This window comes from Leiobunum rupestre, chromosome 11, assembly GCF_980474605.1.
Source record: "Leiobunum rupestre chromosome 11, qqLeiRupe1.1.hap1, whole genome shotgun sequence".
Lineage (NCBI taxonomy): Eukaryota > Metazoa > Arthropoda > Arachnida > Opiliones > Sclerosomatidae > Leiobunum > Leiobunum rupestre.
Window position 1 is genome coordinate 49,949,730 of NC_143394.1, and position 71,926 is coordinate 50,021,655.

General features: G+C 39.8%; 5 protein-coding genes across 6 annotated transcripts in view; 1 reads left to right on the forward strand and 4 right to left on the reverse strand.

The window, feature by feature from the left end:
• The first annotated feature begins 5,509 nt into the window (after nucleotides 1–5,509).
• On the forward strand, nucleotides 5,510–6,375 carry RpL24-like (ribosomal protein L24-like). Its single transcript, XM_090162601.1, has 4 exons — nucleotides 5,510–5,708; nucleotides 5,815–6,001; nucleotides 6,065–6,211; nucleotides 6,267–6,375. Exons 1-4 carry the CDS (start codon nucleotides 5,628–5,630, stop codon nucleotides 6,353–6,355), a joined length of 504 nt encoding a protein of 167 aa, XP_090018727.1. The 5' UTR covers nucleotides 5,510–5,627; the 3' UTR covers nucleotides 6,356–6,375.
• On the reverse strand, nucleotides 6,368–7,502 carry LOC149923167 (mitochondrial mRNA pseudouridine synthase RPUSD3-like). Its single transcript, XM_090162600.1, has 5 exons — nucleotides 7,322–7,502; nucleotides 7,153–7,260; nucleotides 6,868–7,082; nucleotides 6,675–6,808; nucleotides 6,368–6,613 (listed from the first exon to the last, which is right to left on the reverse strand). The coding sequence occupies exons 1-5, from the start codon at nucleotides 7,366–7,368 to the stop codon at nucleotides 6,419–6,421; spliced, it is 699 nt and encodes a 232-aa protein (XP_090018726.1). The 5' UTR covers nucleotides 7,369–7,502; the 3' UTR covers nucleotides 6,368–6,418.
• A 4,525-nt stretch (nucleotides 7,503–12,027) lies between these two features.
• LOC149923168 (uncharacterized) lies at nucleotides 12,028–12,717 on the reverse strand. The gene has a single exon (XM_090162361.1). The coding sequence runs from the start codon at nucleotides 12,715–12,717 to the stop codon at nucleotides 12,028–12,030; it is 690 nt and encodes a 229-aa protein (XP_090018487.1).
• Nucleotides 12,718–22,576: 9,859 nt separating this feature from the next.
• Nucleotides 22,577–25,330, reverse strand: Cdk7 (Cyclin-dependent kinase 7). The gene is made up of 9 exons (XM_090162735.1): nucleotides 25,228–25,330; nucleotides 25,113–25,172; nucleotides 23,808–23,909; nucleotides 23,675–23,743; nucleotides 23,390–23,619; nucleotides 23,146–23,332; nucleotides 22,933–23,082; nucleotides 22,707–22,863; nucleotides 22,577–22,648 (listed from the first exon to the last, which is right to left on the reverse strand). Exons 1-9 carry the CDS (start codon nucleotides 25,285–25,287, stop codon nucleotides 22,617–22,619), a joined length of 1,047 nt encoding a protein of 348 aa, XP_090018861.1. The 5' UTR covers nucleotides 25,288–25,330; the 3' UTR covers nucleotides 22,577–22,616.
• Nucleotides 25,331–71,613: 46,283 nt separating this feature from the next.
• Nucleotides 71,614–71,926, reverse strand: part of LOC149923170 (tyrosine-protein kinase transmembrane receptor Ror2-like) — a 5,115-nt gene continuing 4,802 nt past the window's right edge. For both annotated transcript variants that reach the window (XM_090163160.1, XM_090163161.1), the window contains exon 11: nucleotides 71,614–71,926. This exon is cut by the window's right edge and continues 1,400 nt beyond it. The gene's annotated coding sequence lies outside the window, so the exon portion shown is untranslated.

Consider the following 71,926-nt stretch of genomic DNA (forward strand, 5'->3'; position numbering starts at 1 on the left):
TATCGTTCATATTGATCGCCTTAGTGGTTGCTGGGAAATCAAGGGCCCACAGTTACGGGCCCCGAGGGCCTCGACGGGTATCGAGCCTGAGAAAGTTTTTCATAACCCGTTCATTTTTGTCGCCTGAAATCCAGGCACAAAGTTACGGACCCCCAAGGGGTATGGCGATCGATATAAATATCTCATGAATCGTGGTATCGTTTTTGTCTACTGTAACGAAACGAGATTGCGAACCGCTTTAAATTAAAAAAAATATTTTTGGCCTCAAAATTATGTTTTAGGTATCTGGTTTTAGAAGTAAGGTAACAAAACTCGAAGGCGTGACCGATTCGTGAGGACTTTTACGTCAGATTTCCAAATCGGGGGCTGAAAACCTCCTTCGATCAACAACAAACGATCGGCACTGGTATAGTTAGATAGAGGACAGTAATACCGATCGAAAGCCTCATCAATTAAATCGTTAGCATACGCTATTGATAAGCAATGGTTGTTTCACGGGGAGCCATGTTGAGCTAGCGCAGCGGAGTATTCACCACCAACATTGATAACTAGCTAGTTGTATGTTTCGAGGCCAATTAATTAAGTATATAAAGTTATTTTACTAACCCCAGTAGGCCCCCTCCCCCTTAGCTAGTTGTGTGTTTCGAGGTACTTTAATTAATCATATTAAGGTATTTGTGGAATGCCCCCCTTCCCCCTTTTTCCCATGCTAGAATTGCCTGGGAACCCTTTTCTCCGTAGTCGAACCACCCTAGTAAGCACCCCCACCCCCTTTTTTCCATGCGAGAATTTCCGTGGTACCCTTTTCCCCATAGTCGAACCACCCTAGTAAGCCCCCTTCCCCCTTTTTCACATGCGAGAATTTCCGTGGTTCTCTTTTACCCTCACCTTTCTCGATCTCGTCCCAAACCCCCCCCCGTACCCCTTTAAACCCCCTGTATCCAATGGCTGATTTGCTCAACCCTTATGACGAACAGAAAAAAATACGCTCGTCCTCGATTCCCGATAAAAATTAAAAACTATTAAAAGTAAACTTCTGTCAGTTGTTATAATTTATAATTAAAAGATGATTCTATTAATAACAATCCCAAATAAAAGTATACATACACGAGGTTATACGAACACGAGGTTAATTCGTCGGCAGATCGTACAGAAGCGTCGTAGCAGACGCTACTAACAGCTTTTTCCTTCACCCTCTCCCATCCACCCCCCATTTTACCTTCCGCAATAGAAACTATCAATCATGATTTCGGTCGCTTTCCCCGCCGTTTTCCTTCATCGCGGGCCGCGCTGCGTATAGTCGAGCTCCGATTTCCCTCTGTTCCGCGGGCCCCGCTGCGTATAGTCAAAAGTAAATAGGGGGAGAAAGTCTATTACTGCCATCAGATTTTACCTTCCACCATGCTTGACACCCTTTTTAAAGAGCTAGTGATAACGTGATATTTCTGCCTAATAAGGATAGCACATTACGCGCTAAGTAGTGCATTTCATCGCCTGAAAGCAAAATCCACGTAACTATATACACAAGTCTTAAGAAGTTACGTGGATTTTGCTTTCATGCAACGATTTATGCGTATAGTCCGAGGTATAGTCAAGCCTCGATTTCCCTCTGTCCCGCCGGCCGCGCTGCGTATAGTCCGAGGTATAGTCTTGGAGTAGAAAAGTTGACTGGAGGGGAAATTCCCATATCGGTAGCATTGAGTCTCTTCCCCCATCAATTCGGCCTAAGCCCTCCCAGCATGCACTGCGTTTTTAGTATTAAGGCGAAGCGCAAGGACGACAGGTTATAGACGGACACATTACCTCGGCGATGTCACGTTAGACCGCCATGAAAATCCTTTCGCCTTGGGCCAACGTTACCTACTATTAAGGCGTGGCAAAAAGTGGCGAGCCGAGGCTTGTAAAAACTGCGTTTGATTTGGTGGAAGAAAAAAATTATTTTTAAATGCACGGTATAAAACCTTAGGCTTGTGTCTAACTTGTCCCAAAACAATACTCCCTCTTTTATAATAGTCATATTTAGCTCTCACCATTTAACTTTAACTTTATTAATTCTGAGAGCTCCTGCCAAATCCAAAAATTAATTTAAAGTTCTAATATAATGTTTTGATAGAATAAACACAAATATAACCCCAAATTTATTGTGCCACAATCATTATCTAACAATTTGTGATAAAGTCCAGTTTATGAGACAATTTCGGGCTGCGTTGCTTTTTATAATCACACTGTTTTACCAAGAAGGAAGTTTCTCAAAATGTATTTATGGCTTAATCATACTCCTACCTAGAATGCTCCAGTCTACAGGATAACCTGACGCCAGGACATTTTGTAGCAACGACTAATGATTATTTAGTCTTTGCTTAAGCTTCAGTCAATCAGCGGCCATTCATGGATTACGGCAAGCCGCTAGCGCAATAACATAGCGGTTAAAAATAGTAAAAGCTCAGACGATTATTACAGCTTGGATGAATGAAGCGAAGAGTATGGAGGAAATAGACATAAAACAACCGGGAGAGGTCCGCAACGAAACGTTCACCACCGAGGGGATTGACAATGGGGAAAACCATAGAGATAGAAAGAAATAGAGGCACTATTGTATCTGGCGACCCCCTTTTCGCCCATGTAGGAAGCCATGAGATGGGCAGATTACGTGGCGCCATCGACGCGCGGTGAAATGAAATACATTATGCCTTTTGGAAAGTCAACTGTCATTTGATGTAAACCAAAGAAGGATAGATGGCATTGAAAATTCTGCCCATCTCCACTTTCATACATGCGTGGGGGGGGGGGGGGATGAATTTTGCTGGTCAAAAACAGGGGTGCCTTAACGCGGTAATCTTCCCTCTATTTCTTTTCTATCTCTATGGGGAAAACCTCTGTAAACCAAGCTTCAAAATAGCTACCGCAGTGCCATTTCGGGATTCTTCGTAATCGAAAAGGCACAAATTTAATTGCAGCAATAGCGCTAAAGAGAATTCTTCGATAGCGCTTGGTATTTTCTTAGAGCATCTTTTAATTTTGAAAATTAATTTAGATCATAAATATGGCAAAGTTAAATCTACCAAAAGTTTCAAAACGAAAAGCAGGACAAGAGTCCCGAAATGGCGCTGCGGTAGCTATTTTGAAGCTCGGTTTACAGCTGCAAGGTTCGTAGAGAAAAATACACTATTGGGTTTACAGAGGTTTTCCCCCATGGTCAACCCCCTCGGTGGTGAACGTTTCGTTGCGGACCTCTCCCGGTTGTTTTATCTTTATTTCCTCCATACTCTTTGAATGAAGTATATGGATATATCACTAGTACCTTTCCCAACGTTAAACCAGGCGGCCCCAAAGTTCCGAGCAAAGTTCTCTCGATTTTTTTTCAAATTGATGGTACAAATTGGTTGCGCATGCGCTGCATACTCCTTACGCATAATCTTTGGCCGCGACGCGCGCTTAAATGGGTCATGACCTATCATTTTTATGTTTTGATTTTATCTATAAGTTGAGTTTTAGCATATTATTTAGTGAAATTAGTGGTAAATGCAATGGGGAGAACCAAGCGCTGAATAATAAATTTCCTTTAATATTTTGTTAGAATTGCTTGACTGAGGAGCGGGTATCCCCAAAATACTCCAACTCATTTCAATATAATACAATTTATAACATCACAAAGATCTTTTACGTTAAAAAATTTATCTAATTTAGTAACTTTATTTTATTAATTAAAAACAATTTTTAAAGAATGCAATGTAAATCACTAACCTGAAAATTGTCCTGTTACTTCCGAACCTTCAGCACCGTAACCAGGATTTGATTTCAGGGGGGGCACGCAATGGAAACAAATAAAAAATAAATAAAAAATTGTACATACAACCATACGTTTCAGGGTGGGCACGGCCCGACCGCCCCCCCCCTGGTTACGGCCCTGTGAACCTTACAACGTAAGCCTAATTTAGCGAGATTTTTTAAAATCCTCCCACGTGCTTTTGTTCTTATCACCAAAACAGGAGTTTTAGCCGTTAGGTGGCACGTAACTCAGTGGAATAATGTGGAGTTTATGGACCGCGTTTCCGAAGAGCAAAGATAATTTAAACTCGTACCCTAGATTCGAATACTGAGAGCTTTCCCATTGACGGTTTTGTTACAAAGCGTTTACCCTTTTCCGGCTCCATCGATTGCGAATCTAGGGTACGTACTACGTAGTTATATTATCTTTGTCTTCACTCAACGGGTTATTAAATTTGGAATGATCTCCCAGCTGCGGCCGTTAAGACCAAATCCTCCGCATCGGCATTCAAGTGTCGATTAGATAAATATAAAAACTGGGGCTGGGCTGACCTGTTGTTCACTTCAGCATTACTTACTATTTACCTTTTTTTTAATTTTATTAATGTCGCTTCATATGTATCTTTTTTTGTGAAATTCTGTTTTTTTATTTTCGATTTTCGGGCACTATCATTGTATGAATATTAATGTAAATAGTTTCTTTTGTTTCGAGCGTTATAGTATCCTTTGTATCGGCTATCAGGGCCCAATAAGTGTAAAGATTCTTTTTTATTCTGAATTAAAACATTATTATAAATCGAGCGCCAATTTACATGGCCACTTGCGTTGCCCTTTAAGCAAAAATCTTAATGTACATTTAAAACTATGTTTGCGGAGTTTAACCAAGCTCAAAGATAATCCCCCCTCGCCGTGGCTTCTTGAGCGGGTCTTAACTAAATAAATAAAAAAAATACTGCTCCGAATAGCAAAGCGTTTCTCATACGAGTCAAATCTCTGATTTCTATTAACACGTAAAATTTACTTTACTCGGGCATCGATAAAAAATATCCCTTATGCCAGGATTGACGAGTCCATAATGTGTGTGTGTGCCGGGAGTAGTGGCTCACTCCTGTAATCCCAGGAGTCTGGGAGGCAGAGTTTGTGGATGGCCGTGTGAGGACGACCATGTGAGGACGACCACGTGAGGACGACCACGTGAGGACGACCACGTGAGGACGACCACGTAGGGACGACCACGTGAGGACGACCACGTGAGGACGACCACGTGAGGACGACCACGTGAGGACGACCACGTGAGGACGACCACGTGAGGACGACCTTGTGAGGACGACCTTGTGAGGACGACCTTGTGAGGACGACCTTGTGAGGACGACCTTGTGAGGACGACCTTGTGAGGACGACCTTGTGAGGACGACCTTGTGAGGACGACCTTGTGAGGACGACCTTGTGAGGACGACCACGTGAGGACGACCACGTGAGGACGACCACGTGAGGACGACCACGTGAGGACGACCACGTGAGGACGACCACGTGAGGACGACCACCAATCCCCCAACGGGTGGTCGGAATACTTCCGACACGGGTGTCCCCACCCCTGTTCCCACGTATCCCCCCGTTTTCGTGGCCGTTACACATATCTCGCCCTGATTAATCAGTTATTGTGTGCTGGTGTCTAAGGCCCTGGGCCGACACCGATGTGTGGATGTCAAAAAAAGTCCATAATGTGTCGGGAAATTATCCATTTTGGGAGACACATGTTACCTCAAAGAGGGCAAGTCCCAAATTACTACTCATTTTGGTTTTAAACTTTTAAAACAATTTGAACTTTCGAAAGGAAGTCAGGTTTTATTTAAAGCGAGATGAGGGTAGAAAAATGTTACTTTTGTTCATCACCATTATACCCAGGTCATGGAATAATGTTCGTGAGAAATGATTGCAAGGTGCGAAAGAATTTGAAATGTTTTAATAGCTAAGCCTTAGCTTTCTCTCGAAAATGTACCCTAATTAATCCAAGATGTACCTAACTGATGACTTTTTTTTTATCAGGTATTTAGATTTTGCAGATCCAAATGTCATAAACTTTTCAAGCGCAAGCGCAATCCTAGAAAAACTAGATGGACCAAAGCGTTTCGTAAATCAGCTGGAAAAGAACTAACGATAGACCCAGCATTTGAATTTGAAAAGAGGAGAAATACACCAGTGAAATATGACAGAGAGCTATGGGGATCTACAGGTTTAATATATATAATAAAGAAACATTCGATAGTCAAAATTATGAACTCTTCTTGCATTTTAGTGGAAGCTATTAAAAAAATTGAAGAAATTAAAACACGCAGACAAGCAAGGTTCATAGAAAACAGATTAAAGAAAGGGAAGGAGCTTGAGAAGCAGAAAGATATTAAGGAAGTTCAACGTGATCTTAGCCTTATTAAATCCCCAGCTGGTAATACTAAAAAAAAGTTTATTTGTTACATTTTTATTAACTTTTTTTTCATTAGCTGGTATGCTCAAAAAACAAGTGGGCATTGTGGAAGTGGTGGAAGAAATGTCGGATACAGAAGACAATATGGAAGCTGAAACTTTTTAATAAAATATTTCTAGAACAAAGATTCACATTATTTTTGCTTAAGGGAATCGGTTTAAAGTTATTCTAGGGTAACAAATCTAATTTGTCACAAGTCCATTTAAAATGTTCTGGTAACGGACATGTAATAAATAAATCTTGTTTGCTTTGGAGAAAATTAGGAAGGTAAAATTCTCTTAAATGTAATGAAACTGGAATAGATGAAAATCCTCTCCCGTCCAAAGGCACATTCAATTTTTTACACACTTCTATAGCTAAACTCTAAAAGAAAGGTAGAAATAAATAGGCTGTTATCATCAAATTATGTATTTAATATATTTACAGGTTGAGCATCTGAAGGGTGGGTTAAAACAACAGTTTTTTGAAGAACTGTAGTTAAACGGTTTGAAAATAATGTGTCTCCCAGTATACAAGCACCTCTTTGTATCATATAGATTCGAGGGAAATGCCACTTTGCTAATAAGTAAAAATTTTTAATTCATATTAATAAATGGTGATAAAAATAAACAAATTACCAGATGTACTGCTAAGTTCTACTAAAGCAACTGAGAGATCTTTGTTGCAATTCAATGTTCTAAAATTAACATTAACAGAATGCATTTCTCCCTTTTTAGTCTTAGATTTTGAATATTCACAAATTTGTGCCACTTTATTTTCATCCATTTGAACAATCTTAAATCCCAAGTGTTCTGAACCAATTGCAGGTTTAGGATATCCTTTTGTAATGCACCTTCATATAATAATAATAAGTTGGTAAAAAAATATTATAAAAGAATAAATTATCAAATAGTATTAGTTACCAATATGTCATATGGGATTTCTTCATACATTTAGCATTTTGTACAGATTTTTGAACTCTTTCAGCGATACCATTTCGCTCTGCCAATAACATAACTCCTGTAGAATACCTAAAACAAAATTAAACCTTTATAAAAACCTTGAAGTAAAGTTTGTAAAAAAAGCATTTACCTTTCGGGACACTTAAGAATAACTAGTTCTGGCATATTAAGCTTCATTTTGAGATAGTTTATAGCATCTTGTAAACAGAAATGTTTTTCTGGCACAAAAGACAACAATGCGGTTTTTTTAACTTTTCTTTGCAAGAGTGTGTCATAATTTGGCTTAGTCAACGCAACTCCATATGGCTTATTGATAGCAACTAGGCCATTTTCATTATACACGATGTTATTAAATAAATAATTAGAAAACTCGACAACATTTTCCCATGGTTGTACATTTAAATACACATGCTTTTTAGCTTCAAAAGACTTTGGTTTGGATTTATCACTTATTTCAGGTTGAATATTATGATAACCCAAACTACGTTTAATAAATAATTCTTTCTTCGGTAATTTGCATACACTCAATGAAATAATAAAACTTTTGTAACTTTTCATTTTTAAAATATTACTGAAAATTCAACAAACTTAAAAGCAGACGGACGGGTATGTCCATAGAAATCTCATAGGTAACTAGAATGCTGCCGTGTAACTGGCAAATGGGCCAAACGCCGTGGCAGACGATAGCCAGATCCCAGCCAATCAGAGCTCAAAGAGTGGTTCTGCCCAGAATTTAATGTCACCAGAGAGAATGACGTCACCTATCTCCCGCTATAGTAGCGGATCCAAGGAGGATTATTATCCTCCTTGGCGCAACCTTTCTACGGCCTCTCATTGGCTGAAGGTTCAAGGCGAACTGGGGTCAAGCTCGGCCGTAGGCGGCAGCATTCTAGTTACCTATGAGATTTCTATGGGTATGTCAATTGATAAAGGTTGCGTTCAGAAACTATACAGAGCTCTACCTGAATTCCAAACCCGCTTAAGTCGATTTGTGTGTTATTTTTTTTATTCGATTTTTCGAAAGCACTATCAAACCTTTATACCTGGGGTTAATTTTAAAAAAAGTTATCGGAAAAATAAAAAGTTATTCAACTTTTCCAAAACCGCATAATCAGACTTATGCCTTTTTGCACCATGCAGCGCTGCGGCTTCTTAAATTTTATCTCTAGTCTCTGCTAGGAGGATAAAAGTGTATTTTCCTAGGTCTCTGGTAGTCGCGCCGTAGGTTGCTGCTGACCTAGGAGCAACAAACAACACCCCACACAAGGAGAACGCAACCCGTCAAAAGTCGTGGAATTTTTTGTGTACATTTTTCATTGGTTAGACGCTTTAGCGCTTGCAGCCGTCAGAAGGGGAAAATTTGGAAATTGTCTTCCCCCCGCCCGTAAAGGCTCGTGACACTCGTCCAATGAAATTCGTACACAAACCTTCGTTAGCGTGTTTAAAGGCTAGCTGCGTTCTCCTTGTGTTTGTTTCTCCTAGCTGCTGACAAATTTCTGATTAACGGTCCGCTAGCCAATTGTAATAAATTTCTGCAATACAGGTTGCTGATCCCTTTAAGATTTTCTCGGAATTTGCGCAGGATCTAGTAAAATTTTAATGCCAAAGTGGCCTTTTAAATACAAAACACAACAAGAATAAAATATGTTTTAAGAACCGATATTTCATCTCCCGCCAAATTATTCAACATTTTTAGTATTGAATTGCGGGCCCACGGGCCTATACTCGAAATCACTGTTACCTGGGTACACTACCAAAGGCAGGGATTTTTCTACGTCCTCCGGAAATATAATCCACCAAAGAACGCGATTGCTCTTTAGAAATTTTTGCTGAGAGTAAAGTTTAATATATTGATTGACGAAAATAAACTACAAACGTAAAAGAGCTTGTAAAATCGCGACACATTCAAATCATGATTTAATTTGTAATGATCACTTTTTAGAACGGGATATACAAATTGTAAATGGCAAAAGGTGGGTCACACCAAAAGCCATTCCAACTCTGGTTTGGTTTCCATCGAACATCATCATTAAGAAAGTTATTAATTTATATTGCAAGCTCAGACTCCACAAATTAGCGAAGGACAAAAATCTAGAAATGATTCAATGAAGGGTCAAGCCATCAGACTTAAATTGTCAAAGCTAATTTTATTTCAAGGACAATAGCTACATACCTTTAGTAGAATCATTATTAATCCAAGGTAGAATCATCCTTTTCATCAAAATTCCATTTACTTTTGTTTACAATTTAGAATCTCAGAATATTCCCATAACAAGACATAACCACAACAAACCGGATAGATACTTAAGCCTTTGACAAAATATCATTTCGCAATTAGAATGTTTTTGTTTTTAATTATAAGATCATCTGCTGCTTTTTATTTGGGTTTTGAAAGAATTAATTGACTTATTTAAAAATTATAATAAAAATTTACCTTATTTTAAATTCTCACAGCCAAAATATTCGCGAATCACGTCAGAGTACCTAAAAGATTACAAACACGAACATGTGTGACGTGTCACGTGATGATTTTGTATTTTCTCGCCTAATCGACAGGCGTCGCTTAAACGTGGTACCACAGGAATACGGAACAATTACCGGTTGTCTGCTAGTTATCGCTCCCGTATTTACCACCCGTAGAATCTTGGGTCTATTTCTTTATTATGTCTATGGTCTATTCGCTAAAAAGGACATGGCAACACTGTTTTAAAATTATACATAACCAAAGACTAGCGATTGGACAGAAAACTTTTGATTTTTCTATGTAAATTAACACGTTTATTTTCCTGTACGAGCTTAAGTGAAAAGTCCGTAAGTTCGTTGTTGCGTGGGTGCGATTATTTATAAGTAGCACCGCTAAAACCACTGTGGACAATTAACGCCATCTACTGATCAGTTATTGAAGTTCCGCGTATGAGGATTATTATTAAATGCCGACCAATTTACTGCCCCAGGTAACAGTGATTTCGAGTATAGGGGGCCCATTCAAAATTATGACCATACTTTTCTAAACGGTAAATTCCAAAAAAAGCCAATATTGTAAGCGAGTGATTTGTAGTTTGAAAAGCCAACGGTTTGAAATCCCTTGCTCTTAGTTTTTTTAAATGAAAGCAAAAATTAAGGTTTTATTGGTTTTTCAATCAATTTTTTTTGGTAATGGGTGTGAAACACCTAGATGTAAAAGTGATTCAGGATACGCTGACCGTGCTTATATGGAAAACGTAAAACTATTACCTTTTCCTAAGCCTTTCTCAAAACGTGTTTGTTCGCGTATGCACGTGCTCCTTGTTTGTCCTTTGTGTTTTATAAAATTCCCACTAGGCGCACTGGGGTCGCCCATTGGCTTTTGTGGGCCGCATTTTTGAGTAAGTGTCATATCCAGGAAGCGTTAGCTTCTATTATTAATCCAAGCTGCGAGGACGCAAAAAATAAGACCGCCTCCTTTCTTCCTCCCTCCCCTCCCCCTCCCTTAGCGTGACGGGGTTAGGGCCTCAACGTGTCCGTCGATAGTCTCGACATATTCATTCTCCCTGAGTATAAATAAATACATTCTTGCCCAAAACTAACACAAAAAGTGCCCACTTTGAAATATAATTCAATGCGGAACTGAAAAAGACGCCCGTTTCGACCCGACTGTCCGCACTAGGACACAAAACCACGATCAATTATAAATTGTTAAACAAAATTAGGAATTATCTCGAAAAAATTTACGCAAAATGCGTTAACCTTCGCCAAATTTGGGGGGGGGGGGTCCAATTAAAAAGGCCTCCAAATCATGACTAATTGGTTTTAACTCATGGAACTAAAGTCACAGTCGCACTAGACCTTAAATGGGCTACGAAGTTCGATGGCAAAAAAAGATGAAAATTGAGCATGCTTTTCACTCCCCCCAACCCGTCACTCGGCCTTGGCAGAGGCGGGCCGCTGGCAGAGTCAACTGTAAATTTCGCACTGTCTTTACTGAATTTACACACATTTTGCCACCGAACTTTGGAGCCCTTTTAAAACCTAGTTTAGGTCGGTTTGAATGGCAGTTTTAATCGTGCCTGATAAGTATTATAATACGACAACCTAACTATATTTCGATGTTAAACTAAAACATGGAGGAAGAGAGAGGAAGCTTTATGAATAACCTTTTTACCCCGGGAGCTTGATGACAACTCCCACAGGGTAGGAGAGTGGGGGCTGACAAAAAAGGGGATCAGCACCCGTCAACTCTCACGGCCTGGCTGCGCATTCTCTAGTTGGCTCCCTCTATTTTTGTTGAAATTGTTGTCCGTTGTGAAATTACACCGAGTACGCCTAAACACTAAAAGAGGGCGCCAAATAGGGAACGCGTGAGACGACACGAAAACCGTTGGGCTCTGATCCCCTTTTTGTCAGCCCCCACTCTCCTACCCTGTGGGAGTTGGCATCAAGCTCCCGGGGTAAAAAGCTTATTTATAAAGCCTCCTCTCTATTCCTCCATTACTAAAAAGAATATATTTATTTATTTATACCAAGAATATATTCAGGTACCTAAGAATACGGACAATAGCATTAGCCTCTGATACCACTCTCGTGAAAGTACGTCTGCATTTTTCACAAAACTTAAACATAGATGGTTCAATGGTTTTAACGAAAAATTAAAGCAGACGAACTTTCGTTACAAAGTATGCGAGTGGGGGGGGGGGGGCAGAATAACAATAGTAGCGGGGATTGGTGTATATAGCAACAAGGCCTTCACACCAGGCGCACAGGGAGAAAAGTCCGCGAACAAACGTTATTTAGAAAGAACAAACGTGCTGAAAGGGATACACATCAGAAAAATAAATACAAAAAGAAAAATAATCACAATCATCGCGGAAAAGCTTTACGAAGAAGTTTACAAGTGTCCAAAATCACATCTTGCCAACCCACGTGAACGGCGGTGAGAACACCCACCACGGAGTCCGGGAGACCCCGCGCCTGGAGCGAAAGGTAGAGGGGTCGCGAAGGAGGCACACGCGAACAGGACGTGTTCGGCGTCCTCTCGTACCGCACACCGGAGTCCGAGTTCCGAAGCCCGAAACGATGAAGAACCGCCTTTGTGGGAAGTCTGCCACAACCAAGCCGCGCGAGAAGAGTGTCCTCCAGTCTAGGAAGTTGAACGGCCAGAACGGCTCGAGAGTCAGGGTTAGGCTTCGCAGCCAGGAGAGGCCACTGGGCTGCAAGAGACCGCCAGGTGCGAGTCCACGAAGAGGTGATCGCTTTCCCACAGACACTCTTTAGCTCCGAGAGTGTCGAGGGAAGGAAGAAGTGCACCCCCTGAGGACGTTGAAGCTGGGTGACCCCGGCCAGTTTGTCCGCCGTTTTGTTGCCTGGCACTCCCACGTGAGCTGGGCACCAAAGGAAAGTGACGGAGCGGGGATAATTGTCACATAGATCATGGATTATTGAAACAACCAGATCAGAAGAGCGCGTCAGCAGTTGGGTGAGGGCACTCTGAGAGTCGGAGCAAATAACCAGCTCACCAGGCACATTTGTCACCGCGTATGAAAGAGCCATCTGGATAGCGAGGAGCTCAACCCGGTTGATAGGATGCCCGGAGTCCACGAAGGACCTCGCGCCGACGCCGAGGGCCGGAATCGCGAAAGCCGCACCAGCAACACCCGAGTCCGAGGAGAGAGAGCCGTCGGTATAGATGACCGTAGTATCTCTGGCGTAAGGTTCGAGGGTCGCGAAAAAGAGCTGCCGAAGCGCGTCAGATGGCCAGTCTCCCTTCGTAGAAGAGAGCCAGCGAGGAATGATCGTGGCCGCTGGTGGTTCCCACTCCGGTGTTCGCAGACGAGGGAGATGGGCCCTGGAGTAGTTAAAAGCCAAGTGAGATTGTACTCCTGTGCAAGGCGCCACGCTCGAAGAGGGAAAGGAAGTCGGCCCGGTGGGAAACGGTCCTCGATGAGTTCCAGAGAAGGTAGGGTAGATCGCAATAGGGAAGGATAGAAATCGGGTGTGTCAGACGCTCCGCATAGAGCGATGTTAAAGAGATCCAGGAGGTCTCTCCGAAAACGCAAAGGAGGAATGGCTGCTTCGGATTCCATGAGCCGGATGGGAGTGGACTGTGGAACTCCTAGGATGACCCTGAGAAAGCATTTTAAACCTTGTCGAGTTTGCCGAGCGTGGTAGCTGTGGCCGAGGCGTAGAGAGAACTAGTGTAGTCCAGCAGAGAGCGAAGGAGATGCGTGTAGAGATGGCGAAGGACCTTCCTTCCCGCCCCCCAACGAGTCGCGGAGATGGCTCTCAGAAGGTTAAGCCGCTTCAGCGAAGAAGCGACGAGGACCTCGATGTGTGGGGACCAGGACAGCTTGTCGTCAATCAGGGCTCCGAGATACCGATAGGACGAGACCCGAGAGAGGGCAGTGCGCCCGAGCGTGAGGTGAAGGCCGGCCTGGATCTGCTTTGATTTGATGATGATCATGAATTGGCATTTCAGTGGTTGGAAATTTAGACCCCAGGTGATGCCATAGCTCGAGATATTATAAATCCACGTGCTGATTTCATCCGCATGTTCCCCTTGGTCGACCGGCATCGGACACAGCTCAGGAATGTCGTCGAGCATGACGCAGAATAAGATTGGGCTGATTGTACTGCCCTGCGGCACGCCGCGTTTAACTGAGTACGGCTTTGAGAGTTTGCCATTAACTCGGACTCGGAAGGTACGGCCGTCCAAAAAGCTCTCCACCCAGCGGAGGAGGTTTCCCTCAAGGCCCCGGCGTTGTAGCTTATAGAGTAGCGCCTGATGGTGGACACTTCCAAAGGCGTCTTTTAAGTCGAGGAAAACTGCCAAACAGTGGTGATTAGTCGCCAGGGCCCCTTGAGCAGCGGTAACAAGCCGGAGGGCGTTATCGGTTGCCCGGCACCATTTGCGGAAGCCGGATTGCTCCGGCGGAAGCACGCGATTCACCTGCAGAAACCAAGTAAGACGGCCAAGAACAAGCCGCTCGTAAATTTTGCCAAGGTTCGGAAGGAGGGAGATGTCCCTGTAGGAAGTGGGGTCTCTGCATGGTTTGCCCGGCTTGAGTATGGGATGAAGAATCGCATGTTTCCACCGCGAGGGCATGATGCCATCGGCCCAGACACGGTTGTAGAGCCTGAGAAGATCTGCGCGAAACGCTGGGGTGGTGTTTTTAATGATGAGGTTCGAGATGTTATCGGCGCCAGGGGCCGTGTTGTGAAGTCCGGAGATGACGCCGTTGAGTTCCGGCGCCGGTGGACGTGCAAGAGAAGTCTCTGGGACGTACGCTTGAGCCGGCGAGAGTTCTGGGGGAGGATGAATATTCTCCGCAGCTTTGGATGCTAGGCACTCTGCAACTTCCCTTTGGTCTGTGAAAAGAACCGCCCCCTTCTGCAGAGTGAGAAGCTTCGGTGCGAGTACGCCAGTCTTGAACCATCTGACCTGGGACCAGATTTGCGGCAGTGGCGTATGAGCATGGAGCCGATCACAGAAGGCCCGCCAGCTGGTCTTCTTCGTCTCCCTGACCAGTTTCTTGAAGATCGCCCTTTCCCGCTTATAAAGAACCATGTCCGCAGAGAGGCCCGAGCGTTGGGCTCTGCGCCGCGCCGCAGTGACGACAGTAGCCGAGCAGTGGGTATCCCACCAAGGCGGCTGGCGAGGCGTATACCTCCTGTGGCCGCTGGTGAGAGGAATCGACGCCTTTGCCGAGTTGAAGAGAAGGGATTCCGCGGAGGAGACTGTAAGGTGTTCTTCGCCTAAAGCATTATCAAGGACAATGCGAAAATGCTCCCAGTCCGCTTCCGCGTAACGCCAGTGAGGGGTACTCTCTTCCCTGTGGGCATCGTGAGACGCTTCCCCTATGAGAATAGGTAGGTGATCGCTTGTTCCTCTCTGCAAGACACGCCATGGGAGACCTGCGGCCAGGTCGACGCTAGCGAAGGCGAGGTCAAGCGCGCTCTCAGAGCCGTGGGTAGGGTGACGGGTTGCTTCCCCCGTATTGAGGAGTACCATGTTGTCGTGGTCCTCCAGCCAAGTCTGAATGAGGCGTCCTTGTGCGTCGGTGTGGCGGCCACCCTAGAGGAAATTGTGTGCGTTGAAGTCACCAAGGATGATGAACGGCGGGTCAAGTCCGGTAAGGAGTTGGTCGAAAAAGTCTTTGGGGGTGGTGCACCGAGGGTCGTAGATGTTGAAAAGCGTGAGCCAGCCCAGCGGGAGATGAATCTTCACCACCAACATCTCGACGCCCGCACAAACGGGGGAAGGGAGACGGATCGCTGGGATAGTTTTGGCTATCAGAGTGGCCAGACCTCCTCGCGCCCTGGAGTTCGAGTTGGGGGGCAATTGCGATCGGCGCGAAATATTTCATAAAAACCAAAGTGAAAGTTACATACGTCCGTTGGAGAGAGAAACGTTTCCTGAAGAGCTAAAATAGATGGGCTGAAGTCGCCGAGAATGTCGATAATATCTGCGAGCCGAGTACGAATACCGTGAACTCCGTTTTCTAGTCACCGCTTGAGCGTAGGAATTATGGCGTACGATTGCCCGAGCTTCCCGAAAGGAAACGTCTTCCTGGCGACGAACCCGGAGGACCGTCTTCTCCCTGCGCATGGCCGGACAGTCGGTTGACTTCGAGCTGTGGGAGCCCTTGCAGTTGACGCAGAAAGCCGGAGCGGCGCATTTCTGGGTCGGATCAAAGGTGTGGTCCTTCCCACAGTTGGCGCAAATTTCGTTCGCTACGGTCGAGCGACAGGCGGATGCGATATGCCCGTAGTGTCTACATTTGTAGCACTGGAGGGGACGCTCGGTGTATTCCAAAAACGCGAAGCTCATGCTGTACAAGAAAACCTTCTTCAGAATTGTATCCTTGACGAAACCGATGAGGTAGGTGTTCGTACGGCCTCCTAGGCGCCTTACAGACCTATAAGGCACTTCCCGCTCCTTTAGTGCGTCTTCGAGATCGTGTTTACTCAGATCCATCGGAACATGAATAATGCGCCGAAGGGCTACATCCTGTGCTGTCGAAGTGTCTTCGACCATTGAAAATCTCCAAAAGCGGTGGCAGCTTTTATGCGCCCGACTTGTTCCTCCGAATCAGGGTGAATCAAAAGGCCGCCTTGGAGAAGCGTTTTATAATTGGCGCCAACGCCAAATACACTAGTGACGTACTCGTGTATTTGTTTTGTTCCCAGATCCGAGAATTTCGTTCCTCCGCGAACCGGTTTTAGGCGAAGGGGCTTGAGCCGCGGGACGGTCCCACCCCCAACAGCTTCTACTCCGCGGTCACCCGGGGGGGGGGGGACGAACGTAGGAATGTTCCCGTTCATGGGTCGACTTCTGCCTCTAACTCTTTCGCCCCCTTCCTTCCACTATTGTGAAAGAGGAGTCTTTTTCTTCGCTTTGAGGGTCCATCGGGGGAAACATTTCGCCGTACGAATCGCCGGCCGGTCCCGAAGAAGCGGCCAAGGAAAGTGAAGGGAAGCCGTCCACGGTGGCGAGAAAATCCAAAGGACGAAACGGGGCAGAAATAAAACAGGATGGGGACTAGGGAGAGACAAAGCAGCAGCGACTGACTTAAAGGGAATATAACCTCAGGTATTTGGTGTGGAACACCAACGTTTGCAGCTCTGGCCACTCATGCCTTTGGCTTTAAAAATGTTTGGCGCCACTGTACAGGATAATTTAAAAAATTGAAGGGGTCTTCCATAAAGATTGCTTTGCAGGTTATAGTCCCTTTAAGGTCAGTTAAAAAATAAAAAGGGCCCAAAGATAGGCAGCACGGAAAGAAAAAGACAAAGAAAAAGCCACGAACACGTCCTTACCGTACCGAAACCATCGAGAGAGGGGCGTGCGAGTTTGGTGTTATCATTACTCAACGCAATTAACCTAGATGGCGCTCCAGTGTAGTTACGATAAAAGAGGATACATTTTGTGGAAAGCATCCGAAGGCTCCCTTAATCTAACCCCCTACAATTAAATAACTCTGATAAGAATTTCAACTTTGATTTCCGGTATAAAAACCAAATATTGTGAAAATTAGTGAAGATAGTAAAATAAAAGCAAATAAGGCTTAGAGTAAAATTTAAAACAATAAAGTTTTACTGCTTTTATAAGCAATTCATTCAGCAGCGAGGTCTTAGCTAGATGTTTTGATTATAAAGGAAATACAACCTGAAAAGAAATCTTTATGGAAAACCCCTTAAATTTTTAAAATTTTCCTGTACAGTGGCGCCAAACATTTAAAGACAAAAGCAAGAGCGTTGGTCTGGCTATACCTGAGGTCGTATTCCCTTTAATAGCCCAAACAATCCAACGTGGAAAAAAGGATATATTTTAAAATTTCGTTGATTGGTTCACACTAACTTGTAAGTAAGGCATGGAAACATGCCATTATGTAGCCTTTATAAAATGGAGTACATAAGGAGTACCGCTTCTGGAACGTTGGGGAGCCAGCTTCTTTAACGCTATTGAGTCACCAGATTCTTGAGACGACGACGTGACATAAGTGTGGGTCAATTTACATTTCGATGCACTCGCGTGATGTTGACATCCCAATAGTACTCGATAAATGTGGCAAAGAAGAGTGCTTTTCTTTGGACTATTTCAAGCTTGTGGATTTCCGCCGCCGTGTGCGTGGACAAGACGAGCCATACTCCAAGGTCGGCGTAAAATCTTCAAAGAGAAGGAATAGCCATGGCGATGCCGGCGAAGGAAGATAAGAACGCTGAGGGCCTGGGAAACCATCCTCGAGATATGGACTTACCAGGAAAGTAAGAGTGACGCCAAGGTACTTGAACTCCGTCACATAACGAAGGAGTACCGCAGCAACTTGGTATTGGGTTTGGTCTCCAGACAATGTAGGCTCAGGAACTTGCATTTCCGCGAGTTTAGTTGAAGTTTCCGATTTGATACGACTAAAGAGAAGCATGTTCGCCTGAGCAGCATTTGGCTCGAGAGAGAGAGAGAGAGCGACACCCAGTAGCGGCGCTAAGGTTTTTTCACAGGTGGGCTTATTATTTTGTGGCCCTTAGCGGGAACCTTGGGTTGGCCATATTTCGCAAAAGTGGTGAAATCGAAAAAACCCAATATTTTCCATCAAGCGAGAAGTGCAAGGTCGTTTTATATTGTTGGGGCTCTCGTAGCGTTTACTGGACCCCTACTGACCTTGTATCCGACCTGGAGGGGACACGTAAATGCCCGGCGTATTTCCCTAAATTCCCTTAAGCCGCTTTCTTTTCTTTCTATTGGACATTCAACTTTCTCTCAATTTCCGCTCCCTTCCTCCCGAATCTGTCTGTTAATGGTCTACTATCTTCTTGAGTAAACAAATTGATTTTGAAAGATTTGTTTTCCAGAAATACGTTTCTTAGCAATAATACAAATTTCTAGAGATAAAAAAATTCATAAATTCAAATATGTGGCCCTTTTAATATAAATATGTGGCCCGTCTCAGAAATGCAGGGGGGCTAAAGCCCACTTCAGCCCACCCTTAGCGCCGCTACTGGCGACACCATCAGCGTAAATGGAGAGCTGAGAGACTACCTCAGTGAACATTGTCATTGACCTAGACGCCGAAGAGAAGGGGCCAGAGATGACCGGCTACCAATCAGACTCTGCACCTGGTGGTACATAACGTGAAATTGGCGCCCTTCCATAATATCACATTGTCAATAGCAGATTCGGACCACTTAAACTGTAGCTGCGAAGCTTAGTCAGGCGAAATTGGTGAGGTACTATATCGAAAACTTTCCTGAAATCCATGAAGATAACTTTCACCTGGATGGTGCTCTCCAGACCAGCTGTAGCAACAGTCGAAACCAATTTGAGCTGCAGTGAGTGTGTGCACGGTGACTAAAGAAGCTACCACGTGTTCAGCCACCTTTAAGGGCTGTGCCAGTATGTAGATGTCTATACTCTTCAAGATCATCCGTTGGGCAAGGAGGATTAATTTCATCGCGTCTAGGCGAATTATAAGGACTGAGCTGCTGCAACTGCTTTAAAGGGCAAGGCAAGTGAGCTGGCATTTGTGTGAATATGTATGCAAAGTGCGAAATTTACGGTAAACTCTGCATGGTCTCGCCCATAGATATAAGCAATGTATATAAAGGTCTAGATAAATTTCGGGGCGTCTAAGCCTAACATAAAATACGGAATTGACACCTAGCAGACACCGAGGAAGGCACGTGACCAAGAGCGTGAGCTCTCTTAGCATTTTAGTACTAAGTGCTTGACCTTTCCGCAGGCTGTAGTCTTTAGACACCATCTGTTGGTGACTTTTAGTAATTAGTATAATTTTTAAGCAGGAGACAATGGCTCTCGCGACGATAGCACGAGCTTTCTTACCAATAGATAGCGCTTTATAAGGATAGCCTGCAGAAATTACGCGTTTCTGCTAGCTGTCACCTCCGTATTCACTCCCTTTGAAATATTTTATCTAGACCTTTATATACTTTTTCTTTATTTTGCCACAGAGCTTGCGTTGCCCTTTAAGGCGCGAGCGGTATATACTGCATTGTTGGGAACACAGCCTTATGCTAGGGAAGATTAAACCCGGTAACTATTAGAGATATGTAATTAGAGAATGCTTATTCTTGCTACTAATTGCACTTTAAAATGAGTAGTAGTTTTTGAAGTTAATGGCGGCGCGACAAGATAATGCGTACGATCATCGTGGAGTGCGAATTTTATCACAGCACCCTGGCGACGAAATTCGGCCTAAAATGCAGGAGACGGGTATAGTTTATTACGGCTTGTCCGATGGCGTGACCCATGACTCTTTAAACCGTGAGGATATAGTACGCGACCGCGTGTGACGCGAAAACACGGCAGACAAGGTAGTTTTTGAAAACATCCCATTTGTCCCGTTGTCGGGAAGACTCAGCGACCGAATATCATTCGCTATGGAGTCAATGTCCGTATTCCCCATTGGTAACAAATGCGAGGTAGAAGTTTTGAAGGGGATGGAAAATTCTTCAGAGAGAAATGGAGAAACTCAGGGTCCCCATAGACCTGGAAGATGCATCACATTGCCGAAACTCCCGACAGCCCCCCAGAATACTACTTCAGTGAAGAGCACTTGGGCTTGTATCAAAGCCTGAAAAGTAGAAAATTCAAAGGATAAACGCGGGTGGGTGGAATTTTCTCGATGGCGGCAATAACAATACCAAGTTGTTGGACAAGTGCTTCAGTAGCCAATTCATAGACAAGGATGATAAAACGTTTTCCAGTCAGCAGCGGCCAGGCGTTGAACCAAGGGGTCAGAACTCGTGTTTGTTCCTCGTGCTCCCGAGAAGGATTGTTGCCGTGCATTGACATTGTCGTAGTATATACACAGCAATCTCGGTTATCTGCTCCAACTCCCAGAGTCCCCTCAACCAATATCTATGATCTGAGTGATCGTTACCTTGGTCACCCTCTTGTGGTGTTCCGCTCATGTTGGGGTCTCGGTTCGTGCGGTCAACAGCGTTGACTTCTTTCTTCACTCTATTCTGGCGGAAATTAAGGGTGCCTGCGTTCGGACAATCGATTCTTCGTATACTCAGCTCTGGCGGTCACTTCCAGACCCAGGGCCCTTATGTGTTGCGAAACCTTTTGCTGGCTCCTGACCTCTCTTGGACGTCAAGGTTCGGAGGCATGATGACACATTGCTGGCGAGGCTCGGATGAGGTCGTCTCCCAACTAAGGCCACTGTTGTAAGCCTAGGGATACACACTAGTGTATTCCAGGCAGAAATTTTTGCCATCTGCTCCTGTGTTGCTTACTGTTTACATCAGGGATATCATGGGAAGGTTATCCAGATTTATTCGGATAGCCAGGCCGCTCTTAAAGCTCTCAGCCAGTATAGTATTCTTTCTTAACTGGTTTTTAGCTGCTTAGATCTCCTCTGTGCTCTTGGGTTGCACAATAAAGTTCAACTTTGTTGGGTACCTGGGCATAAGGGGCATCTTGGGAACGAAAGGGCCGACGCCTTGGCCAAGGAAGGTGCGAGGGCTGGGTTCATTGGGCCGGAACCTGCTCTCCCCATCTCCCGGGGACTTGTACGCGGCTTGATCTCCAAGTTTATGTCAGATTGTCAACTTAGACAATGGTCCGAGATTGAGGGTCAAAGGGAGGCCAAAGAGTTTACTCTTGGCCCTTCTTGGGAGAGAAGAGAGCCAAAGAACTACTATCATTCTCTAGGGCTAGTATTAGAATGGTTATTGGCTTACTTACAGGCCATTGCCATCTAAACAGACATTTAACTCTTATTGGGGTCAGCGATGACCCGATTTGCAGAGCTTGTTTAGCTGAGGAGGAAACTGCCTCACATGTACTCTGTAGCTGCGATTACTATGCCGCCCAGAGGTTTGAGCATTTGGGTATGCACCGGTTGGAGATGCATGACTTCTCCAACATCACGGCCAAGCAGATTTTAAGCTTTGTGTCAGCAATAGGACTTATTTAAGTCACCCAGTTTGGGGATGCACAATGGACCTTGCCACCCCACTCAATAATAATAATAATAATAAGGCCACTGTTCACCAGTTTGTCCTAAGTCCCACAGATAGCTGCCACCACTGACAAACTTGGGAAGAGGCATCCTAAGTATTATTTGCCTGCTCTGCTCACCAGGGCCGTCGAGGTGCTCTTCAGAACCATGCAGGGAATACAATGAGTGGTTAAAATAATAGACGCTATTTCTAATTTTTAAACATAGCCACTCCTTGTGAGTGAATAAAGGAATTGGAAGAAGTGTTCTACGTTTTATTGGAGCCGAAACGTCCCTGTATTAAATAGTCCAAAATACTAATATTATTGGTACAGCTAACATTGAACTGATTGAACTTTTTTTGGTTTTTCATGCTTATCCACTTTTATTTTAGTCACGTTGCATTCCGTAATTTTGGTGACTCTGGTGTCAAGGCCTAATTGCCATATGCACCAACAACCAAAATTAAAGGTATATTGAATTGTTTGAAAAATTCCAATAGCTGCTCCACTACCCTCACAGGACTCCGCCATACTTTCCCGCATCCTAAAACAGGATGCTGTAGCCCCATCTTCAATGTTTTAGTTTCATTTAGTGAAGGCAGTCCTCATTTTGAATTGTTCTTGTTTTAAGAGCTTTTTTATCTTTAAAAGCCACACTGGCGTTTGAATTTTACTAGTTTCCCGCCTACACTCCAAAAATAAGACTAGAAAAATAGCAGATCTACCCAATCATATTCTGGCATCTCCAGATACCGAAAGCGAGGTGCTTCTTTATTTTCACCCACATTTTTCAAACAGCAGTGTGGCCCTTTACAATAAAAAAAACTTGTTAAATTGACCCAGCCCTTGTCAAATTTTCCTTTACTAATAAAAATAAAATTTCCATTCACTAATAATTTTATGCAACTTTATGAGTGTTGGCTAAACTAAAAAAATTAACTAGAAGATTATTAAAATATTTTATTTGTTATTCTAATAAATAATATCATTGAAAAACCAACCGTTTAATTAAATTACCTGAAAAATATTTTAATAATTTAAAAACAAAAAGATTTTTAGCTACACTTTTACGAACCATTATCCCCTTCTGCCAGTTTTCTTTTAAGAGATTGCGAAATTCCATCAACGTTGGAATTATTCGATGATGAAGCCTGTTGTACTGAAAGAGGTAAAGGAAGGTTTTTCCCTGGTGTAGGACCAGGTGGATTGCTAAAATAAGGCTTTTTTAATGCCTAGGTTGAAATATCCCAAAAATTAATAAATTTTTATAACACATTACAGTATTCTATTTAAGATGTTACCTGAGAGCAAGTGCAACGAGCCACAGGATTTAAACACAGCATTTTATCAAGCACATCAAGAAGATCATCCCCAGCAGCAGAAAAAATGTGTTTAAGCGGTGTACCAGGAAATTGCTTAAATTCCACAAAGTCAGGAAGTAACAACATGCCCTATCAAAAAAATTTTTTACAAGTAGAACAAAACAAACTAAGCCAAAATTGATGATATCTCACAGGCCAATCTTTTTCTTTTGGGGTACCCAAAGCTTGAAAAATTTTGCTTAGTTGATCCAGATCAGATTCACCAGGTAAAAATGGGACCCTCAGAAGAAGTTCCGCTAATATACATCCTACTGCCCACATGTCAATACCAGTACCATAAATTTTGGCTCCAAACAACAATTCAGGAGCTCTATACCACCTAGAAATTAAAATGGTTATGAAAGTTTTTATGACATAAAAACTTAATTTACATTACCTAGTAACAACTTGATGTGTATAAACACGATTTGGAGATCCAAAAAACTTGGCTAAACCAAAATCTCCAATTTTTAAAATGCCATTATGATCAATAAGCAAATTATTTGGCTTCAAGTCTCTATGCAAAATCCAATTCATGTGTAAATATTCCAGCCCTTGAAGAGTCATAAGCAAATACGCCTTTATGTGAGCTGGTGTTAAAACTATATTTAAATCCTTCACTATGACCTATAAAGGTATCTGCATTTAACTTAATTCACTCATTATATTACGAAAATCATACCTCTAAATCAGTTTCCATAAAATCAAAAACCAATGAGACATTGGACCTATGTCCAAATACATCCAACAACTATTTCAAATGATGAATGTTAATAAGAATATAGGTTGGCACAAAGTTTACAGAAATAACAAACTCCGATTATGTTGGGATGTGATATTTCTTGCAAGAGTTTAATTTCTCTTAAGGCCGTTCTATTAATTCCATCTTTAGCCTCAGCTCGACTTCCTATTTTAATCTGTCAAGAGAATGAAGAAATTTATCAGCCTTTATATCAAAAGTTTATAATATACCTCTTACAACAGAAATACACATCTAGAGTGTAAATCTGAAACATGTACCTTCTTAAGATTAGGGCAGTTTTTTTAATCAGCTTGATTTCCCCACCAAATTGTGGAAGCATACAACAAATCATGGCGTCGACATATATTACTTTGCCTAACAATGTAACATGTACATTTATTTACTGATACAGGCTGTGACGCAAGGGTAGCTTATGTACAGCCTTGGTGGGACACAAGATATAGTTGTGAATTATAAAAAAAACACAGAAAGGTTTAGAATATAATATGATATAAAGGGCCAAAGGCAATAATAAAAAATAAAAAAAATTATATAAGACAATGGGATTAGAGCTGAAAGAGGATGTATTCACGAACACTTTGGCGGAAGGCCCAACGGGTAGTGTTGGGAGAGAGTTTCAATTTTTGATGGTGCAATATGTAAAGTGCCATTGTCTTAATTTACGCTTTACTCCGGGCTTGGAGATTTTGGCCATATGGCCCCTATTTTTGTGGAGGGAGTCAAGTTTGAATAATGAGACACAGTTAGTGTCAATGTTCTCAGACCACAAGCTCCATAGATGGACAATGTCATTAACAGTGTGGCGGATGAGAGGAGAGTCTATGTTCAATTTTTGGTTCCTGAACTCAGGTGGTAGTTTTTCTGGACAAGTGTTAATTTGGGGAACCTGTTGTGCGCCTTCACTAAACAATCCTAAAGCAAAATTGATGTTATATTACCTAAGGATACTTACTTAACTATAAACCATATTTGTCAAATTGTTTTTAAGCTCTCTTGGATATTTAAGAGTTTAGAGCTAGCCTTAAAACTGCAAATATCATCTGCCAGTGAATGTAGTCAAGTTCTAGATGTACAATTTAAAATTTGAAAACAATTAGAAGACCTAATTAAGTTTAGAACAAGACCGATAATGCCGTTGATAGGGAATACGAAATGATTCAGCTTGGACATCTTCAAGCATTTTCATAAATAAATGATGAAATAACTATAATAACTTTTTTGCTTCTGAAATATACGGAAGTCAGCAAAGGTAGATGTTACAAGATACTAATAGCAGCAATATAGGGAGATTTATTCTTATTTTTAAGATATTTATTTACTTCTATGTAACAAATGAAAACAGAAACCAAGGCTTAACCTTCTTGACGGCAACAATTTCGTCAGTCTCCAGATCTTTCGCTTTGTAAACTGTGGCAAACTAAAAGAAATTTATTATAACAAATACTTTTACCATTTAACTTCATATAAGTTACCTGTCCTTCTCCTAAAAACTCAATTTTTTCGTAACGTTTAAGCTTTTCATCACTAGCCATTGCATCAATACTATCAAATCCGTATCAGAAATTTGACAGAACAGAAGTTACAGAACGCGGCTTCCCATAGACAAATAATAGTTCCTATGTCTATTGTCTATGCGGCTTCCAGAGCCAGAGCAAGGTTAGTAAATTTTAGACGATTGCCGCCAGTTCGACGCGGCAGATGGACAACTCAGAGGATGTGCGGAAAGAGTAGGTGACATCCAGGCTAGGAATATGAAAAGCCAGCCCAGAGTACATATCATTAGGACGACGGGAACCATCGGTAAACACTACACAGTGATCCAATGGATAGAGAGACAATCGGCAAGAAAATTTATCAGCCAACTCCATTGGGGGAGATGATGCTTTCGTCCCCTCAATCCAATTCCCGTCAACATAGAACGGGGAACTGGTCCAGGGGGGCAAAATACGACGCCTGGGGTACTTAGGATAGAGCGGTAAAGAGTGTCGACCTTGTGAATAAGAGAAAGGTGAGCTAGAGCCCCAGGAAGGGAAGCTGAAGTGGGATTAGTTGGGGACATCCATTCTGCAAGAAAGTGGGAAAGAGGACAGGTGAAGCAGTGAATCCCGTACTTCAAAAGTTGTATATCGCGATGTAAAGACAGAGGAGGGACAAAGCTTAGAACTTCCAGCGCACCTATAGACGCAGACTTCGGTGCACTAAGTACAGGGAGTAGTACTCCCTGCTAAGTACCACCCGTAGGCAGGCGGACTGAACGCGATCCAACAGAGCAAGGGATGTTGCAGATGCAGCGTGGTAGGCCATCGCTGAGTAATCTATACGAGACCGAATAAGACCCAGGTAAAGCGTACGGAGATATTTGCTGGGGAGACCCCAGCGAGCCCCGGCCATTGAACGGAGCAAGCCGAGTAACCGGAGGCAGCGAGTTCGCAGAGCAACAATGTGTGGACGCCAGGTAAGACGAGTGTCAAAGAGTACTCCAAGGTAACGGGCAGTGCGGGATATTGGAAGGGGATGACCATCCAAATGAAGGTGAAAAAATTAGGATACATCACGCTTCCTCGAAAAAACCATTGCTACACATTTCGCTGGGGACATGGGAAGGCCACGACAAGAGAAGTAACGGGACGCCGCGTCCAGCGCATCTTGCATATGGAGGTTGAGGAGGCTCAAAGAGTGGCCAGTGAGGAAGAGATCAATGTCGTCCGCCAACATCGCAATCTGAACACCACTGGGAAGAACCGCGGGCAGATCATCCAGGAGGAGACTGAAGAGCAGCGGGCTGAGAACAGCACCTTGAGACACACCACGAAGCAGCGGGAAAGGAAAAGAGAGCGAGTTACACACCCGCACACGAGCGACACGATCCGTGAGGTAGGACCGGAAGAAGGTTAGTATCGAAGCGTCGAAGCCCAGCGCTGTTAGTTTGCGAAGGACAAAATCATGATTGGCGTTTCCAAATGCATCCTTGATGTCGAGAAAAACGGCCACACAAGAATTTTTGTGTGGAAAGGGCATGCTTAGCAGTCTCGCTGAGATAGACAACATTATCCATACTGCGGCGGGCATGACGGAAACCCGTCTGAAAAGGCGAGCGAGTACCCAGCGATTAGAGCCACCAATCAAGGCGACGCTGAATGAGGCGCTTGAAAAGCTTCCCGAGGACAGATAAATGTGTAATGGGCCTATAAGAAGCTGGATCGTTAGGATCCTTTCCTGGCTTAAGAAAAGCCACAATGATGCCGGATTTCCAGGCGGTAGGCATATAGTGCGCTGACCAGCACACGTTAAAGATCCCAAGAAGAATGTAGAGGGCAGTCATAGGAAGATTTCGAATCAATAAAAGAGAAACCCGATCAGCTCCGGGTGCAGTATTCCTGGTACGGGACAAACCGTAAAAAAACTCATCCAACGTGGAAGGACGCGAAAGAGCGGAGGGTGCAAAGGCAGAGGCCAAGGGACGATGCCTAGTACCCGCCACTGCCGCAGAAGAGAAATGTGAGGCCAAAACGTCAGCGGCCGCTGCAGCCGAGGACACGGGGCCAGAGACCGATTTCAAAGGGGGAATCAGAGAAGTGGGAGGAGTAGCGTCAAACCAGCGAACCTTCCGCCACAGGGAAGGAAGGGGAGCCGCATCAGATAGATGCGAACAGAAAGTACGCCAAGAAGAAGTACGGGACTGTCGGACAAGACACTTAGCACGCGCCGTGAGCCGGCGAGCAGTTTGAAGATCATCAGGGCGTTATTCCGATGCACCCTGCGTCGAACTGCAGCAGCGGCTCTAAGGGCAGTGGTAATACGAGTAGACCACCACGGAGGAGTTCGCAGAGAGTGAGATCCAGGACTAGAGCCATGGACAGGGATGGTGGAATGGGCTGCAGTGACAACATGGGAAGTAATGAGGGGGAGGAAGTCCAACCTGTAAACAATTGGCCAGCAAGGGAGTGAAAGCGATTCTAGTCGGCGCGAGCGTAATCCCAAAGTGGAGGGGCATCATTTACAGTAGCACCACCTTCGGAGCAGCTAATAAGCAAAGGGAAATGGTCACTGCCGGAATCCGGCACAGACCACTGACATGTAAGAGCCAAGTCAGAGCTGACGAAAGTAAGGTCAATCGAAGAGTCATTCTGAACAGCATTACCCTTGCGAGTAATCGACCCCTCGTTGAGCAACGTTAATCTGACCAGGGACTCGTACCAATCGGCCAATAAAAGGAAGGTGAACCCCATAAAGGATGATGGGCATATCACCCATAATCACAAAGGAGTCTCCGAGGCAGCCGGAAAGAAGATCCAAGTCGATACGCGATGCGCAGCCATGAGGGTCATAAGCGCTAGCAACCGCCACCCAACGGTTAGCAATAAAGCAGGTAGCTGCAACAACTTCAAGTGTGACAAACTTGGGGAGAGGAGTACGAAACTGGGGAACAGAGGAGGAGACCAGTAGGGCCACACCCCCTCCAGGGCGGCCAGAACGATCACTACGATAGACGGAGTAACGACCAACACGTAAATTGAGAGTTGAAGATTCCGAAAGACAAGTCTCTTGGAGACTAACAACTGTGGGAGAAGTTTGGATTAACAATTGAGACAGGAAACCTAGGTGGGCCCGAACTCCACAAATATTCCACTGAAGGATTCTATAATCAAGACTCATTGGAAGGATCGGCGACGTCCATAGCGGCAGACTTATATCGCCTACCAAACTTTCCAAGGTTATCTAGTTGGGCATTCACGGTATCAGATATATTGCTGAAGTGTGACACGGCCACACTGGTGATCGTGGAAACCAGTCGAGGATCCTGAAGAGAGGAAGTGAGTTCAAGAAGAAAAGGCATAATAATCTCCGCCACAACAGCAGAGACCACAGCTGTTCGAGAAGCAGTGGCTGGGGGCTCAACGAAGACTTCAGATGAAGCATCCGAGGTGCGGATAAGAGGAGATGGGTGTAAACCCAATGACGGTTTAGTGGAACGTAGAGTGGGAATCGGGGGAAAATCCATTACGCCAGCGGTGAAAGGAGGGGTCACAGGGGCAGCTCTGGCCGCGGCAGCATAATGTGCAGTGACTGAGATCCGAGCTTCCGAGAAAGTAATTCCTTTCTCCGCCTGGAACTTCTTAATTTCAACTTCTTTCCCAAAAATAGGGTGGGGGCCCTGGCAATGGTTGCATTTGTATGGTTTCGTACAGCTGTCAGTCTCGGGATGCGTCTCACTACAACGGGAGCAGCGCCACTTGTTTTCAGGTTGACGACATCGCTTTTCAGTGTGCCCGTAGTGCAGGCACTGGTGACAACGCATAGGACGATCTTCAAAAGGTAAGACGTAAAAAAGCTCACCATAAATTTGAACCCTTTCCGGAACGTATGTGGAGAATCCAAGAAGGACTATGCTACTACTAGGACCTAGACGACGGCATTCTACGAGGGAATTGGAGCTGGCCGAGATTTTACGGCGGTGGAGAGGTTGGAGATTCGGAGCGTCGACCAGTTTGACCGGAATGACTCGAAGCTTGCCAGCCGCGATAGCGTTAATAGGAGTAATGGAAATCCGTCCATTCGGCAAAAGGCGAATATCGGAGATATCGGCGCGATCAATATCAGGGGAGGTTATTAGGTCCCTGGCCGATAGAGCCAGGGGAGTGTTAGAGTCGGAAGCTACGAAGATCAGTGGAGGAGGACTCGTGACCAATCCTACCTTAGAAGGGGGGTGGTTCAGACCGGACGCGCCAGAGTCTGCGGTATGAGACCGTTTACCCATGACGACCGAAGCTGAAACCCACAAAGGGTTAGAAAAAGAGAAACCCGCAAGCGCTAAACGAACAAATAACAGGAAAACAGTGAAAAAGGAATTTAAACAAACAAATACCAGTTATCTTCTTGCACCGGCCGTGACTCGATGTAGGGAATAGAGAATAAGAACGGCCTAAGCCTAAAGATAAAAACTTGCCCTAATTGGGAAGGGAAACACACAACTGCGCAAAAGACTAAGTGAACCCGAGAAGGGGGCGAACCGAAAACACGCAGCGAAAGAAAAAGAACCGACTCGGACGAAAGTTCGAGGCCCCGCACGGCCAACTTTGACACTCGCGCAATAGCGGCCCTACAGTACATATAAATTAAAATAGACCCCCGGCGAATAGGCTAAGCCTAACCCTTGGCCTAACAATAAACATGCAAGCAAGAAATAGCCACCTTACGCAGAGTTTGATTTGCCAAAAATATACTTGCAAACAACCGGCAGCTGTTCCGTATCCCTGGGGTACTACGTGTAAAGCGCCACCTAACGCTTAAGAATATTTATCGGGTATAAAATCAGACGCAAAAACTTTAGCGGTAAATTTGAAAAACCGGTAGTACGTTTATGAGTTAAGTAACATGTTTTATAATTAAATACCCGTGTTCGTGTTTGTAATCTTTTAGGTACTTTGACGTGATTTAAGAATATTTCGGCTGTGAGAATTTAAAATAAGGTTAATTTTAATTCTAAGTTGTAAATAAGTCAATTCATTCTTTCGAAACCCATATAAAAAGCAGCAGATGATCTTTTAATTAAAAAAAAATTCAAATTGACGAAATGATATTTTGTCAAATGCTTAAGTAACTCGTGGTCAAAATTTAAAGGTAAGAGGTTAGCATCACCGGTTTTTTCTATTTCACTTTCAAGTTCATGTAATTTCTTTACATTAAATCCTAAAATTATTTAGACTATTTTTACTGGTTTTAATTTTATGGAAACAAAACCTGAACTTTAATGGCTTTTTGCGTAAGCCTCTTTTACCATTTACATTTATTTATTTACATTTACCCGTTCTATAAAGTGACCACTACAAATTAAATCACGATTTGAAGGTGTCCAGTTTTCGCGACTTACAATAATTAACCATTGAGAAAGTATTGTAGGTTTAGATAAGGGAAACCTATAGTTATATAAAGATTATAATATTATTTAGATAATTATTGATTCTTATTTAAAATTTTAAGCATTTGACAAAATATCATTTCGTCAATTTGAATTTTTTTTAATTAAAAGATCATCTACTGCTTTTTATATGGGTTTGGAATGAATTTGCTTATTTACAACTTAGAATTAAAATTAACCTTATTTTAAATTCTCACAACCGAAATATTCGCGAATCACGTCAGAGTACCTAAAAGATTACAAACACGAACTAGTGATGATTTTTTATTGGCTCACCTACTCGACAGGCGTCGCTTAAACGTAGTACCCCAGGAATACGGAACAACTTCCGGTTGTCTAGTTGGCATCGCTTCCGTATTAACCGCCCGTAGAATCTTGTGTCTATTTCTTTATTATGCCTATGGCAAGATCTAGGAGTCGTGAGGTAAATTCCGTAAAAAGTGCCATCTGAAGTAACAATTCCAGGGTGACCAATTTTCGTTTGTTATTTTGTAGCTGGTACTTTTTTTGTTTTTAATTTTTCCTCTTCTTTGTTCTGGTGCTAAGACCTTTTATGTAATTTTGGAGTGTGTGGTGCGAAGACCCCGCTGTCATAGGCACCAAATAAATATCTTTCTTATTTTGTAAAAAAAAAACTGAAAAATCCCAAAATATTTATAGGAATATAGGAAATTCAACAGTCGATTTATAGGAACATATAGGAGTATTATCTTTGATAATATAGGAACATATAGGAAAATTTTAACAATTAAAATTTGAATTGTTTTGGAGAAGCAGTTTACATTTTATCATAGGGATTTAGTACATTGAGAGCCATCTGTGTTACGAAATGCGAACTAAGCACGCGGGAAACTCGACAAAACTCGCGAAATACCAAATAATATCTAATTATAGGAAAATATAGGATAAATGGTTAAATTATAGGAAAATAAAGGAATGCATTGAAATTAAGGAAAAATTATAAAATAAAGGAAGAATGGTCACAATGCAATTCTAAATTATCAAAACGTATTTCACGACATCTACTGATGGCTAAAAATAACATACAAAAAAGAAGAAGTGCGTAATACGACGTAGTGTTAAAAGAAACACAAAAAAGGTTGGGATTTACAAGTGCGAAAATGGTTAAAGGCCGACTACATAAATCTTCGGTTTACTCTGTCTTTCACTGGAAGTAGGGTTACTGCAATACACCTGTGCCATGCAGTCAGCCTACTTCCAGTGAAAGACAGAGTAAACCGAAGATTTATGTAGTCGGCCTTAAGAGTTGCGCGTTTTCGCATTGCAGAAATTATAAATTATTTTATATTATTATTTATAGGCCTATAATTGTTTTAAACTATAGGTTTCCCTTCTCTTAGCCAGGGCCGTCTTAAGGCATGGGCTAAGTGGGCTACAGCCCAGGGTCTCCAGCCAGTTTGGGGGCCCCGGAAAGGCCATCCATACCGCCTCTACTCTTGGGATAAGGGATTAGTTAATTAAATATTATTTATACTCATTTAATATTATGTATCTTTTAGTTACGTCTAAAGTAATTTGGCTCATCGCCACCTCGCGCATCATACGGTACCAACAATTTCTAAAACCTAACAGCGAGTCACTGTCAGTAAAAATCTTATGTTCAGTAGGACTATGTTATACTTTTGAGATTAAAAGCTTTGGTTTGATTATTGTGTATAGTTGAATTTAGACAACGGACATACAAAGGCTGACCGTTGGGGATCGCAAAGGTCTTAAGAAATATTTTAGCCTCATGGCCCCAAAAGGTCTTAAGACGGCCCTGCTCTTAGCCCAAAAGGGCCAAAACACTCAAAAAGGATTAGTGCCGTCAACCGTGATAACTGGCATCCATCAGAGAACGATTTTGTTTGTAGTGACCATTTTTTTAGACGCGAATATAGAAATATTCAGTGGAAAACGAAGACTAGTACCCAACGCGAATTTTGTCATCAGTTAATTATTAATATGACTTGAAATAAGTTTCAAGGTTTATTTAAAAGCTAGTTTCATAACTTTTGGTTCGTTCACAATGTATCTTTAAAGGGAATATAACCTCAGGTATTTGGTGTGGAACACCAACGTTTGCAGCTCTGGCCACTCATGCCTTTGGCTTTAAAAATGTTTGGCGCCACTGTACAGGATAATTTTAAAAATTGAAGGGGTCTTCCATAAAGATTGCTTTGCAGGTTATATTCCCTTTAAACAAGGGTAATATTATCCTTACTTTAAAGTAGACGAAAATTTTAAGGTGATGAATCTTGCCCAGTATGGCGAACGCTAATTGTAATACGAAACAAATAACGAAATACGTGGAATTTTTAGCGTTAAAAAACTTTAGAGAATCTACTATAGAAAAGGTCGAGCTCTTTTGGTAGGCAATCGTATATCAAGAATGTATTTATTTATACTCAGGGAGAATGAATATGTCGATATTATTTTTAGCGTTTCTTCAATTCCACCCGTTGGGGCCCCCGGTATGCTCTTCCGCTTTAATAAAATCCAATAATACTGCAATCTCATTGGTTCTTAAAGGGCCCCACCGGTGTTTGAAAAATTCACCCAGAAAATCAAGTAGCAGACGACGTGTCGTAGCTTTCCCTATGTCCGCGATTGGCGCGGGAAACTGACGAATTTCAAACGCCGGTGGGGCTCTTTAGAAATTACGATTTTCGACGCGATTAACGCGGCTCCGAGGACGCAAAAAATAAGACCGTCTCCTTTCCTCCCCCCCCATTAGCGTGACGGGGCTAGGGCCTCAACGTGTCCGTCGAAGGTCTCGACATATTCATTCTCCCTGAGTATAAATAAACTAGCTGAGAAGCCCACCTTGATAATTACCGTAGCACCCCCTTCCCCCCTTTTCCCACGTGATAACCACCGTGGTACCCCTTCCCCCCTTTTCCCATGCGATAATTACCTCGGTACTCCCTCCCCCTTTTCCCATGTGATAATTACCGTGGTATCCCCTCCACCCTTTTCCCATGTGATAATAACCGCGGGGGCCCCTCCCCCTTTGTCCCATGCGATAAGTACCGTGGTACCCCCTCCCCCCTTTTCCCATGTGATAGTTACCGCGGTACTCCCCTCCCCTTTTCCCCGCAAAAATAACTAAAAAACTTGCAGGCGTCCCAAACCCCATCTGTACTTCTTTAAACCCCCCGTATCCAATGGCTGATTTAAGGTGGATGCACACATAGCCTTCGCGCGCGAAATTTCGCTTGCAAATCGCGTCGCGTCACGTGACTTAAATAGAATGGAAGTCATGGCGCATGGGCGCGTGTGCGAAAATTCGCAGGCGAAATCGCTTGCGAACCGTATGTGTGTTTGAGCCTTTACTCTCATGACGAACAAATAAAAATACGCTCGTCCTTGAGTCCCAATTTACAGTGCGTAATTCGAGACAGTGCGAAATCTGATCCGATATTCCAAAATATACTTGACCTAGTATTAAGGCGAAGCTCAACGACCGCGGGTTATACACAGAGAAATTACCTTCGGCGATGTCACGTTAAACCCGATTTCTAGAATATATACTCAATGACCTTAAGGCGAAGCGCAACGACCACGGGTTATACATAGAGAAATTACCTTCGGCGATGTCACGTTAGACCCAATTTCTGAAATATACTCAATGACCTAGTATTAAGGCGAAGCGCTAGGCATACCTTCGGTGTGTACCTCCGTGTACCTGCGGCGATGCCACGTTAGAGTCGCGAATGAAAGACAGAAAACATGCGACGAAAGGGGCTTAGAGTTTTATTATGTGGACAATTTTCCATTAACCATGTCCGATACCGGCGAACGAGCTCCGTGGCCACACTCACTTAAGATTCGGGACCTCCTCGAGTCGATTAGTCGGCCCTAAGTGAAAGCAAACGCAAACTATCTCGCCTACCCCTAACGGCGCCCATGCAAACAATCCTTCATATAAGTTTAACATCACCCCTTATTCAACCCATAAAATAAAATAAAATAAAATAAAATAAAATAAAATAAAAACTTCAAAATATCGTATAGGTAATACCAGAAGTAAATGAACCGAAGTTATTAGACCGCTATATTTCCCATGTAGGAGACGTTTTCCTTACCGATCCTCTCTTTAAAGGCTCATTTCCAATTTTGTTCGTTTCGTGGTTGCAGAGCCTAAGTTTTACTATCGCCACGTAAGCCTTAATTACTGATAAAACAATTAAACGCCATATTGATGTTACCCGTTGTTAGGCTTAACTTACATTTCAAGGGATAATATGATGGATTCTGAAATGACGTTTTAGCATGCGACACTGCAGGTACATGTCTTGGGCACACAGTCTTGACCATAACATGTAGAGGTATTTTCAAGCGCAAAATTAATTTTAAAAGCCGTCAATATTGAAATGCCCGTTTTTACGTATTTTCAAAATACGTACTCACGGTTTTACACTTAATTTCCAGACCACGCGCTTTAATTAAAGGGATCCATCACTCACAACAGGGGGAGGCATAGGGGTAACATAAAATCCAGACTTGCAGTGTGCTTCAAAACCAGTTTTTTTGTGACCCCTATGCCTTCCCCTGTTGTGAGTGAGGGATCCCTTTAAGACATTGTAAACCGATCGTATTTTAGTAACCACAATTTCCTTGTACAATTTATCGTAATAGTAGATGGGTCTGGCGGGATTTGGACATCACTTTTGATTTAACTAGATTTCCATAACGAAAATACCTTCCAGTTTTCAGGTCAATTCAAATAACTTCGGTTCATTTACTTCTGGTAACACGAAAACATATAGGTTACATTATTAAGAACATAAGAGTCTACCGTCCAACTATCTCTTTAAGTGTCGCACTTAGATGACAAATTTCGAAAAGATTTCAAATTTCTTACTAATTAATTATTTTATGCTTTTTAAAAGGAACACGAGCAACGAAATAATATTATCACCTTCTTGGCGAACTTGTTTCTTATCGGCTTTAAATGTGTGATACATTTTTACCTCTGGAGGGGTATTACAATCACCGTGTCTGTCTGTCCTGCGAACGCGTTCGCATTTTCCGTGCAAAGGTTAATCATTGCGTACGCAGTTTCTCGAAATCTCTGCGTTCGCAGTTTCTCGAAGTGTTGGCAAAACCACCGTGTGACGGTGAGCGTTAACGGATTCATTTGCGGTTTGGTTTGGTTTCGATGGTGCTTTTTCGTTAACGCTCACCGACGGTTTTAACTCAGTTTGATTGTGTATTTCGTTTTTGTAATGTTTATTCATAGGTTGTGAATGTTGAGTTCGTGTTATGACGGTTGTGAGTGTTGAGTTTGTTGTGTTTGTGTTTTGATGGTTGTGCATGTTGAGTTCGTGTTATGACGGTTGTGGGTGTTGAGTTTGTGGTGTTTGTGTTATGATGGTTGTGGATGTTGAGTCTGTTGTGTTTGTACGGGCGTTTTCTCTCCAACTTCTACTTAATGACTTTGGGACGGACCGAATGCTGAGTGTTATTTATCTTACATTTAATTAAATATTTATAAATTATATTAATCTTATATTTAATTAAATATTTATAAATTATATTAATCTTATATTTAATTAAATATTTATAAATTATATTAATCTTATATTTAATTAAATATTTATAAATTATATTAATCTTATATTTAATTAAATATTTATAAATTATATTAATCTTATATTTAATTAAATATTTATAAATTATATTAATCTTATATTTAATTAAATATTTATAAATTATATTAATCTTATATTTAATTAAATATTTATAAATTATATTAATCTTATATTTAATTAAATATTTATAAATTATATTAATCTTATATTTAATTAAATATTTATAAATTATATTAATCTTATATTTAATTAAATATTAATTAATTCGAACCAGGGTCTGCCTCGTGCAAGAGATTTACTCTAACCACTCAGCCACCAAAGCTTGTTAAGTTACGGTGTTTTTCTAAAAAACAGCTTTGGCGAATGTCATTTACAAAGTTATAACGTTTGGTACTATAATTTATTCTACATCATTTTAAATATTTATAAATTATATTAATCTTATATTTAATGAAATATTTATAAATTATATTAATCTTATATTTAATGAAATATTTATAAATTATATTAATCTTATATTTAATTAAATATTAATAAATTATATTAATCTTATATTTAATTAAATATTTATAAATTATATTAATCTTATATTTAATTAAATATTTATAAATTATATTAATCTTATATTTTATTAAATATTAATAAAATTGATTCGTTGCCGCTGTGTTATTGTTTCCTTTTACGTTGTGTTATAAATCTGTAATATATTATTCAATGACGTTGTTCAACTCTTTAATTGTCAGTAGGTTTATTTTTTCGGATACGCTTTTTTGTTGTGTTTTTTAACTGGTCCAGATTACATTCTTTTTTGTCTAATCTTTGGTATTGTTGGTTTTTTCTGTCTTATATTTGTATCTACTATTTTTTAAGTTTATTTCCTTTTTCCCGCAAAATCGTCCAGTCTTAGAGGAACCTTTAAGAGCGTAAGTCATGCCCAAAAGCTTGTCCGGTTTCATTATAATAACGTGAAAAATCGTATTTGTGAATGGTAAGGTGTTGCGCTTCTTGATATTATATTTTATATTGCTTGATTTCTAAGTATTTGAACTAATTTATTGCTTGACTGCGTTATAATATTTTTCTATGAATTATTTTGATTCTGAAGTGTGATTGCTTGACTGCGTTATAATATTTTTCTAGGAGTTTTGTTTCTGAAGTCTGATTGATTGGGTTGTTATTGTGTATTTTTCTATTCGTTATTTTTATTTTTTGATACTCTAATATTTTAAACTGGATATAGTATAACGTTACTTCTGCGTATTTCGAATGTGCGTGACGTGGAGGGCATTTTCACGTTTTATTAGGATCAGTTTTTTAATTTTAAATATCTTTCGTTTTATTTGTATTTTATTTCGATTTTTCAGTCGTTTATTTCGAGGGGCTGATCACTCCGCGTAATCGGTGTACAGAGCCGTACCTTTGACTGTACTAATGGGACTACGCGTAATCTTTGAAGTCCCTGCTTTTGGCAGTGGTAATCTAAGCGTAATCCGGTGTACAGACTTTCGAAGAGTGGTTAGCCCCTCGGTTTATTTTTATCGAGTTGTATACATCGTGCGCTTACACTTATGTTGGTCTGGTTTTTAACTGGGTCGTCATTACTTCGTAATTTATTTTAAACGTTTTCTCGACTGATTAAGATGTTTAATTTGAAATAAAAAGAGCGTTAAAGATGCGGCAAGTATTTCGTAAGCGAGAAAAATACAAATACCCTCTGTAGATATTTCTTTCATTAAAATTGGCTTCGTATTATATTTAACTGATAAACTTGTACCGTAAATAGGGTTAAATTCAATTGTGCATTGTTTTAGTACGTCTAACTCGCTGTTGTAACTACTTAATTTATAATATTCTGAATAAATTATACTCGGTTGTTTCGTCTCAATTATTTTAATTATAAATAAAATTTTGTACCGGGCGGGATTGAACCGGGATTACGTTTTTAGTAAATAACTCGGAATTGCGGAGATGAAAGGTATATTTCGGCTTGCCAACTTGTCATTAATGTGGTTACGTTTGTCTTATATTTTGAGATATGCGCTGTTGTTTAGCTTGCACAATTTAGTTAAGGGTTTTTTGTATGCGTTATAAGCCGGGAATTGTTAACTGTAAGGTGTTTTTGTTTTTTTACGGTGAGCGTTAACGGATAAATTTGCGGTTGGGTTGGGTTTAGTTGTTGCTTTTCGTTAACGCTCACTGTCGCGGGAGTTTTAACTCAGTTTGATTGGATATTTTTTTGTAATGTTTCTGTGTTGAGTGGGAATGTTGAGTTTGTGTTATGACGGTTGTGTTTGTTTGTGGCGATTGTGTTTTTTCTCCAACTTCTTCTTGACTTTTGCTGAGTGTTATGGCAACCTCTCAACATTCAATGGCAGGGTTTCCACCAATTGTTCACGATATTCGTCTTAGTGTCAAATTGCGATCGTATCGAGCGGGATTTGAACCCAAAACCTCCTGTATGACAGGCGGACGTTCTACCACGGAACCACCGATACTTATTACGCTTCTTCGGAAATTAGACTTTCAGATTTATCGGAAGTGTATATTACTAATTAATAGAGAATTAAATTTCGGTGTTTATTTATATAGAACGAAATTTCGTGTTCGATTTCAATTTTTGCATTGAAGATATTTTAATGTAGCGTCTTCTCTGTTGATTAAAAACAAAAGCGCCACCCAGGTTTTGAACCCGGGCCGTTTAGTTAGGCAGTTGAGCGCTCTACCACAGAACCAACGATAACTCCCTAGCTATACTTCAAATAAGACACTCATCGTAAGCATAATAGTTAATAAAGTCTTGAATTTTTTGTTTAATATAATAAGTTGCTTAATTTCAATTTGGTACTTTTGTTTAGTGTTTTTTTAATGAATGGAGTTAAAGATTTTTTTTCTTCTATTATTTGACGTTTTATTTTTGCTGTTGTATATTTTTTGCTGTTGTATATTTTTTATCTTTTATTCTTTTAAAATTATTTACTTCTTCCGCGAAATGGTTAATTTTTTTGGAGGAACCTTTTTGTCACTTATTTTTTTGTCTATTAATGTTTTGAGAACGCCGGGAGTAGTGGCTCACTCCTGTAATCCCAGGCGCCCGGGAGGCAGAGTTTGTGGATGGTCGTGTGAGGACGACTACCAATTCCCCAACGGGTGGTCGGAATACTTCCGCCACGGGTGTCCCCACCCCTGTCCCCACGTATCCCCCCGTTGGCGTGGCCGTTACACATATCTCGCCCTGATTAATCAGATGGTGTTTCGCCGGGCTCGCGGTCTTCTCAGACTCACATCAGCCCTTTCTTCCCTGAATTTAAAAAAAAAATGTTTTGAGAACATTTACGTTTGCCGGGAGTAGTGGCTCACTCCTGTAATCCCAGGCGTCCGGGAGGCAGAGTTTGTGGATGGCCGTGTGAGGACGACCACCAATCCCCCAACGGGTGGTCGGAATACTTCCGCCACGGGTGTCCCCACCCCTGTCCCCACGTATCCCCCCGTTGGCGTGGCCGTTACACATATCTCGCCCTGATTAATCAGATGGTGTCTTCGCCGGGCTCGCGGTCTTCTCAGACTCACATCAGCCCTTTCTTCTTTGAATAATAAAAAAAAAACATTTACGTTTTCGGAAAGAATCATTTTTGAAGGAACCTTGGAAGTGTATACGTCGTATTTTCCAACTTCTGCGGTTTGATTATAACTAGGTCGAAAGTTCGTAATTTATCAATGCTTATTCTTATCGACTTAAAATTTGTGATATTGTTGTATTATTGCAGTGGTGTTGGTTTGGCGTTTAATATTTAAAATTAAGTTAAGTGCCTTTTCTGTGCTTTGTCAAAGGTAAGGTGTGTTTAGTTTTTTGCTATTAATTTTTTTATTGGTGTTGGTGTTTGGATTGATTCTCTGAAGCCCGATCTATTGGGTTGTTATTATTAATTTTTCTATTTGTTATTCTGGCTCTGAAGCCTGATCGATTGGGTTGTTATTATTTATTTTTCTATTTGTTATTCTGGCTCTGAAGCCTGATCGATTGGGTTATTATTATATATTTTTCCATTTGTTATTCTGGCTCTGAAGCCTTAATCGATTGGGTTGTTATTATATATTTTTCTATTAATTATTTTTGATCTGCTCTGGTCTGATTGATTGGGTTGTTATTATATAATTTTCTATTGGTCGTTTTGGCTCCAAAGTTTGGTCGATTGGGTTTTTGTATTTTAATTTTTTGATTGTGTTGAGCTTTTGGGCGGTATTGTTAGCTTTTAATTATCATTTTTTCGTGTGAAGTGGTTTAAAGAAGGTTTTTGTGTTGTTATTTCGTAAGCGAGAAAAATACAAATGCCTTCTGTAGATATTTCTTTCATTAAAATTTGCTTCGTATTACATTTAACTGATAAACTGGTTCTGTAAATAGGGTTAAATTCAATTGTGCGTTGTTCTAGTTCGTCTAACTCACTGTTGTAACTACTTTTATAATTCTGAATAAATTAAACTCGGTTGTTTCGTCTCAATTATTTTAATGATTACGTTTTTAATAAATAACTCTGAATTGCGGAGATATCTTTAAGGGTTATCTCGAGAGATTAATACCACTAGGGACAATTCTTCCGAGGAGAGGTATATTTTGGCTTGCCAACTTGTTTTCTATTACAATTTTCATTACCGTGGGTATATGGATTGACATTTTCTGGATTTCTAAGTATTTGAATTACCTTGTTGTTTGATTGGGTTATTATTATATATTTTTATTGCATATTTCTGTTAATACAATGCTTATTACTGTTTGTATTTAGATTGACTTTTTCTTGATACCTAAGTATTTTAATAGAAAAATATATATGTATATTTTTCTATTGGTTATTTTTCTTGTTTGTTGATAATGTGGGGGATAATTCCTGTTTGCGATTTTTTATTTGCATTGATTTTTATCGGCTTCGTTGGGTTGTCGTCATGAGCCCACGCAGTTTTTATTTGAAGTGCTTTCACTTATAGTTTTGGTTTTCACTTTAACTTTTATTTTTCCATATAAATTTGATTGTTTAAGACCTATAATACAATGGGTTGGTTTTTCTCTATAAAGTAGTTTCTTGCATGTATGTTTTACGTTTCGTGAGCGATCTAATAATTTTAAATTTTGTATTTTCTATTTCTCATTTTGTTGCTTTGGAAATTTAATAATGTTTTGGGTCTAAAGTTGGTTTTTAGTTCTATTGATATTGGAAATTTGTTTAATGCAATAGCATTTGTAATATTTATAATAAAAATAAAAATAACCTACTGTTTGGGATAGCATGAGGATAACATTTTTTGGAGGAAGCTTTTGATGGCGAAATATCATTGAGTATCGTGTCCAGTAGTTAATACATTCAAGGACAAATTCTTCCGAGGAGAGGTATATTTTGGCAAACTTGCCAACTTGTTATTTATAAGATAATTTACCCCCCTGCATGGTCACTTGCATTGCCCTTTAAGGTAGCCCTTTTTTGGTTCACACGAATTATAGGCTACTGTAACCATGGACTAATTAGTGTTAATTAGTACATGGTGTAACACTCCTGTAGCCGCTATAGCCCCCGCCGCCGCTGTACGATATTAGGGGAAAACTATTCCTAAGTCCGGAACCGTTCAAAGAATTGTTCGGACCCGGTTCCCGCGAGCGAATAGTTTGCGTTAGAATGGTTTGAGAATTGTTTCGGCGAATAGCGAGGGGTCGGACATTCCCAAAATAAGCGTACGGGATTTCGAAATCTCTCGTGTATAATATTTTATATTGAAACTTTTCTCAATCACCGCTGGGACTTTTCGAATTATAGTTAAAAATGTTTCTTTAAATTTTAATCATATTTCACAACTGAAGTAGTTTCTTTAATTGTTTTCCCTGGATTATTTCTACCAGATGAGAGGCGAAACTGATCCGATAACCATTTTTGTAACTGTTGACACATATGGCATTAGGGAATCATGTGCAATAAATAAACCTCCGTTGTTAATTCCCCTCAAAACTACAGGGATTTTATTGAGGTTTTTTGCCAAGCTATCCAATGTACTACATTGGAGAGTTCCTTTGCATATATTGGGTCATAAATTATAACTGGGTCAATTCCTTCTTCATTAAGTACTAAATTGTATACCCAATTATTCCATGCGTACAGAAAGCCACTATCCTCCTCTTTCTTCAGAGTAATGCGAATGTAACAACTCGTGTTGAGAACACATATCTTCTAGTAGTTCTTTTAAAGTTCCATTGTTTTTAAATTCGTTAAACACTTTAAACCGCACACCACATTCAAACAAAACAAAAATGTTTTTATCAATTATCTACCTAAGCCTTGCCAAACATGTGAATTTTCACAAAGAGCAGACGCACCAAATCCAGCCCAAAGACTATATAATCAGGTGGATAAGGAACTGAAGAAGAACTATAATATATCAGCCGATTTACGCAGGTACATGCGAGTAAAGCGCCATTTGTAATGCTCCGCCAAAGGGGGTAGGCACAAACTAGGGACATGCTTGGGGGATCCTCATTTTTGATGGAACAGGGCTACCGGGTCCTCCCAGACTTTCTGTTTTATATCCACTTTTGGTAAAAGTCAGCGTTGCCAGACATACCATGATAATAGTACAATTCAATAATTCTAGCTAGGAATTTGGAACGTACCATAATTACACCAGTGGACCGTACGGTACGCCTTTTTGCAATAATTTTAACATACCGTACCATATTTCGAGCCTAGGAAATATAGCGCCATCTACGTTAATATAATTCAACTAATTATTTGAAATAAAATAGCAGACGACTTTTCAATTTCTATGTTTTTCGGTTGAAACTTTTAGCTGTTGTGCAGAGTTAATTTTAAACGAGCAGACATCTTTCATACATAATAATAATCAACTAGGCACCACCTTAGGCCTAAGTCATCTAGCGACTTTTAATGCTCCCTACAGTCCTACACTTACCGGGTCGACCTCACAACGCCGAATTCTCCTTTCTCCGAATTCCCATATCACCGAATTCTCTTTTCTCCGAATTGATATAATTCCGAATTGCTTTTACTCCGAAAGTTCATATCTCCGAAGTCCCATTTCTCCGAAATGTATTTAGTGACCTCACATCTCCGAATTCTCGTTTCTCCGAATTCCCATTTCTCCGAATTCCCATTTCTCCGAATTCCCATATCACCGAATTCCCCTTTCTCCGAATTCCCATATCACCGAATTCCCTTTTCACCGAATTGACATATTCTTGCTTTTACTCCGAAAGCTCATATCACCGAAGTCCCATTTCTCCGAAATGTATTTAGTTACACTATGCAGAGTTAAACCTCCTACGTGTCACGCCCGCTTGTGGCTAAAGCAAGATTATTGAAATTAAATAATCTTGACTGAAGTTTTCCCTTTATTTTAATTTTTGGTCGTAATTAAATATGATGTTTTATTACAGTATAAGAAAATTGTTTGGTAGCATATTTTATTGTTACAATACAAATTCTATAATGTAGATGGCATTGTGTTTTACGTCCTCTGTCAGAAGGGGACAGAAGAATGAATTTTTAATATAAAAACACATATTAAGCTTTCAATATCCATGTCAGCTACAGTACACAATTAAATAAAAGCAGGAGCCGCGGAATTGGGGGGCAGGTAGGGCCAAATGCACCCCCATTTTGCATGGTAATGTAGGGTTATTTATGCTTTAGTCGTAGGAGCCTAGGAGGAGCTAGTCATGGAGTACTTCCGCGGTTACTGAATAAAACAGCTTTCAAAAAAAAAATTCTTACAAAAAATGTCAACGTTTTGTGAGTAGAATATGTTACTTAAGACAATATAAATTGCGGTAGATAAATAATTTTAAATAAAAAACACCAATATCAAGACCCTAAAAACTACGACTTTTTAAAATCGCGCGGGCAGACTGCCGTGGCTCCTGACAATCGTACCTTTATAGTACAGGCAAACCGGAAGGTGGGAAACATGCATTGAAACCAGAGGTGGGCAAAAATGTTGAGCAGCTTTCCAAAGTGAACGCTCAGAAATTTTTTCCGCGAGCATTCAAGTGAACCTGATCTCAACGCAGGCGATAATATCTTATCTCTCTTCAACTGAGCAAGCTCAAGGCGAGCGCGGAATTTTCTTTTCAGCGGCTGAATGTTCACGACGCGGTGAGCAAGATCAGCCGATCGACGGGCTAGTCTTTTCACTTTTAAGCGATACTCCCTCTAGCGGCGTCGCGGTTTGTTCAGATGAAAGCTCTCACGACGCGGTGAGCAAGATCAGCCGATCGACGGGCTAGCCTGCTCACTTTTACGCGATACTGCCTCTAGCGGCGTGGCAGCTTTTTCAATTTTGAAAGCTCGTAGACCACGGATTTGATCACGTTGAGCAATGGGCTGGTTTTTTCTTCAAAAATCGCTCACCGGGTGGCGAGCCTACATTGAAAATATTTTATTTTTCTCATCGATTTGTCTATTCTTTTTTTAATCAGTTTCTACTCGACTAATTATTTTACGTATTATTTTCACAACGATTTGTATACTCTAACATTAAAAATATCTAGGCAGATGTAGATACATTATTGTTATATTTATATTTTTAATATTCATCGTTGTATAGTGATTAGCTACAGAGGTATCATAAGTAACATAACCAGTATGACACTTTCTAAAATGTTAATACGAATTTCCTGACAGAACATTGGGTAGTAGTTGTAATATATATTTCGGCCTGAACATATTTTAGGCACTATGGGTCTCGGTGTTGAAAGAAACCTGAATTAGGGCAAAACTCTGGAAATCAGTTTAGTATGCTTTTTATAATAATCATACAAATTTTTATTATGTTATATATGGTGGTATGTAAAAGTGTGATTTATTAGTACTGTTAGCCCTCCCCTTGTTCCAGTAACGCTATGGTTGTTTCACACTTTCACTTGATCTTTATGGTTTCATTGTTCCGATTTCACCGGAAACATTTATGTATAAACAAACAATGATAATTTCATGTTTATACTATTTTACTAAATCATCGAATTTTGGAATTGGGTAATTCCACGTCAAATCGTCCGTTTTTGGAAAAAGTCCCCCTCGGCACCATAACCAATTTTGATGAAAATTTACAGGTTATTAACATATATAATTTTAGTGAGAAAACTAAATTTTTAGCTCCAAATTCTTTGTAGTTTTTAAATGTTGTCTACGAAGAAAACTAACGACTTTTCGATATTTTCGCGACGAATTAAATTTTTGCCGTAGCTTTGCACTTTAGTAAATTTTATTCGCGACCGTCAATTCGTATCACGAAAACTAAATTTCGCGCTAAGTGGGAATCAGGCTTAATACTTACTTTTTTAAATTTTCCATATTGTAGATTGAAATATAAGCTTTCAAAATATAGTATGTATAATTTAATGATCATTTGGCGCCGTAAACATGAATACACACAATCCTTCTGATGTGTTAAGTTTGTTTAGTATACAGAGCAACCCACAACGCCGGTGATATAATCAATCTATAACTATAAGTCTTAAAGTTTGTCCTTTTATTTATTTATTTACTAGCTGAGAAGCCCGGCCTCCGGCCGTGCTTTCAGCTAGTTGAGTAAATTGGGGTTTAGAAAACGGAAACAAAATGCACTTTACTTTAAATATGCAAATTAAATTATTTTTAAATAGTAAATAGGCATTTTTTTAAATTGAAAACGTTTAATAGTGCAAAATATCATATCTTGTAATATTAACATATATTTGATTTCTTTGATTAGTTTAAGATGTAATTATGATAAAGCGTTTTTGTACACAATATTTTTAGTTTCTCCGTTTGGAGTAAGTATGTACACGTTATTTGCAGCTCCAACTCTTGAGCACGCCACATAAAGCATGGGTTTTCTAAATTAATTCCCGCAGTTTTAAGTGACTGTCCTTGCGAAGCTAAGATTGATTGGAAATTGCAGGCGTTTAAAATCAAATGGCATATCGGTTGGAATTATGGGTATGCATGGAATGAATACGGCCCGGGCAAAGGTGTCTGCGTGACACAGATGGGGAGGGGTGGGGGGGGGGGGGCTGAGAAAAGAGAAGGAACGCAAGCGAAAAGGGTCGAAGGTCGTGCCATGCTAAGTGAGGCAATTAGAGCCAGAGAGATAAACTCCCGCGTCTCTTGACAGCGTGCGGTCACGGGTTTCGGTCTTGCGGTCACCGCAGAGAATATAAAGCTTTATATTCTTTGGTCACCGGTTATTGGTCCCGTGTTCAAAAACTACAAAGGTAAGCAATCTCAAGACACCCCTAAAACCTGACGGCAGGGCCGGGCCACAATGCCACAGGCCAAATTATGTGCGAATCGGACATTATCTTGGGCGTGCATAGAAGGTAACAAACCAATATATATAGACAGGAATTCATACCTCGAGGTATGAATTCCTGATATAGATATATACAAACATCAGATTTTTTGTATATAAATTTATTTATTTAGTTATTTGTAAATGTTATGTTCATAAAAACTCGAGAACGGTTAGCTCTAGAGCTTTGAAATTTTAACTCAATGTTCAGGGCCTGATTTGCAACTAAACGCACCTAATTCCAAATACCTGACATGGTTATTAATCTAATTCAATTTTATTGTATCTAATTCAGTTTTATTTTACTCGACTTTGGACTTCCGCCTCTTTGCTGGAGGTTTTGACGGGAAGGGCTTATCGTCGCCCGTAGGCTCTACATTGACGGACAGGTAGAAGGGGTCGAATTTGGGGGCTCTTCAACGGACTCAACATTTGTGGAAATTAAAACTCGAAAAGGCCAAGTGAAAGGGCTCAAAAATTTAGGTCGCTCCCAAATGGAGAAATAAAATAAAGTTTGGTTAAGGAGTACAAAATAAGTCTCTTTAAATGTAGTCGTAGGTTTAAATGTTAGTTAGCTTTTCAGTCGGCTAATTAAAGAACAAATTCAAAGTTAGCTCTTCCAAAAGTTATTAGGAAGTATCGTCAGAAGGAAATAAAAATACGAAGTTTTCTGAAGACGGTTTTGTTATGGTGCGGTACTTTTATTACGTACAAATCAAAAAGACCCCGGGCGAATCCGGGTATTAAAGCTAGTATATAAAGAAAAATAAATACGTAGTCGAGTATTAAGGCAACTTGATGCGGTTTAGCTTTTTTTATATACACCTAAGCTTATTTAAACAACAGTAGCAATATTTCGCGGTAGCCAAATGTTGACACATCAGTTTAACTTAAGCCTAATTAAATTCAATACTATTACCATCGTTTCGACGTGATAAATAATGAAATTACTATTTGAATGGAAATTAAACAATGTATTAATCCGCGATTTCCCGATTGCTTTGTGGGAAGCCATTTCACCAATATTAATGAGCGTAGAATCTACCCCTAACACACTAAAAACTTAAGTTATATTACTGACATAATATCTTATTAATTCCTCAAAAATCCAAGCACCTTCGGACGGGCTTCTCAGCTAGTTTCTAATATTTCCTTGCAAAATAATCAAATGTTCCACTCTTCAGAGCTTCCTGTCACTTAAAAGAATTTAATTTCATTGCGAAGTTAAAATAAAATTCACCGAGGGGCTAACCACTCTCTGAAAATCTGTACACCGATTACCAATGAGTACAGCCTTTGGTAGTGCTAAATATGTACTCATTTACGTAATCATTTTAGTGCAGTCAAAGGTACAGGCTTGTACACCGATTACGGGGAGTGGTTAGCCCCTCGAAATTCACATAACCTAAATTAATATAAATATTATAAGCTTAAAAACTTCCTTTTCTATATTTCGAAATATTGGGGCGTCAGTGCATATAATAAAAATTCCACAAATATCGGGATATTAACAATAATAGACCATCCCAATGCCGAGTTCCCCTTTCTTATTTGTAATGCGCCAGGAGACGCGAAGTCTGTCTATCACTTGTGGACGAAACTTTCGCTTTTCTTAAGCCCTTTCCACACCCGCCCGGTTCTTGTCCCGTTTTCAACCCCGTATAAAATTTGGAAAAAATTTGTCATAAAGCATGACTACGTTATATTGCAATTACGACCTTTTCAATGCTTTTCGCTTTAAATAGTAGTTTGAGATGAGTCTTGGGCCCGCTAAAGGTGGGCTGACCCGACCCGAGCCGGGCCGAGTTTTCGATATCAAAGTTTTTGGCGGATCGGGTCGGGCTTTAAAATTGCCGGCCATACTCATCTCTAATAGTGTGTTTACAATCGAAAATGCTCTTTGCAGACCTATTTTCCCTTTTTTTTAAACGATAAATATTTAAATAAGCTTGCGTTTAAAACTCAGGATAATAAACAATTAAATAAGCTTAAGTTTAAATAGAGGACGATAAAAATTTAAATTAGCTTACGTTTAAAACTTAGGACGAGAAACACGTAAATAAGCTTAAGTTTAAAACATTTAAATAAGCTAGCATAAGATATTTACTAGGATATCTTTTGAGGTTAAATAAGCTTAGTTAAGAAACTGTCAATTTGTGGCTAGTGTCCCTATTCGTGCAAGATCCGTGCTACTCCCCCATTTTCCAACATTCCACTCGTACGTTTAGGTAACTTAATTGTTGGGATCGCCTCCTCCGTGTATTTAGTCAAGCAACCCGCTTGCCAAAAATACGCTCTCGCCCCGTTTCGAAACGAGGCTGGCTCCTAAACTCCTCTTATGATTACAATAGACTGGATATGATTTTGACGCTTTCCGGTCTGATTTTGAAAATCCCAGCTTCTAAAATCAAGAGGCGTCTTCGCGTCTGGACCCCAGCTGGAGATAGTGGTGAAAAGGGATTAGGGATATTTTGTAAAGGGGTAGATTATCTTTTTTTTCTTTGCCTCTCTCAATGTTAAGCAGGGGGGGGGGGGGATTACAGCGCTTTAGAGATAGAGGACGACCTTCCTCGGTCGGAATTTTATATCATGGCGCAGTTTTAACTAAGCATTGTTTCCCTAAAGCATTATCTAGTGTAGTTATTTTACCTAAAATTACTTATTATTCATTTTTAAAGGCTGTAACCCTTCAGGTTCATTTTCCCCCGTATACTTATTTTTTTTTTACTTTTTCTGTGTTTTATTTACTTTTGTTATTACGTTTTCCCCGCACTCTTGACCCTCTAAATTTACAGTTTTTGTTAAGTATTCGTAAAGCCCCATACGTCAAATATCTTAGAATTCCGAGCTCTATTTAATGAAACTAATCCCCGTGTTAAATATAAATTTAATTTAATGATAAACTAAAAACTTAAATAACTTTTGAACCATACATAAAAATTAATTATTGTTTATAAGCCTTATAGAACTCGATCAAACCCCACGATAAAATATAAAATTAAGATAATTAATTAAACTATTCTCTCAATATAAATTATAAACTAAATCCCTGCCTTCGGCAACGCTAAAATTAATCCCTCGCTAATTAAAGTGTTTTTATCTCGGTCACAAGACCATGGTGCAATACATTCAGCAAACTTTCCCAGCCCAGATTTCCCTAAAACTTTCCGAACTAAACCAGTAAAGCTCCCTCAGCTTACAGCGATCCCATGAAGTCATTTCAAGTCCACAAGCTTCATATTAACTATCAGGTAGCAAGATCCCAAGAAAAGCGGACGTTTTCCAAGGTTGCCGCCATAGGGTCAAGAGGGCGCCCGGACGTTTCCGCTTGGAGACAGAAAATCGGGAACCTCGAGACTCTCTGGCATTTCCCCCCCGCAATCCCAAGCGAACTTTCGTAAATCGGACAACGTCACCACCGCATGACTAGACACGAGTCTTAAATACACCAATGACCTAGGTAAAATGGGAGGTCACCAGTTGCTTTTTGTTTCAACCCCGCCCCCCAATAATCCGAACAAAACCAAGAGACAGGGCCCCAAAAAGAGAAGTTGAGAGAAGTTGAGAGAGCTTGAGAGAATGGTACAGAACGGATAGAACTCTGCTTTGGCAGACCTGGACAGAACTTGACAGAACTCTGCTTCTCGGGCAAGAGAAGAACCATGTCGAAATAAATATAAAATAATGTGCGATGAAGTCGCGCTTAAATATTAATTAACCCTCAATGCAAACCACATGATCGGAACAACGCTCCATGATTGCCTAGATGACCCACAGCCAGGACATTCCGATCGGAAGAACATAAGCCGAGCAGTAATGGGTCTGAGAAGCGTAATGCCCTCGACACCCTCGAATCACCTGTTGATCACCCAATATCTAGCCATTCCGAGAGAAGACAGCCAGATGACCGAGACCGATTCCCTAGCCTAGCCGGACATTTCAGACCGAAACCCGAAGTACCTACGCCCCCGTCAGCTTGTGAAGTAAAATAATATAGGAAGAAACCCGCAATCCGGCCGCCAAACCGTAGACGAGTAAATAAAGAGAATTAAAGAAAAGTGTGAATAAAGAAACGCGTAAACAAGCAATCCCCAAAGACGTCCCGTTCTGTGAAGTGCGTGTGTCGGGCATCTTACGTAAACCGAGGAAAGAGAAAACCCGTAAACGGAGAGACGACAACGTAGCGGAGGACACCGAAACCAAGTGATGAGTAGAATTTCCATCATAACCCCCCCCCCCCCTTGTAGAGTACCCAGGGTCGAAATACGAAGTAGCCAGTGAAAAGTAGAGAAAAAGTTTTAGAAAAGAAAGCTTAATCCCTCGCTATTGTCCGAGAAAAGGATTTAAGACAGGTCCCCTCGAGGTTGAGAGTTCATTCTGCTTCTTGTATTTATACAGTTCGGATTACTTTTTCCGTTCGGGTTGTGCCCTCGCCGTTGTTATTATTTTGAGTTAATTATTGTCATTGTTTAATTGTAGAATCTTTAATTGTAGTATTTAATTGTAGTGTTTATTATTATTTAGTGTAAGTGTATATTTGTTTCTGCCCCCTCCATCCTTTGAAACCAAGATGCCTGAGAGTAGGGATACCGGAACTGATCCCATAGAAAATAGTAAGAGATAGTTTCATTAACAAATTTAAGGTCAAAGAGTGTATTTTTAGTGTTTAAATTCCCCTCTTATATTGGAAAAAGCTAAAAGAACCATAGTAGAGATGGCCTAACCATCACTAGAAGCGAAGTAAGATTATCCCCTCAGTTCCCCCCCGCAATTTTGTTCATTGTTTTTGTATTTTAGTGTTATTTATAAATTTGAGTGTTAAATAAAGATTTTGTGATTGATTAACGACAAAGGGTTTCCATTCTGAATTCGAATCTCCCCCTCTTTTTTTATTTTTTTTCCTTTCCCTGTATGTAACCCCCCTCTCTCAGATTTAATTCACTCCACGATAAGGCCACGACTCGCATTTTGTCGCCATCTTCCCCCCGCCTTGGTGAATTAAAATCTATGAGCAAGGGTTAGGAATATTTACGTCCATCAATTGTATGACGAATTCCTTAAAAACCTTACAAGGCTTAAGACAAAGTTCGAAATATTACTTATTTAAATTAAGCTTAATTTAATTCACAAAATTTCTTTCTAATTAGATGGAAATGAAATGAAAACTTGCAATATTAATCGAAAAATAATCCCCACTTTCAATTTCTATATTAATTTTTACTACGAAATTAGAATATGTATTTAAAATTGAAAGTCGTTTTTACATTTGTAGAAACGTTCGCGATTTTCAAAACCTTTTTCGTGCGCGTTAAACTCATATCCAGTAGAGATTCTAGAGAAGCGTAGGGAAGTGGGGGAAGAGAGCGTAGATTGGGCACGACTAAACATACTAGAGAGGGAGGTGGGAAGATGGGGGAGGGGCAAGGATCTTCCTATAAATAGGTAGGCTAGTCACAAATGGACCACAGTCCCTTGTCGATCATTGTATCCTCAGTCGTTTTTCTTAGCGTTTCTTTTTAGCGTTTTACTTAGTATTTTTCCACTAAGATATTTTAAACCGTTTTTTTCCTTCGTGACAACCGAGGTAAGTAACTTATACGGATTCCGTGGAATGATATTATAAGTTTAACTTAATCGCGTATTTAATTCTATAGATGAACTATTAAACTTAGGAATTCCCCGGTGAAGTACTGGGGATTTGGTCCTCCTCCGTCAGGAGGAACTGAAATCGACTACTCCAAGTTATCGGAGTTTGATCGGTATGTGTTGTGGTAACTAAAGTCAAACATCCGCAAATAATTATTGGTGTTTATACTATAGGTTGCCGAGAAACGTGGAGCCGGCCGTATCTTACAAGTGTAAGGAAATAGCTCCAAGGACCAAGGCAGGAAAGGCAGCTTTCCCTGGAAAAGCCTGCCAGCTTTGTGAAAAAGTATAAAATTAGTTTTCATTTGAATTATTTTTATTAATCGTGTCAGTTTAACATATTATTTACCTGTCTTTTCGTTTAAAGTGGTATTTAGATTTACCAGAGGAGAAGAGAAGGGAGCGGATGAATGATATGTCCAAACACCGGGCGCGTCACTCTCTCGTGACTCCGACAACTCCACCGCGGTATTGGGACCTCAACACCTTGGGTGATCCCAGCCCTCCCGCCGTAACCGTTAAATTGGTGTCGAAAAGGAGACGGCCCCTAAAAATGCGAAAGCTGGACCGCAGCTCAAGTTCTTCGCCAACGAAGCGCTTAAAGCTTGATAATTAATCAAGTAAAAAAACGGCCCTTTTTAGGGCCACTCTCATTTTGAAACAAAGGTTTCACTTATAATGTATTGGGCAGTAAAGGAGTAGGTTTACTAAAATAGTAGAAATAAGCTTACATATACGTTGGAGAGGTACATCAGTATTATTCTTGATGAAGCGTCGGTAATAAGGTAACAAAATCATTGGTGGCGTCAAAAGTAATATACATAGACGACAAGATATTAACTTAAAATATTCGATTTAAATTTTGTACGTTATACATGGAGAGGAAGGCGTGACTCCAGAACAGGAGAATTGCCCCGAAGAAGACACACAAACAAATAAGCTTACATTAATCTGATATGTCAACATTTTTAATAGTAAAAAAACTAAAAATAGGCTTACGGTTTATTAGTACGTCAACATGTTAATAATATAAGCTTTAAAATAAGCTTCCCGTACTAAGTATGTATTTTATTTTCGCGCCAAGACATTTAAATAGTTACATTTTATGACACCAAACAATTTCTTTAATTTCTGCTATAGAAAGTGCACGGAAATATTTTGGTGTCGGCAACTCGGAACGTCTCGCGACGGCCCTCAAAAATGACAACCAAGCCTCCTTCCCCGTGGTCGTAAACGCTTAAACATTCAGCGAAACGTTGCTAATATGTCTCGCAATAAGTTCAGATAAGAGCTAAGAAGTTGATCATAATAAATATAAATAATAGGCTTAAGTTAAATTGTCATCCAGTGGCGTACCTACAGGGGCGAAGCGGGTGACTGCCTCGGGCGCGCATTTTTAGAGGGGTGCGTTTTGGGGATTTCTTAATGGGCAACAAATTATTCTGATAATTTTGTATTGATATTATAATATGTCGCAATAAATATTTCTTTATTGGTTAAATTTGGCTACTCTTTCCATTTCATCTTTCTTCTTAATAGCGTATCTATTGGTATTGCAGCGTTGATTAGTTCATCAGCTAAACATTCGGCAATAGTTTTTATGTTACGGAAAGCACCTTCCCTGGCTCCAGCGCAACGTAGCCAAATGGTTTGATTCACGCATCTCCTAGGAGATACCTCCACAGTTTGTCTCCTAACTGTACCGGCTCTTCCCAAAGACTCACCTTTGAACCACGATAGAAGCTTGAGTAATATTTTGACCAGCGGCTAGAGTAACACTGCTGAATTAATTAATTAATTTAAACGACTATCGAGTATTTAAATCAGGCAAATTTAATTATTGAAATTGAAATTCTACCTGGGAGGGGGCGCCAATGTTTTGTCCCGCCCCGGGCGGCTTAAAGTCTTGTTACGCCACTGTTTTTATCTCAACGGCAGGCGGTAACGGAAACTCGGAAAGAAATTGTATTATTCCTAACGAGGATTTCATAAGTTAGCGCCCGCCGTCACGGCGTCACGGCGATTTTGCCAATTGACGGCTTTTAAAATTCATTTTGCGCGTGAAAATACCTCTACATGTTATGGTCAAAAAAGCACCCAAAGAAGGCTGTGTGCCCAAGACATGTACCTGTAGTGTCGCGCGCTAAAACGTCATTTCAAAATCCGTCAATTAAAACGCAAAAAAACTGAAAGCTTTTTAATGGCTGTAGCATTTGGTTTATAAGATTGATAAACATGAATGAGATTGATCTTCTCAATATACTGCATTAGTAATCCACATATTTCGAGTTGTTGGTTAATTTGTAATTTCACTCCATTTGCCCAAATGAAAAGATTTAATATTGTTCGAGAAAATACAAACAATTTTTGAATTTCTTCCATTGTTATTTTGTTAAAGTTTCCGTGGCGAAAACGAACTTATTATAAATACGCCTTAATATCACGGTCCCGGAAGTTGAGTTAGATTAGTTTACGCCGCCGCTACCTAGTGGCGCTATTTCGAAATTTTTGACGTCACTGAAAGGATGTAGTAAAACATTCATACCTGCGATATTATGTTACTTATCATTTAACTAGCTACCAATGCACGGGCCCATTTTCGTTACTCCGTCGCTCCGTGCATAGCTCTTACTAAAATATTTCCCAAAGAATCATACTTTTTAATGAATATTACAGACTTAGGTTTTAAGCAATGAGGCAAAAAGTGCCCAGGTTTAAAGTATCATTGTAAGACGTTATAACTTCTAAGGTACACTGTGACATCGTATTTCCCGCCCCTAGCCAAGTAATAACATTACGTACGACGGTTTGAATAGTGAATACACACAATCCTCCTGATGTGTTAAGTTTGTTTGAGATATACAAAACCTACAACGCCGGTGACGGTGACATAACCAATATATATCCACAGCCATACTTATTTTTACTTACACTTCTTTGTTACTTCGGTGGTCACACTTATTTGTTATTTCTGATCACACATAATTGTTACTTCTGATCAAACATAAAATAGGGTTCAAAAGTCGCTTGATGACTTAGGTGGTGCCTTGGGTATTAGCCTAGCTGATTTTTATTAGTATTATTAAATTCGAACGCCGGCAGCACTGTAACCAGGATTTAATTTCAGGGTGGGCACGCAATGTAAAAAATTAAAAAAAAATAAAAAATTGTACATACAACCATACGGTTCAGGGTGGGCACGGCCCGACCGCCCCCCCCCCCCTGGTTACGGCCCTGAATGCCGGTGTGGTTTTTTAAACTTAAAGATTATTATTATGTAATTATTAGGTAATTTTTATCACAACAATTAACAACATCGGCGCGGGTTACAAGAAATTTAGATATTAATTCATAATAATCTTGATTTTGTGGCCCTTTAAACTTAAAGATGATTATTATGTAATTATAGAAACCCCCTCCCCGTGTTAGGTAATTTGTGACAACTATAAACAACATCGGCGCTGTTTACACGAAATTTATTTATTCATTCATAATAATTGTAATTTTGAAATTTTGTTGTATTATAGCCTAAATAAATACTATTTTCAAAATTGGCTCGCCATCCCGTGAGCAGCTTTCGGCGAACACACTATACCGTAGCTCGACGTGAAAAAGGTCGCGCCCCGCCGGTTCTCAAAAATGAACAGCCCATTTAGTCGCTCGAGAAAAAGTATCTCAGCGGGCATTCAGCGCTTTGTATTGAACAGACAACTTCGTGGCTAGAGAGGGGAAACCTTAAAAGTGAGCGGGCTAGCGCGACTATCGGCGGATCTTGTTCACCGCGTCGTGAAAACTCACCGGGTGAGAGAAACTTTCGGTTCTCGTCGAGAGCTTGTTCAGTTTCTCTCTCGCACTGAAAAGAGCAGCTGACCTTCGAATTTTAACTGCTCACTCGTTTCGAGGTGATTTTCCAAAACGAGCGCTCACAATTTTTGCCCACCTCTGATTGAAACAGGGTCAATAGATACATTTCTTGAAATCCAAAATTCCACATACTATAATTAAATAATTTGTTAAAATTTCACTGTTTAAATAGTATGAAGTGCTCTTCTACGAATTATTGTCTATCACACGTTTAAAGAAAAGAAAAAAATCGCCATTTTTTTAAATGGCAACCTAAATTATGAAAAAGTCGAGCGAAAAAAGCTACATTTTAACATAACGAGTAATGCTTTAGAACGTATAGTATAGTTATCTACCATATTATTATTGAGAATTATATTAGCCTTAAAAAAACGTAACCTAATTTTAGTTTATAATTATAATTGCAATTTTATATTAATACATAAAAACTATAAGTATGACACGTCCTATTCTCCCAATGCTACGTTAGTCTGTCTCGGCAATTACCATTCATCCTATGGACGAACAGATTTTTGCAAATTAAATCGGGACAAATTTTAAACATTACCCTGGTGTTTGAAGGAAGTGCTTTGGCTGGTACATAATACGTAGGTGTCATTTTTTCGACGAATTTGCAGTTTCTAATCCACCGATTACGCAATCACCCCGCGACAGATCATCATTAATATCATTAACCGACGTCGTTCAGTGATACTTATGATTATTATGTTAATTATGATATTATATTAAATCATATAATTTTTTCAGTTGAGTGGTAATCAGCTTATTTTTAACAATAAAAATATTTTGGTACAAGCTAGAGCAGTACAATTAGAATAATTACGTGGCGAATTGAACTAGCGACGAAATAGAACTTAATCGGCGATGATTAGGTTCCATGTCGCCACTAGTTCATTCCCCACCTAAGTAATTATCCCAATATAAGAGTCTCTAATAAGGGTACAAACTGCGCACTTACAAGGAGAATCCCCGATGTGTTAATTGCCGATTTTGTTCAAAGTCGGGCGTATATAATCAAAGATAATTTAAACTCGTACCCTAGATTCGAAATCACTCTCTCGCGCGTGTACGATAGCGTTTACCCACTTCCCGCTGAAACTCAGAAAAAATTCGCTCCATGGTTTGCGCCTTACCGCAACCGATGGAGCCCGATTTTTCTGAAGTCACGTGCCGGAAAAGGGTAAACGCTTCGTAACAAAACCGTCAATGGGAAAGCTCTCAGTATTCGAATCTAGGGTACGAGTGAAGAATTTCGGTTTATTTCTTCTCGTAACAATTTTAATTTTAGGAGAGCGTTTGATTTTAGCAATCGGACTGAAACAATCCACTAAACTATCGTTTGATCGAATTGGTGAAATAACTAGTGAAACAAAGTATATTTAAAACCGAGAAAAATAGCTTTATTTTTGAGGACTTTTATTTTTTACAAGGTGAACGCTTTGGCGTCCGAAAAGCCAAAGATACCGTTTAAACCCCGCTCGTCTGCTTTCCGCTCCCCCCAAGAGATAACACTTAACACGTGTCTTGGGCCTTCTAGAAAAGGAGCATCCGCGAACAATGCGGGGGTCCCGGGTCTCATCTGGCAGCCATTACAAGGGCTTGTCGAACTCGAAAACGTGTACGAATACATCATTAACGACAGAAAGACAAGTTTAAAAATACAAAATACTTTTTATCTTTTTGACATTTAGTTTTGAAACTTTTAATTCTTAATTTTAACATTCCACATAGTTTTAAACAGTTTCTTAACAACGAGTTTAAATTATCTTTGATATAATGTAGACCTATCTTAGATATGAAATTTCCCAAAAGGAGACGTTGCACTTCCCTTTCGATTTGCCATGGAAGCTGAAAATGTTTTGACCACTTTAAACAAAAAATCTCCATTTTAAAAAGCATGGAATGTTTTCGGTTTTACCTACGAAAATTTAAAAAAAAATTAAATTCACGAAATAGGTAATTTCGACCACGTTTAGGTAAATTGGAACATTTTTGGGTAAATTTTAACATTTTTGGGTTAAAGTTGTAAATATTTTTGGGTAAAATAAGGAAAAAATCTCATTTCTGTTTTAAGTGGTCAAAAACCTTTTCGGTTGCCATGGCAAAACCAATGGATAGTGCACCGTTTCATTTTGGTAAATTTCAATTTTCATATTGGTCTACATTAAGCCCGACTTTGAACAAAATCAGAAAAAACACCTCGGGTACTCTCCTTGTTAGTATCCGTACCATGGTTTATGAAAATTAAATCTGGGGATCTAAATGGCGGAACTAACTTTCGTAAGTTATTATATTGTTTTCAAGAAATTGCAGTCCATTTTCACTTGAAAGGGGGCGTTAGTAGTTTAGATTATTTATTACTGTGTTAAAGTATTTCAAGCAGAAATACAGAAAATGGGAAATAGAGTAGTATCAGTGTGACGTCTCCCATACTTTTCACACGTTCCTAAAATTCTATAACATTCTGAGATTATGTACGTTAGGTTAGGTAGAATCCGACTCCTTGAAAATAAGAGCTGGCCTGTAGTCGTTTATTCACTTCATTGCATCGAGTCTTAATTTTTTTAAACATTTCTGCTCATTTTGTTCTTTGAAATCGAATTTGGAATTTTTTGGATACAATTTAGCTTTACCGAAGCACGTCAACAAAAAATAAAAGCAGACGAGGAATCGGAACTTTTTGCAGGTAAGCTAGACGGCGAAATGAAATGCGCCCAACGGGGCCAAACCCGAGGCCAAACCGAAGGGCAGTTCACTCCTTCTTAGAGTGCAGAAGTAATCAAGGTTAAAAATTTAATTGGATTTAATTTAATACAGCCAAAGCTACAGACATAAAATTTAATCGGATTAAATTCAATACAGCCAAAGCTACAGACATCAAATTTAATCAGATTTAATCAACCAAGAGTGCAGATTTAATCATGGGAGTGAACTGCCCCTCGGGCCAAACCTAAAAACTACGAATTTTCAACGGAGCCTTTTTTCTAAATTATGACAAATTTTGGGGCTTTCCTAATCGAAGAGCGATGCTATTCATTTTACAGAAAGAGAACAATTGTAAAATACGCTAAAATCCCCTGATACTACATAAACACTCTTTGCTTTAAGGGCGTACCAAAATATTTAACATAGTAACCATTATTATGAAACTGAAAGACGTCGGTTAATGATATTAATGATGGTCTGTCGTGGGAGGATTCCTAACCGGAAATTCCTCTAAAGATTATTTTTACGGCTGTATATACGAGCCAAAGCACGTTTGGGCAAGGTTTGGGTCTCAAATTCGAACAAAACTACCTTCAGAAACAAAAATAAAGTTTAAAATATGTTCCGATTTAACTCGCGGAGATTTGTCAGTCCTTAGGATGTAAGTGACCTTCTTGGTTTCTTACGCGAGACTCTTCCACCGCACGATGTTTTCATCTTAATGGGAGATTTTAACCTACATGTTGACTGGTCGAATCCGTTCCTTTGTACAGCCCAGGAGCAAATTTTTTGCGACACTGTGTTTGGCCTTGGACTTCAACAGACAGTATAACAAATCCCACACGCGGAAATAACTTCCTTGACTTGGTTTTCATAAATGACGAACGTTTCCTCACTGAGATTCACACTAGAGACAGCCTACCAGGTTGTGATCACTTTGCGGTTGCTGGAAGCCTGAACTTACCTTCGGTATTTTGTTCAGAGAATTCATCGAACTATTCTCAATTACAAAGATCGGTCTAAAAATGATCTTGCAGGCACTTTGTACTACGCTCCTTGGGGCATTGTTTTTTCTTCAAGTGATATTGATGTGACTTGGGAACTTTGGCTTGATCTCTTTTGGGCATGAGTTAGGGACAATGTTCCGAGTATAACCATTCATGGAAAGAAGCGTCCGCCTTGGATTACGGCTGGTCTTGTTCACGCGAGCCACGTGAAGAATTCTCTTTTTAGGAAGGCCAAATGGTTGGGAAGAGATTTTGATTGGAAGAAGTATCGGGATTTTAACAACACTTTGAGAACTAAGACTAGAGGTGCACATGATATATTTGTGTCAAATTTGCATGATACCATTGCTACTTATCCTACGCGGTTTTGGAGTTTCGTCCGCTCAAAGTCCCAACTCCCTCCACCGTCTTCGTTTAAAGTAAAGAATGGGCAAATATCATGTCCTTTGGCCATAGCTAAGGCCTTTGGTGAATTCTTCTACCGAAGCTTTAGCATGTTAGACACTACCTTAACTCTACCATCCGTTTCGACACCAGAAAAAACGCCTTGAAACGTTTGAAGAATGGATCGGCCTGTGGGCCGGATGGTATTACATCCTAAGCTTCTTAAATTGATGTCTCCTGCCATAATTGACCCGATGGTGAAAATGTTTAAGTTATCACTATCGATGTCTTCTCTGCCTTCTGGTTGGAAGCTTGCTAATGTTGTGCCGGTCTTCAAAGGGTCGGGCAAGCGCAACGATCTTTCAAATTATCGACCTATATCACTCACGTCTGTCGTTGGAAAATTACTGGAATCGATTGATTACGAGAAGCTGTATAAGTTCTTGGAAGACAGTTCCTTAATACCTACCTCGCAGTATGGATTTCGAAGGGTCGCTCTTGCACGCACCAGCTTCTGAAGTCTTTCCACGAGTGGTCTTCCTTTCTCGATGAGCGTAACCCAACTGACATTCACGTGGTGTCGTTTGACTGGTCAAAAGCTTTGGCTCCGTTTGCCACAAGCGGCTTATTTTTAAACTTCAAAGAATCGGGATCACTGGTGAGGTATTGCTTTGGCTTCGGGATTTTTTATCCAATCGCTTTCAACGAGTGACCTATCGTGGTGAATTCAGCACGTACCTTCCAGTGCGTTCTGGAGTGCCTCAAGGCTCGATTTTGGGACCATTACTTTTCAACGTCTTTGTGTCTGATCTGCCATCTGTGTTGACTTCAAAATGTTATCTATATCAGTATGCGGATGACAGCTATATATATCTCGCAATTAGATCTTCCACGGATCTTTTGAACTTGCAAGATAACATCACTAGTATTTTCAATTGGGGTGTGGCCAACAACATTTCCCTCAATATTAAAAAATGCAACGTCATGGTAATTACAAGGAGGAAGTCCCATGATGATGTCACCTATCATATTAATGGCGTTCCACTTAATTACGCTAGCAATCGAGCTCGCCGCTTTTGTGGTCTTATTCGTAGAACCACTGGTTTTACGCCTGCATCTACCACATTCTTTCGTTCGATGTGCTTGCCAGTGCTGGACTATGCGTCTCCAGTTTGGAATCCTTATCTAAATAAGGATATTGCAGCACTGGAACGCGTACAGCGTAATTTCCCGAGTTACTACCTTAAGTAGCCTCGGTCGTATTTGCCTGGTCAAATTCCTTATAGCCAACGCTTACGAAATCTTCACCTTTGGCCACTCTCCGTTCGTAGAAGTGTTTCGGATATGGTCACACTCTTGAAAATTGTCAAGTCACCGACCTTTAATACAGATGACAAAATGACATTATGCACCCGGAAGACCTGCCCTACGTATAATCTAAAGTTTGCTAGATGCTTGGCTTTAGAAAATTCATTCTTCTTCAGAAGTGCACGGACTTGAAATCTTTTGCCAGCTGACATCCGGTAGAATGCCACTTCTCTTTCAATTCAACATTTTCGGTCTTCTTTTCGGATTGGCTTATTCAAAATTCTTAATTTATTTAGTTATAATTTAATTAATATCTGGTATAATTTATATTGTGTATTTGTTTTTAAATTATTTATTTTAATTGTTTGTACTGTTTTGGTAACCACCCTGTATAGGCTTTGCCTCTGTGGTTGCCTGCAAACTTTGTGTTGCGAAATAAATATTATTATTATTATTATTAATGATCTATACGGTCATTGCCGAGACAGACTATCAGTAAGTAATTTATCATTAGGAGAATAGGAATTGTATTATGTTACTTATGGTATTACGCAGTATCTGAATATGTAGCTTTTTATGAATCGTGTACTATTTATAGTAAACGAGTCATTATAGCAATGATCGATTATAGGCTGGTGTCGTCCATGTGTGTGTGTGTGTGTGTGATCGGGTATGATTGGGAACGCGAAAAAACGTAGCCAAGCGGGGGAAATTCCTCTTAGTTGGCGTTGTGGAGATCATCAAGAGCCCTATACAACGGCAAATTGACGTGGCAACACAGGTTGAAGTATATTCGTTTCACGACTGCGCGCATGCGCTTTTCGGCTTCCCGGCTAGAAATGAAATATAAAAAGATGGCCGAACGTCGTTGAGAAAATACGAGCATTCAGGCAAAACGGGTTTAGTTTCTAGTCAAAATTAAAGATAATTCATAAATAATACAAAATCTAGTTGCAAATTGAGTTTGTGCAATAAAATAATTAGCGATTTGAGCTGTATGTAATTGTAATTCGGTTATTTCTGGCTATTTCGTTGTCAATTTATCGCTAAGACTTGGATGCTTTTACGTTTATACATATTTTTCTTTTTGGCCGTTGCGCTCAGCGAAGAGGCCGGTATAATTGTTAAAAACGCGCTCTGTCAAACTATCGGGCGTCAGTTCAAATCTCGCTTCCGCATATATTTTAGATAAATTTTTTCTGTTAATTTTATTTTCAGTTTGAACGTTTTATCTGCTTTTTATATCAAATAATTTATATAACTGAAATTCCTCGAATTAATTATCTTGTCATTTTAATTCATTTTGGGCTCCCAACGCCATCTCGTTACAAATAAAAATAACCAAGAATTTTGGAATTGCTGTATTTTTCAATTATAATTATTTATAATAGTATTTAATTTCAGTAGTATTTCCAAAAATATTAAAAATATTAAATTACACTCTTTAAACTAAAATAACTACTAACAATAAACAATCTGAGAAAACTCACGGGTACACGATTCATATTACAAAAATATATTTTTGTTTCCTTGTTTATAACTTTGGTCGTCATTTTCCAAAATGGCGAATTTTTTCCTCTTCTTTAAACGTGTGATAGAAGAGCGCTTCGTACTATTAGTAATAGATTTATTCACTTTAAGCACTTAAACAAAGTTACATAGAATGTTTATGGTGAACCAAAATAAAATAAAATAAATTAGCACAAGGTTGCCAGGTAATCGGCGAGCGAAGCACCAGGGGGGAACGAGTTAAGAACTGATGCTGCGTTCCCTCTTTGAACCGCAATAGCAATTCTTTGCGTGAGAAATTCCACCGAATTCGACGCCCGATTTAAACATCGCAATTTTACAATATAGCCGTGTTCACACTAGACACTTTGGAACAGTTTTTAAACGGTTTCGAAAGATAATATTGAACATTTTTGGTGTCAAATGTATTAATAGCCATACGATAAATACATTAGAAAGCCAAATTTTACAATTCAATCATTCGAAACCATTTGAAAACGGTTCCAAAGTGCCTAGTGTGAACGTGGCTACTGTAATATGTGGAAACAATATCGATTTACCCGGTTTCAATGCATGTTTGACAGCTTCCGGTTTGCTATATTACGCAAAGGGGCGGACTTAGAGTTCCTGGATCAGGGGGCCCCGAAAGATCCCACATCAATACGCTAGTTCGAAAAAACATTAAGCTTATTTAAATTGAATAACAGTTTTACCCCATGCTTTTTCAAAATGAAAACAACCAATAATTTTGAAACTATATTGATTCTATTTTTCATATTTATAGTATAAACGAAATATGAAATACTCTTTCGACAAACACTAAAAAACGAATTCGAGTAAGTCGAAATACGGTACCGCGTAGCCTCTATTTCGTTTTACGGTGATCTATTGAGGTAAAACCGTACCAAAACGACTACCTTGTAACCTTACATAACCAATCTCTTATCCACTCTGTGACTACGTGTTAGGCGCTCAGCAGAGTGGTAGTAGCCCCACCCTTTTCCCAGCATTAAACAAATTTGAATAGTCGAACTATAATTTGGATAATCATGGTCCAGTTGTTTCTTCCTTTAAGTGGGTGCTATGGCATTTCTTTTTTTGGTTTTAGTTACGTTGTGACTTGTCACGTATGGAAATCAGGAACGTATGTAATTAAGTGCTTCGTCTTAGACGAGGGGTAAGACACTCTGCGAACTCGGTGTACACTGCCGTACCTTTGACAGTGCTAAATGGAACTCGCGAACTCTTGAAAATATGTACCTTTAACAGTGCTAAATGCACGAACTCGGTGTACCGATTATATGAGACTGTCTTACCCCTCGGTCTTAGAGGGGTAGGGTGAAAAGTTAGGTTTTTGCCTAGTCAAATAGAAAAAGGTTCGTTTTTGGGTTCAAACAGAGTTCAAATAGAGAGGAGCATGCAGTGGTATAGCCAGATGGGTGGGCCAAGGGGCAAGTCCACCTCCCCCGAAACGTATGGCTTTTTTTGATTCCCATTGTGTGCTCCCTCCGAAATCAAATCCTGGTTACGGTGCTGGGCTGGAATCAGGGAGAATGTCACTCAGAATTCAATTCCGCTATTTCGTTCTTGCGTATCGGAATTCTTTTTTGGCATTTGGCTTCCGCAAAATTATTAATTTCTTATGTTAAATTTAATTTTTTTTAATTTGGTTTTATCTATTTAAACCTTTCTTGTAGAGCTTTCAAATCTTTAATCTAATTTTTAATGGAATCTAACCACCACGTATAGGCCTCTGTGGTTGCCCGCAGAGTTTTATTTTGCGAAATATTATTATTATTAAATCAACAAACCTTTCTAGCTTGAATATTTTTTAGATATAGACGCGTCATCAGTCATGATATTTTAAAACTACTGTGCAATAACACATTAATTGGTATAAACTAGATAGTAACAAATTTGCAAATAGCATTTTTTTGAATGAAGGTCTATTAATTAATTAAGCAAAAACATATTAAATGGTTTTTACCTCTCCGAGGGTACTTTGTACCCTGGAGTTGTATTACAATCACCTTGTCTGTCTGTGGGTCTGTCTGTATGTCTGTGGGTCTGTCCGGGCTTATTTATTTAATAATAATAATAATAATAATAATAATCAGCTAGGCTAATACCCAAGACACCACCTTAGTGGGCATCAAGCAACTTTTATAGTCATTAAATAGCATTTAACAATTGGATATTCGTTATTAAAAGCTTCAAAACCCGTTATGTTTTCGTGAAATGAAATTTAAGCAGATGAATTTTATATATAAGCAAGATTACTCCCTCTAGACCTCCTTTCGAGGAGGAGTAAAAAGTGTAACGTTTGAGCTCTGGAACAAGCGAACAAAATTCGGAACAGGGTAAATCTTACCCCGAGAACAGGCGAATAAAACATTTTAGGGTAAAAAGTTTACACTTTTTGTCCTGGGACAGGCGAAAAAAAACCACCTATTAAGTAAACCCCAGTTAGTTATTTTTGAACAGCCTCTATCTAAATTTAAAGTACCCTTTTTTCGAATAAATATGCCTTCTAAGAATTTTCCCAAATATTCTTCGCAATACCATTTGTCAAATCACAGTTCTTTCTACAAATTTTATGTTCTTTAATTCTATCGGTAATTGAACGTTTGGTTTCTCCAATGTATACATTAGAACACGAGCAGGGAATTTCATAAATTACACCTCGTAAATTTTCTTCGGAAATTTTTGGTTTTAATTTTGAAAGTTGTTTTCCTAATGTGATAGTGGTTTTCGAAACTAGATTAATACCAAATGGTTTTAAAATACGTTTTAATTTTTCCGTCGTGTTCTTCATGTATGGGAGAACCAATGTTTTTAATTTTTCAGAATCAACTGGTTTTAAATTTTGAACTATATTTTGGTTCAGAATAGAAGTCACCAAATTTTTAGGATAGTCCGAGCTTGCTCATTGATTAGTTATAATTTGTTTATCTAAAATGGGATTATCAGATATTTTCTCAATGTGGCTTTTTAGACCCTTTATCACTGATGTTTTCACCTGGTGAGGATGATTGGAATTGAAATTTAGAAACGTTTTTGGATCAGTTGGTTTTTGGTACATCGTGAAACATAAGCCATTTTGTTTTTTCTCAATATTAATATCTAAAAACGATAATCAACCAGAGTTTTCTAATTCTAAAGTAAATTTAATTTTCTAATTAATATTATTAATAGATTGGTGAAAAGCGTCGAAATTTTGTCTATTGCCTGACCACACAAAGAAAATATCGTCCATAAAACGTCTTCCAAATTCTCAACAAATAAATTGGCAATGATCGGGGTTGATTATCGGGGTGATTATTAGATTGAGTTGATATGGGACACAGGGCCGTGCAGACAAAGGGAAAGTGGGGGGGGGGGGGCAAAATCCGCATTGTCCCGTTGAAAAGGGCCCATGAGGGACTGTTAGGGGGCTGAAGGTGCCCACGGGAAAAGTTCAAGGGGGGGGGGGGAGTGCAAATCGAAGTCCCACGAAAGCTCGGCACGGCCCTGATGTGCCAAGATTTAATCTTAAATTACAAATAATCATTAATTATAATTTTCAAGTATAGGTAATTTATCAGTTGAACTCGGGTGATGTTATTTCACCAGTACATATTTACATAAGTTTATAATATTTTACATAAGTCTGTCACTTCCTTTTACATGCAAAACTTTTACTGAGAGCTAGATACGAGAGACTTTATAATGGACTTCGGTGACGTTTTGCGTCTGCTCCTTATCGTGTCTAGCCGGGCGATTTTCGTACCATGATGACGTCACTCTGTGATTAGCTCTTACAAGACGTTAGTAAAATATTTTCCAAAGTGATATACTTATTGAATAATATTATAGACGTATGATATTTATAATACCTGAGTTTCAAATATATAACTAGATATAGCCATAGGTGCCATAACTACAATAAGTAGGACACTTTCTATTGCTTTAATTCTAATTTCCTTACAGAACCTTTTTGCGACAAAGATACTCTCTTGAAGTTACCGTCCTTGGTGAATAATTTTCTTTAAGAATATAATAAAAAAAAACGGAGAGCCCGTTCTGGAGTCGTGAGGAACTTTGCCTTTGTTTTGAAGCCCGCGTGCGAATCACGCGTGCCAAAAAACATATTTCATTTGGGCTCGTGCCGCCGAATTTTATTTTTTATTTTATCAATTAAGTGTAATATTCCGCCGATCTATCGGAAACCAGATATTTTGGCTTAGGCGGAAGTCTCGCGTGTTTTAGACACTAGGGGGCTCTGTGCTGATAAAACATCTGGATTGCGCAATAGCTATGAAAATCAGTTCCGTTGTAAATCTCGTTAATTGTCATACTTACTGGTATTATGTTACTTATGATATGGCCTATTGAATCTTTCCATTATTTCCGTTAATTATGGTCCTTTTTTCATCATTTATTTGAAATCAACACGCTTACTCCTATTCACTTCCGCAAGAGAGCTTTACAACGAAAACAAACTTCACCATTGAGTTGAGAATAATAATTAGCATTTCCGTACCCAAAAAACTACTATTCGAAGTTATGGGATTTCGAAGTTATGGGAATTCGATGTTATGGGAATTCGAAGTTATGGGAATTCAAAGTTATGGGAATTCAAAGTTATGGGAATTCGAAGTTATGGGAATTCAAAGTTATGGGAATTCGAAGTTATGGGAATTCGAAGTTATGGGAATGCGAATTTATGGGAATGCGAAGTTATGGGAATGCGAAGTTATGGGAATTTTGTATTCGGGGTTTTGGTTCGAAGATATGAGAATTCTACGTAATGGGAATTCGGAGTTATGGGAATTCGGCGATATGGGAATTTATGGGAATTTTGTATTCGGAGTTGTGATTTTCGAAATTATGAGTCGTTCCCCACTTACCATTACCAGAGCTATTACCGTTAACCTCTACAAGTATTTATGGAACGGCGAAACCCCACCGGGGGTAGTGCCGTACTCCTGTAATCCCAAGCGTCTGGGAGGCAGAGTTTGTGGATGGCCGTGTGAGGACGACCACCAATCCCCTAACGAGTGGTCGGGATACTTCCGCCGCGGCTTTTGAAGCCCTTAATTCGGGTGGCCGGGTTACAGTATACTATAACTGTTGGCTCGATCTCGTGGCATGCAGGGCTTGCCACCACCCTCCTACGCATTGTAACCCAGCCACCTGAATTAATGGCTTCAAAAGTCGCATGATGACTTAGGCCTAAGGTGGTGCCTTGGGTATTAGCCTAGCCTAGCCTAGCCTAGCCTAGCTGATTATTATTAACTTTATAACGAATTAAGTTCATTTAATGTTAAATAATTACCGTATAAACTAAAATTACTTTAATAATTAATATTGCTTAATATTAATTAATTATTGTACTATGGATAAATAATCAATTTCTATTTAATATTATAGTTAAAGCACAGGAAAAGATATTATTTAAAATAAATAATATCATTTTTAAATGAATAATTAGACAAACTACAAAATTTGAAATATTTCAAAAATGTTTTATTTCTTAAACTATCATAAGTTTTATTTTTGTAATTGTAAGTATTATCATTTTTACCATAAAAGTATCTAAAGCTTTGATAAAAAAAGTAAAAAAAATTATATTGTATACAATATTAAATATAACAATATAATTTCAAAGGTTTCCAGTACAATAATATGGAAAATTTTATTAAAATAATTGTTAATTGCCGATTTCGCAGCCACCACATTTGCATAGAGCAGTGCATGGAAGCTGAGCTTTAAGGCACCTACACTGCCCATGGCAACCTTTCAGACACCCACTTTTTAAAATTTCTCTGCAGGCTTCACCAGCCGGGGATTTCATCATCCAAACTACTTTATATTCATTTGGCTCTGGCAATTTTGGACTTTTCTTGAAAACTTGACCCTCAACATGACCTGCCTGATACGACACGCGTAATAAATGTTGCAATAGGGAGTCTCTTGTGGGCGGTATGTTCTCAATACACCGACTCTTCTGAGTGAAAAGGGTTTTTCTTGCTAAGTTGATGTTGTCGTCTAAACTGCACCGATCATACAATAGGATTACGAACCTCTCGATGATCGGTAGTAGCTGCGATATTTCGGTTGCAGAAAGACCTGTAGAAATCTTTTGTAAAACTGGGGTCAAACTGTTATATACATTCCACGTAGCCCAGGCAGAACGTTTCCCTTTTCCTGTCCAGTCCCAAAAGCTACGATTAAACGTTCACACTCTAAGTTGTAAACAGCATAAATACTCAGTACTAGAACATCCGTGTCTACGGTGCGAATTAAAATATTATTGTAGCCTTGTTTTGCTCCATGGGAAACATGCAAAATCATGCGAGTGTCAGCCTCTTCGTGTGTGCAAGGAGACAATTCGCCCAACTCGTTTTCTTCCGCACCTTTTGTAACGATTACTAAACCAGGAAAATGGGCTTCGGCTACAGTTTTCCCCAGTAACGAAAATAGTTCAGTCTTGTTATCATCGTTTCGGAGGAATTCCGGCCAATTTCGAGGCAAATTTTTTCGCCCTTCAACTCACGTTCGTATTCCTTTTCCTCTTTTCTTCCTCGTATTAGCTTTTAGACTGTTGTCTAAGTAAATATCGAAAACAACGTCCACCCGACGGACCGAATCGCTAAATTGCCCTTTCACGTATTTAATAAACAACTGGGCATAATCGTTAAATGTTTTAGCCGTGTTGGGTTTCAGAATATTTACTAGGGCCGCTCCATCGATGACTATCATATCGATCTCGGATATGGAGGGAATGTTATTATCAACTGTTACTAACTCTTCTAAAATGTGGGTTAAATCGGATTTAGTCCCTTGTCTCATAGCTCCATTATCTGACAATGACGGTGGATAATTTTGGTTTCCATGGCAAAAGAATTGTTCTAAATTACTCGCTCGAACTTGACAAGCAATATAAAGTTTTGAAAAAAGATCTCTGTCGTGTTTCACTGCAGAAATCTGGAGTTCAGCTTTGCTTTTGATCTTTATTGGTGGCCTGCTAAACATAGGAAATTTGTTTTTAGTTAATTTCTTGGAATTTTCAATCTTTCACTGCTTTGCATTCTTTAACCATGGGCCAATAAAAGATTTCATCTTTATTGGCCCATGCTTTAACACAGCTGCATTACGTCAATCGCGTGATTGAAACGTGTTTCCCCCTAACTTTAAACAAGGTAGGTTCTATTTTTAGGTAAATGATTCCAAGTTAAATTTTATTTTATGTACCGAACGAATTCAATTTAATTTTGACATGTTTCTGAATCTTAATTATAAATCAATTATTACTCCGTAGTAGAGTAATTAATTAATGTTAAGTGATATTAATTAATATTAAGTGATAATAATTAATATATAGTAATGTTTAATTCATTATAAAGTTATAGTATACTGATTTATATATCGTACTTTTAAGTGTATTTAATTAAAATAATTACCAGCATACATTTTCTTATTTTAAATAGTATCTTTTTGGGCGCTTTAAGATAATTTAGCGTGATATTAATAGAATCAGGAATCCATAACGCTACTTGAAATGAATAACAGCTTGGATTCCCCGCCGTTGTGGCGGAACATAGTAGGCGGAGCTTATAAGCCTTTGTTTGTCACTGAATTTGACGTCATTTAAGGCGGTATAAGCGTTCTAGCCCCTCCCACAATGTTCCGCCACAAAATACCACAGGGGATATGGGGAGATACTCATTCCAAGTAGCGTTATGGATTCCAGATAGAATAAGTAAGAATTGCAGAAAGGTTCATGTAGGGATGCCCCCGCAAACAAACCCGCCTCTTTCCCCATTGAAGGAGGCGGCTGGACACTGGCGTTTTGGGGGGATCGTTCCCTTAGGAATTTTGCACTTTATCACGGGTTTAAATCGCATTTTACGGCTTTCACGTGGCAGATACCTATTGCCTCCCGTCGGAAATCGATTTAGCATATCAAAAAATGTAAGTATACAAAATTTCATGCTTTTATCACAAAACGCACGATTTTTCACCAAGCGACCTGACTACAACGCAGAACTTCAGAAGCAAAAGTAAATAGAAATGGCAGGAGTGGTTCCGAATTTTCACCCAGAGCCACATGCATGCTGGGATCGAAACCGGCTCCGCCCTCCCACCTCATTCAATTTAAATTTGGTTGGTAGGCGATACTTATGACCAAATTTAAATTACTCACGAAGCACATAGTCAATAATTTTCGAACTCACTAACATTTTGCACTAATCTTCATAAAGGTTATTAGTCGTCTTTGTTTAAATTAAATCTAGACGTCGACCATGACCATTTTTGGTGGTTTGATCTTTAAAATTAATTTTTAATTTTTAAAACTCGCCAAATTCTCGAAAAACCCTACCTCATTATTAGATTATCATTGTTATTTTGCTAGATTTCGAACTTAAAACTGGTTTTTCTCAAATAGGGGTTTTCAGACTTGCTCTAAGGTAGCGGCTAGGTAAGCTCGTGTGAAAATATTATTTGGGGCACGGCGTGACTCACTTGTTTCGATCTCCATTTGTGCGAAATTCAATCCTGTATTTTAAAAAAAAACAACAAACACGGATTCTCTTATTACACCGTTTATTTATCACTTTTCATATTTATAATTCGCTTATCATTTTTTTTCTCAAAAATGGAAAAATGAGTAGGGTGTTCTAGAAAAATAGAACAATTTCTTGAGAAAGTGCTGTTTTGTTACACATTTATGTGCTATAAAAGAAAGGTTTACCTAAACTTGGGTTGGTAATTTAAATATAAACAATAGAAATGGAAAGGTTTCCTATCTCTACTTTCGAATTACTGCGATAGCGATATTTCATGTGTAAAACATTTAGTATAGAAAAAGTCATTATGTAAAAAGGCAATAAAATTATAATTAAGCTCTTTGTTTCAAAGC

Coding starts and splice junctions, on each gene's coding strand:
- LOC149923168 (XM_090162361.1), bottom strand. CDS start 12,717: ATGGCTCTTTCATACGCGGTGACAAATGTGCCTGGTGAGCTGGTTATT.
- LOC149923167 (XM_090162600.1), bottom strand. CDS start 7,368: ATGAAGCTTAATATGCCAGAACTAGTTATTCTTAAGTGTCCCGAAAG. Junction 7,083..7,152: donor AAATCCCATATGACATATTG/GTAACTAATACT, acceptor TATTATATGAAG/GTGCATTACAAAAGGATATC. Junction 6,809..6,867: donor AGAACTTAGCAGTACATCTG/GTAATTTGTTTA, acceptor TTTACTTATTAG/CAAAGTGGCATTTCCCTCGA.
- Cdk7 (XM_090162735.1), bottom strand. CDS start 25,287: ATGGCTAGTGATGAAAAGCTTAAACGTTACGAAAAAATTGAGTTTTTA. Junction 22,864..22,932: donor CTCGTTGCACTTGCTCTCAG/GTAACATCTTAA, acceptor ATTTCAACCTAG/GCATTAAAAAAGCCTTATTT. Junction 22,649..22,706: donor ACTGGCAGAAGGGGATAATG/GTTCGTAAAAGT, acceptor AATATTTTTCAG/GTAATTTAATTAAACGGTTG.
- RpL24-like (XM_090162601.1), top strand. CDS start 5,628: ATGAGGGTAGAAAAATGTTACTTTTGTTCATCACCATTATACCCAGGT. Junction 6,002..6,064: donor AGAGCTATGGGGATCTACAG/GTTTAATATATA, acceptor CTTGCATTTTAG/TGGAAGCTATTAAAAAAATT. Junction 6,212..6,266: donor CCTTATTAAATCCCCAGCTG/GTAATACTAAAA, acceptor TTTTTTCATTAG/CTGGTATGCTCAAAAAACAA.